This window comes from Armigeres subalbatus, chromosome 3 (assembly GCF_024139115.2).
Source record: "Armigeres subalbatus isolate Guangzhou_Male chromosome 3, GZ_Asu_2, whole genome shotgun sequence".
Classification (NCBI taxonomy): domain Eukaryota; kingdom Metazoa; phylum Arthropoda; class Insecta; order Diptera; family Culicidae; genus Armigeres; species Armigeres subalbatus.
Genome location: NC_085141.1, coordinates 124436534 through 124497481, shown reverse-complemented (window position 1 = coordinate 124497481; position 60948 = coordinate 124436534). Strand labels below are relative to the sequence as shown.

Sequence of the window (60948 nt, the reverse complement as noted above, 5' to 3'; positions counted from 1 at the left end):
CTGCGTCTACTGGAGCGCACCCCCGAGCTATTGGACATCATCCTGGATAATGCCGCAATAGCTGTCGCAGCTCTCATGCAGGCGTAATCTACGTGACTGCCGAAGTTCAGTCTATCGTCGATCAGCACCCCGAGGAGCTTCACCTCCCGCTTGGAAATGATCTCACAGTCGCCCACGCGAACCACTGCCTCCTGTACCGACTCACGGTTGTTAACAACCACCAACTCCGTTTTGTAATGAGCTAGCCCCAGCTGCCAAGAGCTCATCCATTCCTCTACTATAGCGATCGCGTGGGCTGCCGTCAGTTCCACCTCCTCAATCGACTCTCCGTAAACCTCCAGCGTTATGTCGTCGGCGAAGCCAACGATCTTAACACCTGGGGGGAACTTCAGTCTTAAAACACTATCGTACATAGTGTTCCATAGCACCGGGCCCAGGATAGATCCCTGAGGGACTCCTGCGGTGATAGAAGCACTACCCTCCCCTTCATCGGTCTCGTATAAGAGTACGCAATTCTGGAAATAGCTTTCCAAAATGTTGTACAGGCCCACCGGAATGCCTAACTGGAGTAACGAGAGCGCGATGGCATCCCAGCTTGCGCTGTTGAATGCGTTCTTGACGTCGAGCGTCACTATCGCACAGAATCGAGTTCCCCTCCGCTTGCGTTGTATCGCTACTTCCACAGTTTTCACAACCGAGTTGATAGCATCCACCGTAGACCTACCCTTACGAAACCCAAACTGATTGCTTGACAGGCCGTTCGTACCTTCGGTGTACGGGGTAAACCTGTTGAGGATAATCCTCTCAAGCAACTTCCCTGTGGTGTCCAGTAGGCAGATTGGTCTGTACGCCGATGGGTCACCTGGTGCTTCCCCCGGCTTCGGCAACAGCACCAGCTTCTGTCTCTTCCACCAATCGGGGAAACTGCGCTCGTCCAGGCATCTCTGCATGGCTGTCCTGAACATGTCAGGGTTACCCATGTTCTCTGCCTTCAGAGCGATGTTTGGAACTCCGTCGGGCCCCGGAGCTTTGTTCGTATCAAGGGTTCGGGCCACCGCAAGCAACTCTTCGTTCGTCACCGCTGCCACTTCAGCCTGCAGCACTCGCGTTCTGCGGTGCTGGAGGTGGCCAAGGACTTGTGGCATGGGACGGGAAGAGAACCTCAATAATGCGATTCAACCTTTCCGGGGATCATTCGGGAGGCGCCAGCCCCCCTCTGATCTTCGCCATTACTGTCCTGTAGGCATCGCCCCAAGGATTAGCATTGGCGTTCAGGCATAGGCTGTCAAAACACTTCCTCTTACTGCTACTGATGGCCTTGTTAAGGGCCAGCTTCGCAGCTTTGAACGTCAAGCGGTGTTCATCCCTCAACTGCTCAGAGCGAGCTCTCTGCATCCTTCGCCTAGCCCTAAGGCGGGTTGACCGAAGGTCTGCGATTGCTGCACTCCACCAGTATGCTGGAGGTCTACCGTTCCTCGGTGGTGCCCTCCTCTGCATGCTGGCATCGCATGCACGTGACAGGACAACTGTCAGTGCGTCCCCTGTAAGACTGTCGGTGTTACCCTCCAGTCCCAGCGCCGCGGTGAAAACTTCGCTGTCGAAGACCTTATCCCCCAACTCATACGCGGGACCGAGACGGGAGACAGATCAGAGAGCGGCTTGGTCTGTGGTGTTGTATACTTGCAAGCAAGATGGAAGATCCCTTTTCCACCACCAATCGCAGGACTCAGACGTTTATGATGATCGAAGGCAACAGAGAGTGGGATTGGATTGGGCGATCAAGGGCTTCCAACAAGCTCTACGGAGCGTCTGGGTGTTGCTGAGTCTTCAAGCGACTCGGAGTTGAAAGAGCCATCCCTTACGACAACTGGACGATCTGTTTTCCCTGCTAATATTTTTCCCCTTTGAACACAGCGTGGGCGAATGAAGGCCAGGTGTTTGTGCATTGCATCCCTTCTTGTAACAATGCAACGAGTTCTATCGAATGTGGGTATCAAACAGGGATAATCTTCTGAAATCTCATGCGCTGAGCTGGGCTGGAAGGTAAGTGGATCTCCCCCCAACAACACATAATAACTGGTGGAAATAAAAAGTATAGAAAGGTTTTTTTTCCGCTTCGTCAGATTTCTTTTTCAATACTATTATCTATAAGTGAAAGGATTATAATTTATATTATAAATTAGTTTGCAGTCCATAGAATGAAAGAAATTTAAATATATTTTATTTTTTTCTCATGTTTTTTTTCCAATATAATACAAATAGTAAATGACAATCGTTGATCGCTAACATAACCAGTCATAAATGTCAGGATTCAATCGGTAGTTTATCTCCCAATAAACACTTATCAATGCATAACACGTTTTATCATGATTCACAATTTAAATAATAAAATTACAATCTAAAAAGCGTTATCATTACCATCCCATGATCGTTGATTCACGTCCCCTTAGCATATTTTATGCGTCCCGTTGTTACCCATATTAGGCGCGAAAGCGGAAGAAATCCAATAACTAACATTTAGAGAACTAATGACTTAACACAAACACGTGGGTTACATTGGCCGTGATTAAGCTAACCAAGTTGTGGAAACCCGAGAAGAATCCGAAACCCAACCGAGAGAACAGCTCAATGTTGATCATTGCTGAATTGAGTAGAGGAAAAAAAAAACGGAATGGCAGAATCATTTCCTAGTTCCGTAAGTTCTTCACAAACGAAATTAATATTCAACCCTCTAGTAGATATATCGACTTATACAAAACATGATTAGCCATTATTCAGATAGATTTCCCCGTAGCTGTAAGTTGCATTATATTGATCGTTAGGCACCTTTCCCACCTTGTTCCTATATTTCCAACTTGTAGAGTTGCATAGTATCGAAATCGATTTAAAAATGAGGATAAAACAAAAAGTCATAACAAGCGTTACCCTATGTAGTGTTGTATTTGTTCATTGCGATATTCATCATACATATGTGTTATGCATACACACATACCCTATTGTAAGTTAGGTAAGTCTTGACCGGATGAAGATGTACGGCTGGTGGTCACTGCCGCCAGAGGAGAAAAGAACGCAGCAAATACGAATCGCATTTTTAGATGTTTCATGTTATCTAATCAATCATTGAAAGTACGGTCGGCGATAGTTATTCGAAGGAACGATACATTCAAGAGCTATTCATACAGTTGAGAGCAAAGACCCTTGAAACAAAATAATTGAGAAGATTATGCGGTACTGGACAAAAGATTATCAACAAATAAGAGAACGCGAAATTCAGAATACTTTTTCCCAGATTTTTTTTCTTCTTTACATCTGCATAATAATTTTCCACTGCCACTTCATCATAATTTTAATCTGTTTAGCACATCCATTGCATGTGGCTCACATGTGTTATGTAAGTTGCCTCCTCCATTCAAGTTGCAAGTCGTATCTCATCTGTGTATTTAATTAGCCTTTTTTTTCAAATATCCACTCGAGTTGAACTACAGATTGTTTAATGGCATATGTCTTTTGTCCGGTACTCATCATTTGGGCCACACTTACGCAGTTATTCATCTTCAACTATATGATATTTGAGTTGCTTCCGTTTCATGTTTCGAAGGAAACAATTTTGATCTCTAGGTTTCCGCTTACCAGTCATTGCTACTGTTGAATGTTGACATTAGTTATACAACACATGTGAATCTAGATGATACTAAATGAACAATCGCTGACGAAATTAGAAATTCTACGCTTCTCAAGCCACAATAGAGAGTTTATTTAGCAACGAAGGAAGTTTGTTGGTTCGTGAAGTAGTTTCCATAGAAGAAAAGTGATCCATCGGTTGATTAGTATTTCCATAAATATGATCGTCAGTATTTGTCAACACTTAAAAATATTAATTCAAAATATCACTTTTGGTTCTGATTAATTTCTTTGGCCTCGGGAAATTGGAAACTAGCTAAGCCACGAACTGTTGGTTCATTCAACAATACATTTTTATTTCTCATTTCATCTGGTCAGCATAATAAAACAACTCTGAAAAAAGCTGTTAAAACCTCTTTGAAGCGAGGAAACTTAGTTCTTTTAGTGGAATGTCTTCACCTGTCATAAGACGAGTTTGGTACTATTCCAGTCGAGTCAAGTACGAGACACTTAAGACGGCCTTACAAATGAGGTCGAAATACGTATCCGTAAAGATTACAACGTGGTGAAATTGATGGAAAAGAACCATACTCGTCTTATACAGTCGTATCTCCACATCTCGAAATTGAAGAGGAAAAGGAAAAATGAAATGGGTACTAGATCCAAAAAAGCACGTTGCTATCCAAAAACGACAACAAAACAATTATTATTTTTTGTTGTTGATATGTTTGTTAAATTGTCCAACGATGATCTAGTAGCCTAAAAATTTGAACACAATTTGACATAAGGAGAGTAAATTCAAAACAAAATATGATCAGAACACATCAAGATAGAGAGATATGTATCGCGATAGGGAGCTTATCGAGATGTAGAATGTTTGTAGGTAGACTGAAGGGACAGAGGAAACCATCGAGATAGGGAGAGATATTGATGTACGGAACATCGAGATGTAGAGAGTCGACTGTATAAATGTAAATCCATGGTTTGCTCATAGAATGTGTTCATAAAGTTTTCCAACAACATCTTTGCATGAAAACCACTAATGTGTTAGACTGATCCACCAGAGTAATTTATTTTCGCCCGGGCGTACTACAAGAGTATTTGTCTATGCACAGAACTACAGTCCAACAAGAAGCTGATGATGGCATTTTCTATGTAGGTCATAAGCTCCACAGAATAGACTGAGGAATCGTAATAGTTCGGGCTTGAAACTCTTTACCAGCGCTAAGAAGATGCACGCTGAGAATTCTCTTACCTCATATTATCTCAGCGTGCTTAATATAGGACAGATGCTTCAAAGTCGCAGAGTCCTGTATATAGGACAGTACTTGTAATGCTGATTCCACTAGAACCATGCGTTTGGCTCGGTGGGCATTTTTTCTTGAAGAATAGACCTACTGATCAACCAACATAAGGCTAGACTTTCCCCTTATAAATTCTTGCGAAATATTCTGGTCCGTAGAAGCACGCTGGATGCTTTATAATTATTTTCAAGGTTTGTGCGTCATCCAAGAACTCTTTGGAGTATAGCTTCGTGGGATTCGTGGCCGTGCGGTTAGCGACGTCTATTGCCTAAGCGCAAGTGCTATGGAGTGTGGGTTCGATTCCCTCCCTGGTATTGCTCTTCTAGAGAAAACTGTCCTTTTTCCGGCTCAATTTATAAACTACCGCAGCTGTCACTTCATACTTTTTCTTTGCTGTTTTGCATGGCATTCTACGATGACAACGCCAAACATCAGGTTTTTGTTTCAGTGTTTCGAATATTTTCAGGCTTGCGGTAGAACTTTGACAGCTGAGGAATCCGCAAAGTGGAAAATTTAAAAAATATTCGCGATAAGGAGAAAACTTTTCGTGATCGAAAAATTCTCCACTGGTCCACGTGCTGTTATGTGTTTCATGCTTCATCATGTTTTTCTTGATTTTTAATGATTTTTAAGATGAAAATCAATGTAGGTGTCAGGAGAGGGTATTTCAAACTTTTTTAAGAAACCGTTTTTAGATGATCCATAATCATGATATTAATTGCTAGCTTTTTTCTACCTTTTTACAAGAATATGTTTTATTATATAGAGCTTTTGATTAAGTTCCAAATAGGGTGGTCGGTATTGGCCATTTTTAACAAATACCGGTATTCGGTATTTGGTGGAGTCAATACCGGTAATACCGGTAAAATACCGGTTTTTGTGAAAATTTCAGGTATTAAAAGAAAAACCTTTGATTTGGACTTTTGGATGAAAAACAACATTTGTTGACAAACTTCAAATGTTAAAATCATTACTTGTTGAGCTTGGCAAAGCAAAACTTAAGTTGACATAACATACTGAGCGACTCATCTCCTAATCTGCATGAAAATTCCCTCTCTGGTTCAACCGAAGTTTGACGAATGGTTCCAAGACCGTCGAAAATCAGTGTCAAGTAATTGCCATTAATCCCTTCTGATTCATAGTAGGAGAATTCCTTACGGATTGCATGCAAGGATCCTGGCATCAACGTATTTGCCACCAGCAACGCAAATGTTTTGCTCTATTACAGTCTCCTCACAAGTTATTCTTTAACCGATGAACCAGAAAAAATACCCATACAGGCATCTTCTTCGTACCGATTGTCAGGTATGATTGTTGTCTCAGTTTCAACGATCGCATCAGAAATGATTAGACGCTTCAAGATCCCGTCCACTTGCTTAATCAAAGTAGCTCTGGATGTCTTGAAGAAAATGACAAAATCGTTTCTGATCAATTGCTTCACGGCAGAATTTTTCAAAAAAGCAAAGAGATCGGCGTATTCTGATCGGCTCTCTTGAATTTATTCCTTCAAAACATATAATAAGTGGCGGAAATTTCTTTGGCTTAATTTGATAATTGGAGCACCACATCGACTTCATATAGAGCAGAGGTTCCCAAACTTTTGGATATGCGACCCACCCAGCAGAATCTCATATTGCTTGCGACTCACCAGGTACCAAATGCATTGATTTTGTGAAATTAGATAAAAATGAGTTCGCGTTAGATTTGACAAAATATAATAAATTGCTTTATATCCCATCATTGTATTTGTCAAAAATTCGTCAATTTTTTGGATTGGATGTGGATTGGATTTGGATGGAATTTAAATTGAATTTGGGTTGGATTTGGATTGAATTTGAAGTTTATTCAGATTCGATTTGAATTGAATTTCGATTTGGCATTGGATGTTGATTGGATTTGAATTAGATTTGGATTGGATTTGAATTAGATTTGGATTGGATTTTAAATAGATTTGGATTTGATTTAGATCGGATTTGAATTGGATTAGGTTAGGATTGGTTTTGATTGGGTTCGGGGCTTACATTTGGATTGTATGGACTTCTTTCTACTTGCCCAAATATCGTATAACAAAAAAAGGCCGTTGACCTCGTCAGGTTTGTTGTTCTTTAATCATCCAATCATAAGTTAGATCCTAATTCAAAATATGGACTAAGACGAATTAAGTACTGTCCATTTAATTCCACCAGTTAATTTTCGTTATCTTTGCAGATACGTATTTCGACAACAACTGTGTGGTCGTCTTCAGTGTCTTGTATAGTCGAGTCAAGTACAAGACACTGAAGATGACCACACAGTTGTGGTCGAAATACGTATCTGCAAAGATAACGAAAATTAACTGGTGGAATTAAATGGACATTACTTAATTCGTCTTAGACGGTTTTATAAATTAAGATTTGTCTTTCGCGACCCACCACTGAAAAGCCCACGACCCCCCTGGGGGTCGCGACCCACAGTTTGGGAACCTCTGATATAGAGTGCAGAATTCACAGCAGAGTAGTTCCACAGCAGCTTGAACAGGTTTTAGGGCTTGAATTATTTCACCAACCGCCAAACAATCATCACTGAAGTTGAATTTGGATTAAAGCTGCAACTCATAGATCCGTTTGAGCATAGATTAACATCTTCTTCTTCTATATACATAAAAATGAATTTCTGTCTGTCTGAACCTTATAGACTCCGAAACTACTGAACCGATCGGCGTGAAAATTTGTATGCAAAGGTTTTTGGGACCGGGGAAGGTTCTTAAGATGGTTCGAGACCCCTCCCCCCTTTGGAAAGGGGGCTCCCATACAAATGAAACACTTCTTCTTCTTAATGGCATTACATCCCCACACTGGGACAGAGTCGCCTCACAGCTTAGTATTCATTAAGCACTTCCACAGTTATTAACTGCGAGGTTTCTAAGCCAAGTTACCATTTTTGCATTCGTATATCATGAGGCTAACACGATGATACTTCTATGCCCAGGAAGTCGAGACAATTTCCAATCCGAAAATTGCCTAGACCGGCACCGGGAATCGAACCCAGCCACCCTCAGCATGGTCTTGCTTTGTAGCCGCGCGTCTTACCGCTAGGCTAAAAAGGGCCCCTTAATAAATGAAACACTAATTTCTTCATAAATCGAGAAATAATCAGAGAATAAATCAATTTTAGGCGAAACGAAGTTTGTCGGGTCTGCTAGTGTTAAATAAAAGTGGCAAGCAGCAAAGCAAGCAGCAGATTTCTTTGTGGTTTCAGAACGATAGAAAACAATGCAAACTTGCATTCCGAGGTGATAAACTGCAAAGAAATCCTCTGCATGTCACTTTTATTCAAAAGAGGGGAAGTCGACTAAGAGAATTCTCTCTTGCGACATTCGCTTTTTTACCAGATAGAGCTTGAGATATGCAATTACATGCAGTTTAGCTGATATATGTAGGTGAAAACTATTCGAGATTTATCATACTGACAGCAAAATTCAGAATACCGAAAATACCGGTATTTTCCGTCTCTAATACCGGTATTTTCGGTACCCAAAATTGGCCGGTAATACCGGTATTACCGGTTTCGGTACAATCGGTTAGACTACCCTAGTTCCAAACCAGTCCAAGCATCAAAATGGTCAGTGTTGGAAAGATTGGAGTTTCCTTAATAAGCTCCATAAAAAACATTTCACGCATACTCACACAATCGTGACTTATTTTTATTTCAATATAGTGAAGTTTGCTTAAAAATGCTCGAGTTTTGAATGCCAAACCTCAAATAAATTATGTTTCGCTTCGAATTTGTTAGATCTGCTCCATTTGATATTACAAAACATTATCCAGAGACTTTAACATGATCCGATGACAAATTTATATAGTTGAAATAAACAAACAAAGTAATAATCAAATCAATGTAAAAATCAAAGAATGAAAATTAACGTGCGAAAGATCATACTCACTGACGGAGCCAGGTGTGGGCACCACTCATTGCAAGCACACTATAGGTCTCAAAGACAGCGTTCTTGCGCCAAGTGGTGCTCTATCAAATAACTATTACTGACACCGTACACCGTTTATAATCATTTTCAGGGTTTGCAGGTCATCTACGAACTCCTAGAAGGATAGACCCACGGAACAACCAGCAACTTCTCACTTGTGACTTCTAGTGAGGTAGACTTATTCCGGTCCATGGAAGCACGCTGGATGGTTTATTCTCATTTACAAAGTTCGTATGTCATCCAAGAACTACTTGGAGTATAGACCTACGGATCAACCAGCGCAACGATGTACTTTTTAGGTCTGACTTCTAGTGGAGCAGCCCCATTTTACTTACTTACTTACGGATCCTGTACACCTCCGGTGGTGCAAAGGGCCGACTTGAAAGATCTCCATCCTGAGCGTTGCCCGGCTATCGCTTCAACCTGTTGCCAGGTTAGATTTCGGTCGACTTCTTTTATTTCTTCATTGAGGCTTCGCCGCCATGAGCCTCTGGGTCTGCCTCTGCTGCGATGTCCCGCTGGGTTCCAGTCTAATGCTTGTTTACAGATTTCGTTTCCGCCCCTACGTAGAGTGTGGCCGACCCAGCCCCACTTCCGATCCTGAATTTCTGTTGCTATCGGCCTCTGGTGACAACGACGATGGAGCTCATTGTTTGAGATCCAGTTGTGAGGCCACCAGGCCCGATTTATATACCGCAGGCATCTGTTAATGAACACCTGCAGCCGTTGAGTGTTCTCCACTGATACACACCATATTTCGCTAGCGTATAACAGCACAGATTTCACGTTAGAGTTGAAAATTCGTATTTTGGTGCGTTCACTTATCTGCCTGTTTTTCCAGATATTTCTTAAACTCGCAAAGGCAGCCCTTGCTTTCTTGATCCGTGCGCCTATGTCGATCTTGGTACCGCCGTCTGACGCCATTTGGCTAGATATTGGAAGCTTTCAACATTCTCCACTGGTTGCCCGGCTACTGTGAAACTGGAAGGAGTCACCGTGTTTACATCCAACGATTTGGTTTTGTTGACGTTGATGACTAAACCTGCCGAAGAGGAGCGCTTGGCAAGGTCGTTGAGCTTACTCTGCATATCAGAGCGCCGTTGCGCGAGGAGTGCAACGTCATCAGCCAATTCGAAGTCGTTTAGGTGCTCCATGGTTATAGGCTGCCATAACAGCCCGCGGTTTGGTTCACGGTCAATCGCATCTACCAGAATCTCGTCGATTATGATGAGGAACAGTAACGGTGATAGAATACATCCTTGCCTCACACCAGCTACGACCCGGATAGGGTCGGACAGGACCCCATTGTGCAGCACTCTACACGAAAAGGCCTCGTACTGTGCTTCGATGAGGCCGATGATTTTCTCAGGAACCCCCTTGCGTCTCAGGGCGCCCCACATATTCTCGTGATTGAGACGGTCGAAAGCTTTTTCGTAGTCAATGAATACCAAGTAAAGGGACTCTTGGAATTCGTTGACCTGCTCCAGAATTATGCGGAGCGTGACAATATGGTCCACACAGGATCTTCCGGCACGGAATCCGGCTTGCTGCCGCCGGAGAGTCGCATCGATCTTCTCCTGAATCCGGGCTAGAATAATTTTGCATAGAACTTTGAGAACGGTACACAGCAACATAATGCCTCGCCAGTTATCGCATACAGTCAGGTCACCCTTTTTGGGCACCTTTACTAAGATATCTTGCATCCAGTCGACTGGGAAAGTTGCGGTGTCCCAGATATTATGAAATAAACGATGCAGTAGTTGAGCGGATGTCATGGGTCACCTTTGAGCATCTCGGCTGATATGCGGTCGACCCCTGGGGCTTTATTCGATTTCATGCTTTGGATGGCTGTTTGAATCTCTAGCAGTGATGGAGCTTCGGTATTGACGCGTGTTATACGTCGGATCCTAGGCAGATCATGCCGAGGTGGTGATGGCCTGGCTGGCACTTGAAAAAGTTTTTCGAAGTGCTCGAACCAGCGTTTCAGCTGGTCAGTTGGGTCGGTCAATAACTGATCATTCGCGTCTTTCACAGGCATCGTTGCATTCATCTTCGCCCCGCTTAAGCGTCGTGAGATATCGTAGAGGAGCAGAATACCCCGTTATGGAAACACGTTGGGCGGTGTATCATATCATCATGTTGAAGGTTTATAAGTTGCCCAACAACTTCCATCAACAACCAGCGAACGATGAATTTTTCATGCGCACCTACAGGCGAAATTCCTTTATTCTGGTCTATGATAACACGTTGGTCGGTTCATTATCATTTTCTTGGTATACGTGGATTCGAGCAAGTACATCTACGACAGAGTATAAGTTTCTGGGTTCACTAAAACCAAAACCTTCTGCGCTCTTCGCTCTTCGTGTGGATATTTTTGAATCTCTCATCTCTGTATTTTCTCGAAAAACTGATTTTAATTTCCTCGGAAAATTCTTTTTTTTTCTATTTTCTTGAGATATTGTCGAAATTTCATCGGAAATATTTTTGGAAGTTCGTTAGAATTCCCAAGGAATTTCTTCAAAATATCCTCTTGGAATAATTGCAGAGGAGATTCTCCGCACATCTCATGGCTAGCTATCTGGATTTCCACAACACTTTTCCCAGAACTCCAACAAAATTCTTCGAATATTCTTCGGAAATTTCTCCGACAATTCTTCAAAATTTCCTTGAAAATTCTTCGGAATTTCCTCGCATATATCTTTGAATTCCCTTCGCGAGAATTTCCTCTTATTTTTTGTCTTGATTTCTTTTCTTTTTCTTTTAGGGTTTTTTACGAAAAGTTAACGTTTTTTTTTCTTTGGGAAAATGTGGATTATTTTTCGGAAAATTCTTCGGAATTTTCTCGGGTAAATCTCCGTAATTTCGTCAGAGTTGATTCGTGAATATTCTCGGAATATTGTTTTTATTAATTTACTTAGGAAAGTTTTCGAAATTTCTTAGATACTTTCTTTTAAGTTCGTTGGACTTCTCACAGGAAATTCTTCGAAACATCTTTATGAAACTCCTGACTGACGGACAGATTTTGAGCAGCGGCTCGCCACTGAAAAGGGGAAGGGTCGTTTGAGCGAAACCCATTCGGCCGAAAGTTATTTGGCCGAATGCCAATAGACCGAAAGTTGTTTGGCCGAATATACCATTTGGCCAAACAGACCATTAGGCCGAAAGGGTCATTTGGTCAAAAGAGTCATTTGGCCGAAAGAGTCGTCTGGCCGAAAGGGTCGTTTGGCTGAAAGGGTCACTTGGCCGAAAGAGTCATTTGACCGGAAGGGTCATTTGGCCGAAAGGGTCATTTGGCCGCAAGTGTCATTTGGCCGAAAATGTTAGTTGACCGAAAGGGTCGTTTGGCCGAAAGGATCGGTTGGATGAAAGGGACATTTGGCCGAAAGTGTCATTTGGCCGAAAGGGTCATTTGGTCAAAAGGGTCGTTTGGCCGAAAGGGTCATTTGGCCGAAAGGGCCAATAAGCCGAATAGTACATTTGGCCGAAAAATATATTAGGCCGAATAGGTTATTTGGCCGAATATTTCATTTGAAATGTGAGAAATTAGGAGTAAGAAGAGAGATGTCTCACTTCTCACTCCTCATTTATCACTTATCGCTGTAAAAAAATGAAGAGCGCGAAGTGAGTTGTGAGACGCCTCACTACTCACTTCATGCTTCTCACTTTTTACAGCGAGAAGTGAGAAGTGAGACGTCTCACTTCTCACTGTGAAAAAAAGAGGAGCGGGAATTGAGTAGAGAGTCGCCTCACTACTCATTTCGCGCTACTCACTTTTTACAGTGAGAAGTTAGAAATGAAGGGTGAGAAGTGAGACGTTCACCCAAAGGGTCGACACTTACGGTCGTATTCCGCTCGGACAAACCACATTTTCGACCATATTCGGCTGAATGACATTTTCAGCCGTGGCTCTTTTGGCCAAATCTCATTTTTTGTTGACTAAATGACCTGTTTGGTCAAACGACATTTTTGACCTTATATCCTATTTTATCAAATAGCTTTTTCGACCAACTGGCCCTTTCTGCTAAACAACCATTTCCAGAAAAAAATATTTAAGCTCTTTTAGTGGAATGTCTTAAAATGTCATAAGACGAGTTTACTACTATCCATTTAATTCCACCTAGTTTTTTAATCTTTGCAAATACGTATTTCGACCTCAACTGTGTCTCATACGACCTCAGTGTCTCATACTTAATTCAACTCGAGTATCTGCAAAGATTTCAAAACGTGGTGGAAATGAATGGAAAGCAACTTTTTCGGTCAAATGGCTTATTAATTCAAACAACTTTTTCGACGAAATGACTTTTTGACAGACGGGTTGCAGCCTAATGTTTTGTTCGACCATATGGAATATTCGGCCAAATAGTCCTTCCTCAAGTATAGAAGAATGTATGGCGTGGTGTTTGTCGTAAATGTGCTTGGTGGTGCACAGAAGGACCAGTCTTCAAAAATACGGTCAAAACCACTTTTTCAAAGTGATCAAAAATCCATACTTACGTTACTGATTGTTAGTAAAACTCTTGAAGATGATTTTACGCTTACAGTCAATACAAGTTGATCATGTTTTCGATTTTTAATTCTGTTGAATCTTGGAACATTTCCAATCAATTTTGTCAAGTACAGCAGGGCATGATATGTTTTCTCCTCTCTTTCATCTTCTATAATATGAGTTTTAATATCCTCAGCTGGAAGATATACTTATATGCTTTCGTCTAAGTACTAACTTATAATATAAAAATCAATAATTTTTTTATTGTTTGAAAAGAAATTTAAGTAAGAAACGCCCAACATGCTGAAGATCATTTGATTAATGTATACAGATGGAGGACACGAATCTCGTTTATTTTTTCAAAATTTCAGTCACATATGTCTAGGATTTCCTGTGATAAATGTAAGGAAAACTTTGGAGAAATTTTTTAAATGAGAAGAGACTCATAAAAGCTTTAAAACTCAACATCACGATTGTTTCAGACCGCTATCATTACAGTTTTATCACTTCAGCGACCTCAACCGTGGATCAAGCAAACATTTCTGTTACTCACTACTCTACGACAACTAACTCTCCAGATTTTAGAATGAATGGAAGATAACTCTCTCTCAACGAACTAAATTCAACACAGTTTAATAAACTACGGGTTGGCCAATACGGATATCTAATCATAACTACAAACCAAAGATTTTGGGATTCAATAGCCCAGTATTTCTCTGAATATACTCGAAATAAACAATCCAAAATAAAAATGTGTTAACTTTTTATAGACCTCGCCTATATTTCCAATCGTCAATCAAAATTATCCACTACGACATTTCCTTCGCACGCATTTCTTTGAGACTGTCATCAATTTACGCATTATATCTGTGATATTTTCGCGAACATCTATTAATCGGATAGGGAGAAAAAGCAAAACCCTTAAAGTCTATCATGAGAGAACAATCGATTTCATAACCTTAAATCATTTACCTTTCTTGTAGAAAAGAAGAAACAGTTGCCCAGTTTACACGCTGTTGCACAATAAAAGGCGACAGAACCAATACGGGAGAAAATATTATTATTAATTCCACAATCTAAACAAACAGTGATGCATATATAGAAACAAATAATCAAACCTTAACAAAAACGACGAGAAAAGAAGAAATATGGAAATGAAAACAAATAAATACACAAATTCTAAACACTATGTATATTTCGAACAAAAAATACCCTAATTTCAAAACTAAAACAGGATGTATAGCAACATTAAACATTTTACGTTTATCTACTCCTTTACTGAGATATTGATACAAAATAAGCAAAAATGTGACACTGAACCAGATATGTATTACAACCAACCAACCAATCAGATATGTATTACAAAAATTACTGTTGCAGTAGTGCTACCCGAATGAATAAACCAAAACTAAAAATTGATAAACGCAAACGCTGCACAACACCCCTGATCATGTGTGTGACTGTGTGATGAACCTAGAAAGCAAATCCTGCAATATCCAATTCAGAACAAAAATAGACTTTCACCAGTCCCGTTGTATCGTGCAAGCAAGATTTGCTAGAAAGACTACAACTACAGCAGAGAATGTGAAAATCTTTCCACAAGTACACTTCCAGAAGCAGAATCCTAAAATCTCAGTCAATCCAGTAAATAAATAAACAAAGAGTAACCTCTAACAAGCACACTGTGAAACGGGTGAATTTTATCTACTGGTGTCAGAAGATGACATTCTTTCTATTGCTTGGGAACGGTGGGTCGATTTTATTAGATCTAGTCGTTGCAACCACTCCTCCTCGATCTTCGGCTTCAATATCCGAAGATTTGCACCTTGATGCATGTCTGCATACGATTTACTCGTTAACTCAGCCAGAGTGTTATGTTCTTCTAACTTTTTTATGACATTTATTTGAATGATCCAATACAATCTACACTTAAAATTTTAAAATATATCCAAATTTCACACTTCCCGAATCATCATTCTGGAAACCTTGAGTCCTTCGTCCGAGTTATTATAGTAATACCAACAAAGCGATTGATGATGTGGCATCTTCTGATATTTACCGTTCAGGTTGCTGAAACGATAAAGAATTTTGTATATTTTGTATTTTCGTACATACAAAAAAAACGAACGAAGACACCTACCTGAACGTGCAACTTTTGTACCACCAAGCTCCGTATCTTTGCACCGCGCAATTCTCCGAAGACTGATCATGGTCGGAATCCCACGTTGTAAAATTCGCACCTGCGCTGTACACCAAACCGTCACCCGCCGTCCCACTGTACGCACCCAAACGTTTCAGCGAATACCACTCATCCTCACTACCGACTTCGAATCTATCGTACTTGGCGTAGGCGTACTTCCCGCTGAAGTCCTCCATTTCTATCATCAAGGTGAAGTTCTTTTCCTTCGTAAGTCGGTGTACCGTTTCAAGTCCAAGCCAAAACTCTCCACCAACCGTTCCGAAGCCATTTTTGTAGTCGCTCCAATTGCGGTAGAAGTCCACGGATCCGTTGAATCGGTGCTGGATCACCAACCACCCACCGTTGAACTTATCCTGCTCGCAGTATCCTTCGAAGGGGTCCTGCTGAGCAACCGGATGCAGAAGATATTTGCCAGACTTCTTGTTCAGCTTACTCTCCTTACAGGACTGATGCAGGGTGGCTACTTGAAAATATTTGGCAGAGTTCTTGAGAATTATCAGGTCGTACAGTGTTTGTTTTAAATCGCTGTGTTTGATGCAGCTGATATTCTGCTGCGAAAGCGATGTCGATTGACTGATCATTTGGGACAAATTTTGACCGATAAGCTGTTTGAAATCTATGAATAATTCGGGAACTTTCAGATTGAGCGTCTCGATTGAATCCAACTTTAAAATTATTTGCTCATTTTTGTTATAATTTTCGCTGTTAATTTTCGTGATTGTGTTCAAATCTGTAAGAACTTGGTGGAAGCTTCCGTTATAATAAAGTTCGTGCTGCTGCAATAACTCCCATGTTTGGTTCAACTTATAGAACAATCCATGCACTACGTTCACCTCCAACAACGCCACAGCATCCGAAACACCTCCGTACATTTTTTCAAGCTTGTCTAAACTTTTTGAGATTTTTTCATTGTTCTCTTTGATTTCGGTTGCTAGTTGCAAAAGTTTAACCTCCTGGAAATCAATTTTCAAGCGCAGCATTTCTAGTCCGAAGGAGTCAGCAGGGGATCGATTGGCAAGGTTGATTGTTTTGTTGGTAATGGGGCCCGGAACCGTTACTTCTATGACCTTCTTCACATTTTCTTCTAGTTGCTGAAGACTGACTTCCATCGTTTTCTTCATGTCGTCATTCTGTTGGGACAATCTGTTTTCCAGGACGTCGATTTTTGAAAGGAGTGTGCCTTGTTCAGTGTCGTCACTATCAATGCTCCTCATGGCTCTTGTTTCTGTCACCTTTTTCATTTCATTGCCCTGATGAAGAAGTTTGTTTTCCAGCATCAATATTTTAGAGCTAAGTGATTCTAAGCTGGTTTTCTCACTATTTGCATCTGCAGCTTCAATTATTTTTCTCATCATGTCCTCTAACTGCATAAATTTGCTCTCTAGCCGGTCCAATTTCAAAAGTACCTCCTTATTCTCGTTTTCATTATCTTTGACACAATCTATTGGCTTCTGAATACTTGCCTCTGTACTATCGCCATAAACAGGATCTGTTGTCCCATCTTGATCATAAGGAAGTCCATTCGACTGTCCGCAGAAAACCACTAATCCGATCAACAGAAACACAGAACTTCTCACCATTATGGACTTCACCATTCAAACGTTCCGAACAAATTGAAATCAATTATGAGCGGAACTGCTTCGAACGGTAGAACTTATATGGACAGATAGCATATGAAGAAGAGTAAACAAATTTTGATTCAATTATCTCTGTTTCATCTGCCTGCTCAACATAGAATTCTCGCGGGATGTGCAGCGAAACATTTGGACACACCAAAAACGGTCCTGGCTGATAGCAAGTTATCACCAATGGAATACGCGTCTGTTTTGTGCACACAAGCCATGTGAGATAATGCGGCGTTCAGTACACCATTCATTCTACCTGGGCCTGGTAAAATGATTGTGTGTGGATTTACTACGGATTATCTCAGCATATTATTTTCCGAAAGGCATTTCGGAAAAGAATACTCATTCAAATAGGGCAAATGGTCACTTTAGTTCCAATTGCGAGTTAATAACTCCCTCGAAAAATCGTATTCAATCTTATATTGATTTCAAAATCATTCCGCACGTAACGCTCTTCAATTTTGCTTTGATCGGTTCTATTAGGGTAACTGTAAAAATAGTGCAGGTATTAGTAGATCCACTGAAGATTTTTTCTTGTAAATCGACATTTATGGGAAATTTAAAGGTTTTATATCTTGTAACGTTTTACGTTTTTGTCGTTGTTAATTAATTATTCGTGAAAATATTATAAGAATAAAATATTAACTTAAAAAAAAGCTAGTGTTGATAAAATCGAGCTATCTCTGTCAACTCGCGTACATGGAGCATGTTATTAAAGCTCTGCTTTTATAGCATGGCGCGAAATTTAAAATAAGCGGTTTAAATTCGCCATGCTTCTCAGCGCCATGCAAATCACTGATTTTCAAATAAGGCCGATACAAATATTAAATTTATTTCATGTCCGACAGCTCTTGGAATGTACGAGGGGGGGGGGGAATAAAAAAAATAACAAGGGAACAAAAACAAAGCCCAAAATGCAATTATTCCATGGAAAGTTTTAAATGTTAATGGGAAATGATAGCAAAGAATGTTTAAAGAAAGCAAAGAATATAAATATTTGTAACATATTTATCTAGTAGTGAGTTTAGCACAAATTTTATATAATTAAAAAAAATACTGGAACTTATTCTTGTAGAATTTTTTGTTTTCCTTTTTGGAAAAAGGCTGTTTTTGCTGAAGAACTGTTGAATCCATAACACCTGAATTTTCCATAATCCATAACACCAAAGCACTGCTAGAATTATAAACTTTTGTTTAAGTCAAGTATGAAACTCAAACTGGTTTAATCAATAGGGGCAATGGTCAGATGTACTTCTGAAATCACATATGTGTTGTTTAAACATGGCTGTTTCATGACGTCCTTGCATAAGCTCGGATAGGAGACTTCCCGGACTATAGAATACTTAGGTGACGTCTGAAGTAGAATCGGTGGAGCACGCCATATCAGAATGCCCACGATATTGGAATGCCATGCTACTTGTTAGCGACCTCGTATGTGTCTGGTTGCAGATTTTCGTTTAAATTACTCCAAGCAAAGGTACGATACACAAATAACTTTGTTTTCCGAGAGTTACAGTTCCAATGGATTTATGAAAAGTAATACATTCTTCCAAACAGTCTCAAAATAAATCTGTATTGCTTTGTAAAAATAGCTAATCAGAGTTACACAATACATAGGCTATATGGCACATTGGTTTCTTTCTCAGCCCCATATACATGTGGTATTTATAAACTGGGATCCAATCGTCACACCTCACTCTCGTGTTCTGAGCACTTTTTGGGGGACATATAGCCAACGTAAAAGATCTCCATCCTTGAATTGGGTCCTGATTCCTATTGACTTCATTTATTTCTCTGTTAGGGTTTCGTCGCCAGGGGCCACCAGGTCCGAGTTGTAAAACGTTGACATCGGTTTAATACTTGCAAATCTAAGAGGTCTCTGCTAATACGCCTCAAGTATCACTGACGTATAACATGATAGATTCCACGTTAGAGTTGAGTATTTGGTACATTGCCTAGACCGCCGCCTAACGTTGACTGGCTTTGGTTTTCGACCTTCTCCACTGTTTGCCCGGCTACCGTGGAGTTGGAGTTGTTCACAACCAATTTTTTTTTTTTTTAACTAATTTTATTTGCTAATTATCTAATACATGCATTCATCTCTTAGACTAGGTGTTCCGTGTTTTCTTAACACTATCATCCTTATTTGCTATGTCATATTTTTAGTTATTATTAATACATTTCAATTGCCTCTGGCAGTTAGAATTTTTCCTCTGGTTGAATTGAACCATGTAGGAATTACAATGTTTTCAACTTAAACTAAACTTAACCTAATTTATACTAAGGGTACAAGGAGCTAATCGTTGCAATAGAAGATTGCAACGATTTTTGTCTGAAATTGGAAATTATTTTGTTGGACATTTGTTGCAATGTCTCAATATTAGAAATTCTATGAAGTTCATTGGTACTATACCACGGAGGCAACTTCAGAATCATTTTCAAAATTTTATTTTGAATCCTCTGGAGTGCCTCCTTTCTGGTATTGCAGCAACTAGTCCATATTGGCACAGCATACAACATGGCTGGTCTAAAAATTTGTTTGTAAATCAAAAGTTTGTTCTTGAGACAAAGTTTTGATTTTCTGTTTATAAGTGGATATAGGCACTTAATATATTTGTTACATTTGGCTTGAAGGCCTTCAATGTGATTTTTAAAAGTTAATTTTTGATCTAGCAGAAGTCCTAAATATTTAGCTTCGCTAGACCAACTAATTGGAACCCCATTCATAGTGACAATATGTCTGCTAGAAAGTTTCAAATAAGAAGCTCTCGGCTTATGTGGGAAAATTATAAGCTGAGTTTTGGAAGCATTCGGGGAAATTTTCCATTTTTGCAAGTAAGTGGAGAAAATATCCAAACTTTTTTGCAATCTACTACAAATGACACGAAGGCTTCGCCCTTTGGCTGAGAGACCTGTGTCATCTGCAAACAAAGATTTTTACACCCTGGTGGTAAATCAGGTAAGTAAAAATGTTATACAAAATGGGCCCCAGTATGCTGCCTTGGGGGACACCAGCCCTTACAGGTAGTCTATCAGATTTAGAATTCTGATAGTTTACCTGCAGTGAGCGATCTGATAAATAATTTTGGATCAGTTTAATGATGTACAGAGGAAAATTAAAATTCATCAATTTTACAATCAAACCTTCATGCCAAACACTGTCAAATGCTTTCTCTATATCAAGAAAAGCAACTCCAGTCGAATATCCTTCAGATTTGTTGAGCCGAATTAAGTTCGTTACTCTTAATAACTGATGAGTGGTTGAATGCCCATGGCGAAAACCAAATTGCTCATCAGCAAAAATAGAATTGTCATTAATATGAACCATCATTCTATTTAAAATATTTTTTTCAAACAGTTTGCTTATTGAAGAAAGCAAACTGATTGAGCGATAACTAGAAGCCTCAGCTGGATTTTTGTCCGGCTTCAAAATAGGCAACTTTGGCATTTTTCCATTTATCTGGGAAGTATGCCAATTGAAAACATTTGTTAAATAAATTAACCAAAAAGGATAAAGAGCTCTCAGGAAGTTTTTTGATAAGTATGTAGAAAATACCATCATCACCCGGGGCTTTCATATTTTTAAATTTTCTAGTAATAGATCTCACTTCATCCAAATTAGTTCCCAACGAAGGGTCAAAACATTCTCTTGATTGAGAATGTCTTCAAAGCTCCGTGTAACCTGATGCTCGATTGGACTAGTGAGACCTAGACTAAAATTATGGGCGCTCTCGAACTGCTGAGCAAGTTTTTAAGCCTTTTCGCCATTTGTTAATAAAATTGTATTTCCCTCTTTAAGCGCTGGAATTGGCTTTTAAGGTTTTTTTAAGAATTTTCGTTAATTTCGGGTTTCGAACTGGGATCCAACTTCGAGACATTATTCTCAAAGTTGGTATTTCTCAGAATAGCGAAACGTTTTTTAATTTCATTTTGCAAATCTCGCCAAATAACTTTCAACGCGGGATCGCGAGTTCTTTGGTATTGCCTTCTTCTCACATTTTTAAGACGGATCAGTAGCTGAAGATCGTCGTCAATAATAATGGAGTTGAATTTAACTTCACATTTCGGAATTGCAACGTCTATGGCTTTGACAATTAAATTTGTCAAAGATACGAGAGCATTATCAATATCACTTTTGGTATCGAGAGGAATATCAACATCAAAATTCCTATCGATATACGTTTTATATAAATCCCAATCAGCTCTATGATAATTAAAAGTAGAGCTGATTGGATTATAAATGGCTTCTTGTGAGATTTCAAATGTCACAGGAAGGTGATTAGAGTCAAAGTCAGCATGAGTTACCAATTGGACACACAGCTGACTTGAATCCGTTAAAACTAAATCAATTGTAGAAGGATTTCGACTGGAAGAAAAACAAGTTGGTCCATTGGGATATTGAATAGTATAATATCCCGCAGAACAATCTTCAAATAAAATTTTGCCGTTGGAATTGCTTTGAGCATTATTCCATGAACGGTGTTTGGCATTGAAGTCACCAATTACGAAGAATTTTGATTTGTTGCGAGTCAGAATTTGAAGATCAGCTTTCAACAAATTCTTTTGCTGCCCATTGCATTGAAAAGGCAAATAGGCTGCAATGATGGAAAATTGTCCAAAATTTGTTTCAACAGAAACTCCCAAGGTTTCAAAAACTTTGGTTTCGAACGAAGAAAATAATTTATGTTTGATACGTCTATTAATGACAATGGCGACCCCACCACAGGCGCTGTCAAGACGATCATTTCTGTAGATCAGCGGTTCTCAACCTTTTTCTTGAGAGGTACCCCTTCGAACTTTTGCATTAATGGAGGTACCCCCTTTCGAAATTAGGCTTCCAATCCTCTTGAAAGAATAACTCCGAGCCCTTTGAAAGGAAGCTCCTTTCAGCTTTTGAATCCCTTTAAAGTAGGTTTCCGCGCCTCTTGATTAGAGGCTTTTGAGCCTCTTGTAGAGAGGTTTCCGAGCCTCTTAAAAGGAGTCTTCCTTTGCATCTTAAAAGGACGCTTCCAATCTTTGCAGTGCCGGAAATGCAGCGGCGACTCCGAGTCACACCCGAAGCCACACTGGCACCGCGAAAATCAACGTTAACCGCGGCATTCCGCACAACAATCCGAATTTGCTGGGACTGGACTCGGAGCACATTCGCTTGGCTACTCTCAGCGCGAGCGCGAATCAACACGGAAGTTTGCTTTCCGGAGCGCTGGGTAGCTCGAAAAGCAATATGTTTAGCTCTAATCTGGGTTTGTTCAACTTCGATCGTGACTCTGAGAGTAAAGAGGAGAAAAGAAAAGGATGAGAAGGAGGAGAAGTTAAAGTTGCCGATAATCAATCCACTGGTGCGTTACCTCTTGGCCAAACGTGAGAGTGGAACGATTCATTTCGAAGTGTTTGTTAGCGAACGCCATACCTTGTGCGCGGCTGTAAGTCCTCTGATGGATCCCGATGAAACACTGATGGAAGGATATCGGAGAAGGCCGTCATGAATACTACTTTGGCATCGGATTGATGAAGATTTCTGGACTTCCAAACAAACAGGAAACATCCGGAGAAGTGTAGATCCGGGCCAAGAACTACATGTGGTACGGAGTGCTGGGATCGAACGCCTGAAGACGTACAAAAATCTGAGCAGAAGGTTCAGCTCGAGTGCGATGTCAGCGTATTCCGTTGCCATCGCTGCAGGAATATTGTGATTCTGAACATTCCGAGCTTTATGGGCGGTACGAACTTCTGGGGAACGAAAAGGAGGACGATTGTTTCCTGTGCAAAGCTTTGACGATCGTATTCTGGAGGTGGTGGCCGTTTTCGGTTCGTTCAGATGGCGCATCTCGTTTGATCAATCTCCAGCACCACGGATTGCGCAGTGCCAAAGCGTCAGATAACATTTTAGGTTAGTTTTGTAAGGATTTTTAAAATTTTGTTATTTACACATTGTTTACTATTCTAGGTGAGAATGCGTTCCTATACAGAGATGGAGAGGCGATTTGCACCTGGAATGATTCGTATCATTCACAAAATCGAGTTCAAATGTTGTGCCGCAATCGCTGTTTAGAGATGTCACTGAAGAGCTGGCAGGAAGCGCGATATTTCTATAGCTCGCGAACAGCCGTCGACGACGTCTTCGGAGCAACTCGTATCCATATCGGACAATTTGTTCAACGAACGGGAGACGTATCTTTTGTAACTTTATCGAGTGTTAGTACGTTGGTGAAGATGGGTCAGATTTTGATTATGTACGCCTTCGCTCCAACCGGATCTGTACACGGTGAAAAACAGCCGACGCATTGAATCGATCCATCCGGGTGGTAAGATCATCGACAGGCCGGATTTGAGACGACAACTAACTGAATTGGTGAGCAATGTGGACAAGAGTCCTTTTCCAAAAGTCATTTGGCGTGACAGAAAAAGAGAGCTCATTCTGGATTTGCGTTTCCGTGGTCACCCACGGTCCAGGCGCCTCAGGTCGGCGGTGGAAAAGTCAAAACGAACGCCGATCTGGTCAATAACTGGGGAGTGGGCGAAGTGGTAACATGGTTGGAAGCCATGCAGATGACAGAGTACGTGGATAGGTTTCATTAAGAATGACATACGGGGTAAGGAGCTCTCAGTTGGCTCGCGAGATTTGAAGGATCTCAGTCACCAAGGTGGGTCACGTGAACGTATCCTGCAAGCAATCAAAGATCTGGGCAGCACCAGCGTCGGATAGGAAGGTCATTGGTATTAGATGCATTTCAGTTTTAACTAATCGGAACTGTGGCTAGTAGACTATCGGATATCTATATCAGTACTCTATAGAATGGATAATTTGAAAGTAATTCCGAAGCAGTTGTCCAACACAAAGGAATCGAAGCTAATGGTATTTAAATTGTTTTAATAATCAAGAAACCAAAAGACTTCATTTACTCTGGTATAAGCAAATATTTCCAAGTCTTTTAGTATTCATTTCGTTTCGGAAAAGGCACCGAAACTCTTAGCATCGCAATAATGGTTAGGGAAGAAGAGGTTGTGTCGGACACGTAGCATCATTCCAAGCCGATAGCAGTAGAAATTTTGGAACCAATGGAAATAGTACGAAGCCTGATGCAGTAAATATCATGAAATATCTATTTTGCTTTGAGGTTTATGAACTAGAATAAACCGAGAAGAAGAACTAAAACGTAATCTTGAGAAGCCTAATGTTAATTGTGTGTTTATTTTGTAAGTTTTCCGATGTTCATGCAAAATTGCTGCGTGTGTCATCAGTGTAGTTTTTCCTTTCAAAAACAGATATATTCCCGTTTTTTCGCATCAAGTGTGTAATAGAGTCGTTAGAGCCGCAAACAAATTAAAATGTCAAAAATTCTAAATCCAGTTGCAAGGAAAAACAGGAAATCTTTATCCATACATATATACATGACACTTACCATTGTTTTCCATTGAGGTACTTAGTGCTGTTGAGTGTATACTTGTTGTCTGTGTATGTACTGGGAGGTCCGGAATCGTCAGAATAACGAAAAGTGACTACGGCTAGAAAAACAGCAATGATATTAGAATGAACTCCCATATTCTAGAGACATAAAATAATTCGTATGATTCTCATGTGTGAATAGAATTATCCTTTTCCATGGAGTTAGATCCTCAAGAACTTGGGAAATACAAAAATATATAAATATTAGAAACCCAAAATATTTAAATCCTGAAACTGGTAAGCGATCTCATTAGTGTAAGTTTTTGAATTAATTTCAAAAATATTTGAATTCGATTTGTTTTCAACTTACTTTTAGTTTGTTTTCATATTGTGTTTGCATTTAGATTGAAGATGTTTTATGATCTCAGACCGCATGTCAGCATCTTGGTAGATTTTTATCCCTGAATTCTTCTAAGATTGGTATTTTGAAAGCCCAATATTCTTATTGTCTTCATTTCAATTCACTTATCTTATATCTTCTCGGATTTTATTTTCTGATTTGAATAAAATTAGCATTGGACTTACACTCATGTAACATAACTGCTAGTAGGGACACTGCAGGTATTTCTTCCATCGTCGTATGCTAAAACCAGAAAGCAACGTACATTTGCTGAATTCCACTATAGCAGAACGTTTCTCCTGAGCTTACGATTTGGTACGTATAAGTTTTACAAAAGCGTCTCTTTATTGGTTTTCGAGACTATGACGAACAGGCAGAAAACTGCCGTTCCCTACTCAGAAGAATTTTCTTTGAAATCCGAGTAGTATCTTGAATGGTTGCTTTTTGTATAGAAAGGGACGTTTGACCAAAAACTATTCAGGTCAAATCTTATACCCGAAAACCACTAGGCCACAAGTCATTTTTATGAATAGGTCTAGGTCATGCTCAAGTGTGATAGGTGTTTAATATGTGCATTTAGTGCAGATGATGAACATTGACCGAATAAGGTCATTTATCGAATAGATTCATTTAGCTGAATAGGTCATTTAGCCGAATAGGTCGATGCCGAATAAGTCTTGCCGAATAGGTCAGTTTCCTTTGAATGATCATTTTAGCCAAATACTTTGGAAACAATTAAATCATTTGGCAAAATGTTCATTTAACATTATCAATTATCATCTTTTCTCCCTAAATGTAAACTGTGAAAAGTGATAGGTTTGATAAATGTGAGACATCGCGACTTCACATGCTCATTTTGATGAAAGTGATAAGTAAGAATTAAATTAAGAATGTGAAATATCGCACTTTTGAATGATAAATGAACAGTGAGAAGACGTATCACTTACTTCTACTAAATCTTCTTACTTTTCACTGTAGTGGGAAGAGAAGTAGAAAGGAACGCTTTTCTTCTCACTCATCATTTCAACCTATCTCCCTTTTGCGGTGGAAGTGAAAATGGTGATTTAAAAGTGGAAGCGAGACGTCAATACTATTTGGTCATGACCAGATTAAAATGACATTCGGTCAGATTACGTCGAGAAGTTTTGCTGTGCGATTGAAGTCGTCAGGATCCAGAATATGCTCCCAATCAAAGATAATAAGGCCCTCCTTGAGCCGTGTATAAAGACGCGCGCTAAAGCAAGAACCATGCGTAGGGTAGCTGGGTTCGATTCCAATTGCCGGTTTTGACAATTTTGAATGAAATATCTTGACTTCCCTGACATAAAGTATCATCTTGTTAGCCTCATGATATACGAGATAAAAATAGTAACTTGGCAGAAACCTCACAGTTAATCTGTAGGTATAATGACTCCAAGCTGCGAGGGCTCTGTCACAGTGTGGGTATTGTAATAAGAAGAAGAAGAAGAAATTAGATAATACTGCTGCCTAATATGATGATCTCAAAAATAGTATGCCGTTGAGTGATGGAGAATTCAGAGAGCTATAATCCTTGACCGTGATAACTAGTGCGGGATGAAGTGGAACGACCTCTATGATGGTTCGGTTACAGTTGAAATGAAAGGGCAGTATAAACCGCTCTGAGAGACCCAAAAAGTGATTTTTATGCATAGTCATGTTGTTGGTCTTTTTTTCATGATGGAAATCTGCATCAGACACCGTGTAGCTACCGGTGAACGGGTTCTTCTGGCCCAGCTTAAAACCACCCTGTTCACAGACCCTGAGTCTCCCGGAACAGTCTTGCGCACTTACAGGAGGGTCGTGCGACAACACACGCCACATACACTGCTTGCTTCAAATCTCAACTATCTTGCTGGGTGGTTCCTCTCATCAACTAGTACATTTCTCTCTGTTTCTGACTATTTCTTACTAATCAGCTTTCCATCTCTGCTCATGCCTGCAGTTAGCTGATGCTAATCTGGTGCCCAGCAAGACCGTTCACTTAACCTCTTGACATCCTACGTATGATCATCAGGTGATGTCCTCCACACCTCAGCATTCCGCTCCTAACATCGAGAACGAGGACATACGAATAGTTGCTCAAAGGTTCAACACCCTAACATGCAAGCACTATTAGAGCCTCTGAGCTTCAGAGCTCTCCGTCTTTACGTGATGCCGTCAGCATTTTCTCAGACCTGTACCGCTCCAAGCCCAGTTCGGTGTCAAACGAGATAGACACCATCTCGATATCTCTTGATCGAACTTCTCAATCTCAGTCTTACCAGTTGTTTAACCATTTATTTTCTCTCCAGATCATGGGCTGTATCATCGACCAGATCATTCTTAACCTATTTGATACAGGCAGGATGATCCTGAGGACTCTGATACACCTGGATACCGATACAGGCACGATGGCACCAGCTCTGATTAGTGACATCGCGTCACTATCCTTTGAATCAGACCATGCCATACAGTTTCCCCGTATGAAGTTACATCCTCCATGACCTACCATGAAATACTGCATTGCCATGCACGATAGATATTACCTTCATTGTGAGCATATTCTCTCGCTTCTGCAATGAAGATCTTTGAACTAGCTCAGAGCTCATACAGGCTTGTATCGAGGATCCAGCTCTTCATAATTATCGTGAGATTTATCTGCATCTATATGTTACATGTGATCCCAGGCAGCTTGTAACTTTGAACGTCAAGCTTCCTCATTTACAAACAGCTCTCTAACGGTTGACCAGTCTTCGTTGCTCCACCAGCCTTGCAGAGTCTACCTTCCTCAGTGATCCTCCTGCATGCTGACATCTGTCACACGATGACAGGACAAGCCTGTCAGTGCGTCCCTGATAGACTTCTCAGTGCCCGCGCGTGAAAACTTCTGTCGAAGACCTTTCCCCCAACGCCTCATGCGGAGACGAGACGGGAGCAGATCAGAGACGCTTACGTTGTCAATTAGTTTGTATACTTTAAGCAAGATAGAGTCCTTACCACCAATCGCAGGACTCAGACGTTTGCGATGATCGAGGCAGCAGAAGGATTAGTTGGGCAATCAGGGCTTCAACAAGCTCTGGGCGTCTGATTGCTGGAGTCTTCAACTGGAGTTGAAGAACATCACCATGGATCTGTTTTCTGTACCCCTTTTTTTAAAGCGTGGGCAGATAAGAGGTGTTTGTTATCCCTTCTTGTAACAATACAGAGTTCTATCGAATGGGTATCAAGCAGGAAAATCTTCTGAATCTCATGCAGCTGGGCTGGAAGGTAAAGTGGATCTCCCCCAACCAACATGGTGAATAAAAGTAGAAAGGTTTTTTCCTTGTCAGATTTTCTTTTCAATACTATTATCTATAAGAGAAGGATTTAATTTATATATAAATTAGTTTGATTAAGATGAAAAAGAAATTGATATATTTTTTTCTTTTTTTTCCAATATAATACAAATAGTAAGACAATCGTTGATCCTTCTAACCATCATAAATGTCAGGTTAATCGGTTTATCTCCCAATAAACACTTATCAATGCATAACACGTTTTATCATGATTCTGATAAATAATAAATTCTCAAAAAGCATTATCATTACCATCCATGATCGTTGATTCTCACACCTAGCATATTTTATCGTCCCGTTATTACCCATAATAGGCGGAAAGAAATCAATACTCATTTAGAAACTAATGACCACTTACAAACGTGGGTTATGGCGATTGAACCTATAACCGTTTGGAAACCGAGAAAATCAAGAAGCAACCAGAGAATAGCTCAATGTGATCATTGCTGAATTGAGTAGAGAAAAAACGGATTGGCAGAATCATTTCCTAGTTCTGAGTTCTTCACCAGAAAATTTCATTCAACCTCTAGTAGTATATAACTTATACAAAAATGATTGTTAATAGTAGATTTCCGTGGCGTGTTGCATTTTGATCGGAACTTTTTTTCCTATTTTCCAACTTGTGAGTTGCAGATATCGAAATCGATTTAAAATGAGGATAAAACAAAAGTCTAAGCGTTACCCTATAGTGTTGTTTGTTCATTGCGATATTCATCACCATAGTGTTATGCATACACATACCCTAATGAGATTAGGTAAGTCTTGACCGGATGAAGATGCAGCTGGTGTCACTGCCGCCAGAGGAGAAAAGAACGCAGCAAATACGAATCGCATTTTAGATGTTTTCATGTTATCTAATCAATCATTGAAAGTACGGTCGCTGTAGTTATTCGAAGAACGATACATTCAAGAGCTATTCATCAGTTGAGAGCAAAGACCCTTGAAACAAAATAATTGAGAAGATTATGCGGTACTGGACAAAAGATTATCAACAAATAAGAGAACGAAATTCAGAATACTTTTTCCCAGATTTTTTCTTCTTTATCATATAATAATTTTCCACTTACTTCATCAATTTAATCTGTTTGCATCCATTAACATGGCTCCATGTGTTATTAAGTTGCCTCCTCATTTAAGTTGCAAGTCGTATCTCATCTGTTATTTATACCTTTTTTCAAATATCCACTCGAGTTGAACTACAGATTGTTCAATAGCGTATGTCTTTTGTCCGGTACTCATCATTTGGGCCACACTTACACAGTTATTCATCTTCAACTATATGATATTTGAGTTGCTTCAGTTTCATGTTTCGAAGGAAACAATTTTGATCTCTAGGTTTCCGCTTACAGTCATTGCTACTGTTGAATTTGACATTAGTTCCTTACATAATGAATCTAGATGATCTGAATGAACAATCGCTGACATTAGAAATTCTCAGCTTCTCAAGCTCAATAGAGTTTATTTAGCAACGAAGTTTGTTGGTTCGTAAGTAGTTTCCATAGAAGAAGGTGATCCATCGGTTGACTAATTTCCATAAATATGATCGTCAGTGTTTGTCAACCCATTAATTCAATATCACTTTGGTTCTGATTAATTTCTTTGGCCTCGAAATTGGAAACTAGCTAAGCCACGAGCTGTTGGTTCATTCAACAATACATTTTAGTTCTCATTTCATCTGGTCAGCATAATAAAACAATTCTGAAAAAGGCTTTAACCTCTTTGAAGCGAGGAAACTTAGAGTTCTTTGAGTGGAATGTCTTCACCTGTCATAAGACGGGTTGGTACTATTCAGTCGAGGTCAAGTACGAGTTGAGGTCGAAATACGTATCCGTAAAGATTACAACGTGGTGAAATTGATGGAAAAGAACCATACTCGTCTTATACGGTCGTATCTCATCTCGAATTGAAGAGGAAAGGAGAAAATGAAATGGTTAGATCCAAAAAAGCACGTTGCTATCCAAAACGACAACAAAACAATTATTATTTTTGTTGTTGATATGTTTTTAAATTGTCCAAAGATGATCTAGTAGCCTAAAAATTTGAACACAATTCGACATAAGGAGAGTAAATTCAAAACAAAATATGATCAGAACACATCAAGATAGAGAGATATGTACGCGATAGGGAGCTTATCGAGATGTAAGTGTTTATGGTAGACTGAAGGACAGAGAAACCATCGAGATAGGAGAGATTTGATGTACGGAACATCGAGATGTAGAGAGTCGACTGTATAAATGAAATCCATGGTTTGCTCATAGAATGTTGCACTTTTTCCGACAACATCTTTGCATAGAAACCACTAATGTGTTGACTGATGCACCGAGTAATTTACTTTCCCCGGGCGTACTCAAGAGTATTTGTCTATGCACGAACTACAGTCCAACAAGAAGCTGATGTTGGCATTTTCTATGTGGTCATAAGCTCCACAGAATAACTGAGGAATCTAATGTTCGGGCAAAACTCTTTACCAGCGCTAGAAGATGCGCTGAGAATTCTCTACCTCTTATCATGTACTTAATATGGGACAATGCTTCAAAGTCGCGAGTCCTGTATATAGGACATTACTTGTAATGCTGATTCCACTAGAACCATGCGTTTGGCTCGTGGGCATTTTTCTTGAAGAATAGACCTACGATCACAACAAGAGCTAGACTTTCCCTTATAAATTCTTGCAAAATATTCTGGTCCGTAGAAGCACGCTGGATGCTTTATAATTATTTTCAAGGTTTGTCATCCAAGAACTCTTTGAGTATGGCTTCGTGGGATTCGTGGCCGTGCGGTTGAGCGACGTCTATTGCCTAAGCGCAGTGTGTTCGATTCCTCCCTGTGTTACTCTTCTAGAAAACTGTCCTTTTCCGGCTCATTATAAACTCGCAGCTGTCACTTCATACTTTTTCTTTGCTGTTTTGCGCTTCTACGATGACACAAAACATCAGGTTTTGTTCAGTGCATCAGATATTTTCAGGCTTGCGGTAGAACTTTGACAGCTGGAATCCGCAAAGTGGAAAATTTTAAAATATTCGCAATAAGGAGAAACTTTTCGTGATCGAAAAATTCTCCACTGGTCCACGTGCTGTTATGTGTTTCATGCTTTCATGTTTTTCTTGATTTTTAATGATTTTTAGATGAAAATCAATGTAGGTGTCAGGAGAGGGTATTTCAAACTTTTAAGAAACCGTTTTCAGATGATCCATAATCTGATATTAATTGCTATTTTTTCTACCTTTTACAAGAATATTTTTACTAAATAGAGCTTTTGATTAAGTTCCAAATAGAATGGTCGGTATTGGCCATTTTACAAATACCGGTATTTGATATTTTTGAGTCAATACCGGTAATACCGGTAAAATACCGTTTTGTGAAAATTTCAGTATAAAGAAAAACCTTTGTTTGGACTTTTGGATGAAAAACAACATTTGTTGACAAACTTCAAATGAATCATTACTTGTTGAGCTTGGCAAAGCAAAACTTAAGATGACATAACATACTGAGAGACTCATCTCCTAATTTGCATGAAAATTCCCTCTGGTTCAACGAAGTTTGACGAATGGTTCCAAGACCGTCGAAAATCAGTGTCAAGTAATTGCCATTAATCCCTTCATTCCAGATAGGAGAATTCCTTACGGATTGCATGCAAGGATCCTGGCATCAACGATTTGCCACCAGAAACGCAAATGTTTTGCTCTCCAGTCCTCTAACAAGTTATTCTTTAACCGATGAACCAGAAAAATACCCACTTCGTACCGATTGTCATTATGATTGTTGTCTCAGTTTCAACGTTCGCATCAGAAATGATTAGACGCTTCAAGATCCCGTCCACTTGCTTAAACAAAATGCTCTGGCTGTCTTGAAAGAAATGACAAAATCATTTCTGATCAATTGCTTCACGGCAGAATTTTCAAAAAAGCAAAGAGATCGGCTATTCTGATGGCTCTCTAGATTTATTCCTTCAAAACATATAATAAGTGGCGGAAATTTCTTGGCTCAATTTGATAACTGGAACACCATCGACTTCATAGAGCAGAGGTTCCCAAACTTTTGGATATGCGACCCACCAGCAGAATCTCATATTGCTTGCGACTCACCAGGTACCAAATGCATTGATTTTGTGAAATTAGATAAAAAAATAATATGCTTTATATCCCATCATTGTATTTGTCAAAATTCGTCAATTTTTGGATTGGATGTGGATTGAGTTGGATAGATTTAAATTGAATTTAGGTTGGATTTGGATTGTTGAAGTTTATTCAGATTCGATTTGAATTGAATTTCGATTTGATTGGCATTGGATGTTGATTGGATTTGAATTAGATTTGGATTGGATTTGAATTAGATTTGGATTGATTTTAAATAGATTTGGATTTGATTTAGATCAGTTTGAATTGGATTAGGTTAGGTTGGTTTTGATTGGGTTCGGGGCTTACATTTGGATTGTAGACTCTTCTTCTTTGCCCAAATATCGTATAACAAAAAAGGCCGTTGACCTCGTCAGGTTTGTTGTTCTTTAATACATCCATATATGTTCATTCAAAATGGACTAAGACGAATTAAGTACTGTCATTTAATTCCACAGTATTCTTTTTGACAACAACTGTGGTCGTCTTCAGTGTCTTGTATGTCAGTCAAGTACAAGACACTGAAGATATTCCACAGTTAATAGTCAGATCTCTGAATGAAATAAAGTGAAATAATTCGTCAATTGACTATAAATTAAGATTTGTCTTTCGCGACCCACCACTGAAAGCCCGACCCCCTGGTCGCGACCCTGATTTGGAACCTCTGATATAGAGTGCAGAATTCACAGCAGAGTAGTTCCACGCACCTTGAACAGGTTTTAGGGCTTGAATTATTTCAGCAACCGTCAACAATCATCACTGAAGTTGAATTTGGATTAAAGCTGCACTCATAGATCCGTTTGAGCATAGATTAACATCTTCTTCTTCTATATACATAAATGAATTTCTTCTCTCTAGACCTTATAGACTCCGAAACTACTGAACCGATCGGCGTGAAAATTTGTATGCAAGGTTTTTGGTACCGGGTAAGGTTCTTAAGATGATTCGAGACCCTCCCCTCTTTGGAAAGGGGCTCCATACAAATGAAACACTTCTTCTTCTTAATGGCTTACATCCCCACACTGGGACAGGAGTCCCGCTAATATTCATTATGCACTTCCACAGTTATTAACTGCGAGGTTTCTAAGCTTACCATTTTTGCATTCGTATATCATGAGGACTAACGATATCTTCTATGCCCAGGGAAGTCGAGACAATTTCCAATCGAAAATTGTCTAGACCGGCCGAATCGACCACACCCTCAGCATGGTCTTGCTTTGCAGCGCGCGTCTTACCCTAGGCTAAAAGGGCCCCTTAATAAATGAAACACTAATTTCTTCATAAATCGAGAAATAATCAGAGATAAATCAATTTTAGGCGAAACGAAGTTTGTCGGGTCTGCTATGTTAAATAAAAGTGGCAAAGCAAAGCAAGCAGCAGATTTCTTTGTGGTTTCAGAACGATAGAAAACAATGCAAACTTGCATACCAGGTGATAAACTGCAAAGAAATCCTCTATGTCACTTTTATTCAAAGAGGAAGTCGACTGAGAGATTCTCTCTTCGGCATTCGCTTTTTACCAGATAGAGCTTGAGATATGCAATTACATACGTTTAGCAATATGTATGAAATCTTTCGAGATTCATCTACTGACACAAAATTCAGAATACCGAATATACCGGTATTTTCCGTCTCTAATACCGGTTTTCGGTACCAAAATTAGTAGTAATCCAGTGTGCCAGTTTCGGTACTAGATTAGACCACCCTAGTTAAACCAGTCCAAGCATCAAAATGGTCAGTGTTGGAAAGATTGAGTTTCTAATAAGCTCCATAAAAACATTTCACATACTCACACAATCGTGACTTATTTTTATTTCAATATAGTGAAGTTTGCTTAAAATGCTCGAGTTTGGAATCCAAACCTCAAATAAATTATGTTTCGCTTCAATTTGTTGGATCTGCTCCATTTGATATTACAAAACATTATTCGGGGGACTTTAACATGGTCCGATGACAAATTTATATAGTAATAATTAATATAGTAATAAGTAAAATCAAATCAATGTAATAATCAAAGAATGAAAATTAACGTAGAAGATCATACTCACTGATGACAGATGTAGGCACCACTCGTTACACAGCCTATAGGTCAAAAGACAGCGTTCTTGCGCCAAGTGGTGCTCTATCAAATAACTATTACTGACACCGTACACCGTTTATAATCATTTTCAGGGTTTGCAGGTCATCTACGAACTCCTAGAAGGATAGACCCACGGAACAACCGGCAACTTCTCACTTGTGACTTCTAGTGAGGTAGACTTATTCGGTCCATGGAAGCACGCTGGGTGGTTCATTCTCATTTACAAAGTTCGTATGTCATCCAATAACTACTTGGAGTATAGACCTACGGATAAAACCAGCAACGATGTACTTTTTAGGTGTGACTTCTGGTGGAGCAGCCCCATTTTTACTTCCTTACGGATCCTGTACACTCCGGTGGTGCAAAGGCCGACTTGAAAATCTCCATCCTGAGCGTTGCCCGGCTCACTTCAACCTGTTGCCAGGTTAGATTTCGTCGACTTCTTTTATTTCTTCTTGAGGCTTCGCCATGAGCCTCTGGGTCTGCCTCTGCTGCGATGTCCCTGGGTTCCAGTCTAATGCTTGTTTACAGATTTCGTTTCCGCCCCTACGTGAGTGTGGCCGCCAGCCCACTTCGATCCTGAATTTCTGTTGCTATCGGCCTCTGGTGACAACGAGATGGAGCTCATTGTTTGAGATCAGTTGTGAGGCCCTGGCCATTATATACCGCAGGCATCTGTTAATGAACACCTGCAGCCGTTGAGTGTTCTCACTGATACACCATATTTCGCTAGCGTATAACAGCACAGATTTCACGTTAGAGTTGAAAATTCATTTTGGTGCGTTCACTTATCTGCCTGTTTTCCAGATGTTCTTAAACTCGCAAAGGCGCCCTTGCTTCTTGATCCGTGCGCCTATGTCGATCTTGGTACCCGTCTGACGCCATTTGGCTAGATATTGGAGCTTTCAACATTCTCCCTGGTTGCCCGGCTACTGTGAAACTGGAAGGAGTTACCGTGTTTACATCCAACGATTTGGTTTTGTTGACGTTGATGACTAAACCTGCCGAAGAGGACGCTTGCAAGGTCGTTGAGCTTACTCTGCATATCAGAGCGCCGTTGCGAGGAGTGCAACGTCATCAGCCAATTCGAAGTCGTTTGGGTGCTCCATGGTTATGAAGCTGCCAACAGCCCGCGTTTGGTTCACGTCAATCGCTACCTCTCGTCGATTATGATGAGGAACAGTAACGGTGATAGAATACATCCGCCTCCACCAGCTACGACCGGATAGGGTCGGACAGGACCATTGTGCACTCTCTACCAAAGGCCTCGTACTGTGCTTGATGAGGCCGATGATTTTCTCTGGAACTCCCTTGCGTCTCAGGGCGCCCCATATTCTCGTGTGAGAGACGGTCAGCTTTTCGTAGTCAATGAATACCAAGTAAAGGGACTCTTGGAGCTCGTTGACCTACTCAATATGCGGAGCGTGACAATATGTCCACAGGATCTTCCGGCACGAATCCGGCTTGCTCCGCCAGAGTCACTCGATCTTCTCTGAATCGGGCTAGAATAATTTTGCAGAACTTTGAGACAGTACACAGCAACATAATGCCTCGCCAGTTATGCATACAGTCAGATCACACCTTTTGGGCACCTTTACTAAGATATCTTGCATCCAGTCGACTGGGAAATTTGCGGTGTCGATATGTAAATAAACGATGCGAGTTGAGCGGATGTCATGGGGTCAGCTTTGAGCATCTCGGCTGATATGCGGTCGACCCTGCTTTATTCGATTTCATGCTTTGGATGGCTGTTGAATCTCTGAGTGATGGAGCTTCGGTATTGACGCGTACGTCGGATCCTAGGCAGATCATGCCGAGGTGGTGATGCCTGCGGCGCAGAAAAGTTTTCGAAGTGCTCGAACCAGCAGCTGGTCAGTTGGGTCAGTCAATAACTGATCATTCGCGTCTTTCACGGGCATCGTTGCATTCATCTTCGCCCCTTAAGCGTCGTGAGATATCGTAGAGGCAGAATCCCGTTATGGAAACACGTTGGGCGGTGTATCATATCATCATGTTGAAGGTTTATAGGTTGCCTAACAACGGTCATCAACAACCAGCGAACGATGAATTTTCAATGCGCACCTACAGGCAAATTCCTTTATTCTGGTCTATGATAACACGTTGGTCGGTTCATTATCATTTTCTTGGTATACGTGGACTCGAGCAAGTACATCTGCGACAGAGTATAAGCTTCTGGGTCTACTAAAATCAAAATTTTCTCGCTCTTCGTGTGAGTATTTTTGAATCTCTCATCTCGGGAAACTTATTGTAATTTCCTCGGAAAATTCCTTTTTTCTATTTCCTTGAGATATTGTAGAAATGTCAACGGAAATATTTTTTGACGTTCATTAGAATTCCCAAGAAATTTCTTCAAAATATCCTCATGGAATTGTACATGAGATTCTTCGCACATCTGGCTAGCTTTCTAGTTTCCACCTAATTTTTCCAGAACCCCAACAAAATTCTTCGAATATTCTTCGAAATTTCTTCGACAATTCTTCAAAATTTCCTTGAAAATTCTTGGAATTTCCTCGCATATATCTTTGAATGCCTTCTGAGAATTTCCTCTGATTTTTGTCTTGATTTCTTTTCTTTTTCTTTTAGGGTTTTTACGAAAGTTAACGTTTTTTTCTTTGGGAAAATGTGGTTATTTTGAAAATTCTACGGAATTTTCTCGGTAAACCTCCGTAATTTCGTCAGAGTTGATTCGTGAATATTCTCGGAATATTGTTTTTATTAATTTACTTAGGAAAGTTTTCGAAATTTCTTAGATACTTTCTTTTAAGTTCGTTGGACTTCTCTAGAAATTCTTCAAATCTTTATGAAACTCCTGACTGACGGACGATTTTGAGCAGCAGCTGGCCACTGAAAGGGAAGGGTCGTTTGAGCGAAATCCATTCAAGAGATATTGTGAATACTTAATAAAGATGTTGTTGTCGAATATTTTGGCCAAACAGACCATGAGCCGAAAGGGTCATTTGGTCAAAAGGTCATTTGGAAAGAGTCGTTTGAAAGGGTCGTTTGGCTGAAAGGGTCACTTGGTCATTGAGGAAGGGTCATTTGGCCGAAAGGGTCATTTGGCCGCAAGTTCATTTGGCCGAAAATGTTGATTGGCCGAAAAGGCCGTTTGGCCGAAAGGATCGGTTGGATGAAAGGACATTTGGCCGAAAGTGTCATTTGGAAAGGTCATTTGGTAAAGGTCGTTTGGCCGAAAGGGTCATTTGGCCGAAAGGGCCATAATCGAATAGTACATTTGCGAAAATATATTAGGCCGAATGAGGTTTTGGCCGTATTTCATTTGAAATGTGAAATTAGGAGTAAGAGATGTTTCCCTCACTCCTCATTTATCACTTATCGCTGTAAAAATGAAAGAGCGCGAAGTGAGTTGTGAGACGCCTCTTCTCACTTCTGCTCACTTTTACAGCGAGAAGTGAAAGTGGAGACGTCTCACTTCTCACTGTGAAAAAAGAGGGAGCAGATTGATGAGAGTCGCCTCACTACTCTTCAGCGCTACTCACTGATGAAGTTAGAAATGAAGGGTGAGAAGTGGAACGTTCACCCAAGAGTCGACTTACGTCGTATTCCGCTCGGATAAACCACATTTTCGACCATATTCGGATGAATGATATTTTCAGCCTGGCTCTTTGGCCAAATCGCATTTTGTTGACTAATACTGTTGGTCAAACATTTTGACCTTATATCCTATTTTGTCAAATAGCTTTTTCGACCAACTGGCCCTTTCTGCTGAACAACCTTTCAGAAAAAATATTTAAGCTCTTTAGTGGAATGTCTTGAACTGTCATAAGACGAGTTTAGTACTATCCATTTAATTCACCTAGTTTTTAATTTTACAAATACCTATTTCTCATATGTCTCACTTGACCTCATGTCTCTTACTTAATTCAACTCAGTATCTGCAAAGATTTCAAAACGTGGTGGAAATAGTGAAAGCAACTTTTCGGTCAAATGCTTAAAATTCAAACAACTTTTCGACGAATACGGACAGACGGTTGCAGCCTAATGTTTTGTTCGACCATATGGAATATTCGGCCAAATAGTCCTTCCTCAAGTATAGAAGAATGTATGGCGTGGTGTTTGTCGTAAATGTGCTTGGTGGTGCAGGAAGGACCAGTCTTCAAAATACGGTCAAAACCACTTTTCAAAGTGATCAAAATCCATACTTACGTTACTGATTGTTAGTAAAACTGAAGATGATTTTACGCTTACAGTCAATACAAGTTGATCATGTTTTCGATTTTAATTCTGTTGAATCTTGAACATTTCAATCAATTTTTCGTACAGCAGGGCATGATATGTTTCCTCCTCTTTCATCTTCTATAATATGAGTTTTAATTCCTCATGGAAGATATACTTATATGCTTTCGTCTAAGTACTAACTTATAATATAAAAATCAATAATTTTTTATTGTTTGAAAAGAAATTTAAGTAAGAACGAACATGCTGAAGATCATTTGAGTAATGTATACAGATGGAGGACACGAATCTCGTTTATTTTTCAAAATTTCAGTCACATATGTCTAGGATTTCCTGTAATAAATGTAAGGAAAACTTTGGAGAAATTTTTAAATGAGAAGAGACTCATAAAAGCTTTAAAACTCAACATCACGATTGTTTCAGACCTATCATTACAGTTTTATCACTTCAGCGACCTCAACCGTGGATCAAGCAACATTTCTGTTACTCACTACTCTACGACAACTAACTCTCAGATTTTAGAATGAATGAAATCCTCTCTCAACGAACTAAATTCAACACAGTTTAATAAACTAGGTTGGCCAATACGGATATCTAATCATAACTACAAACCAAAGATTTTGGGATTCAATGCCCAGTATTTCTCTGAATATCTCGAAATAAACAATCCAAAATAAAAATGTTTCTTTTATAGACCTCATATTTCCAATCGTCAATCAAAATTATCCACTACGACATTTCCTTCACGCATTTCTTTGAGACTGTCTATCAATTTACGCATTATATCTGTGATATTTTCGCGAACATCTATTAATCGATAGGGAGAAAAGCAAAACCCTTAAAGTCTATCATGAGAGAACAATCGATTTCATAACCTTAAATTTTACCTTTCTTGTAGAAAAGAACGGTGCCCAGTTTACACGCTGTTGACAATAAAGGCGACAAGACCAATACGGGAGAAATATTATTATTAATTCCACAATCTAAACAAACAGTAGTGCATATATAGAAACAAATAATCAAACCTAACAAAAACGACGAGAAAAGAAGAAATATGGAAATGAAAACAAATAAATACACAAATTCTAAACCTATGTATATTTCGAACAAAAATACCTAATTTCAAAACTAAAACAGGATGTATAGCAACATTAAACATTTTACGTTTATCTTCTCACTGGAAATATTGATACAAAATAAGCAAAATGTGACACTAACCAGATATATTACAACCAACCAACCAATGATATGTATTACAAAATTACTGTGCATTATGCTCGAATGAATAACAAAACTAAAATTAATAAACGCAAACGCTGCACAACACCCTGATCTTGTGTGACTGTGTGATGAACCTGAAAGCAAATCCTGCAATATCAATTCAGAACAAAATAGACTTTCACCAGTCCCGTTGTATCGTGCAAAGATTTGCTAGAAAGACTACAACTACAGCGAGAAATGTGAAAATCTTTCCAGTACACTTCCAGAAGCAGAATCCTAAATCTCAGTCAATCCAGTAAATAAATAACAAAAGAGTAACCTCTAACAAGCACACTGTGAAACGGGTGAATTTTCTACTGGTGTCAGAAGAACATTCTTTCTTGCTTGGGAACGGTGGGTCGATTTTATTAGATCTAGTCGTTACCCTCCTCCGATCTTCGCTTCAATTCCGAAGATTTGCACTTGATGCAGTACTGCGTTACTATAGTCACCAAGAGTGTTATGTTCTTCTAACTTTTTTATGACTTTGAATGATCCAATACAATCTACACTTAATTTTAAAATATATCCAAATTTCACTTCCCGAATCATCATTCTGGAAACTTTGAGTCCTTCGTCCAGAGTTATATTAATACCAACAAAGCGATTGATGATGTGGCATCTTCTGATTTACCGTTCAGGTTGCTAAAACGATAAAAATTTTGTATATTTTGTATTTTCGTACATACGAACAGAACACCTACCTGAACGTCACTTTTGTACCAAGCTCCGTATCTTTACCGCGCAATTCTCCGAAGACTGATCATGGTCGAATCCCGTTGTAAAATTCGCACCTGCTGTACACCAAACCGTCACCCGCCGTCCCACTGTACGCACCCAAACGTTTCAGCGCCTCATCCTCACTCGACTTCAGATCTGTATTCTTGGCGTAGGCGTACTTCCCGCTGAAGTCCTCCATTTCTATCATCAAGGTGAAGTTCTTTTCCTTCGTAAGTCAATTTACCGTTTCAAGTCCAAGCCAAAACTCTCACCGTTCCGAAGCCATTTTGTAGTCGCTCAATTGCGGTAGAAGTCCACGGATCCGTTAGATCGGTGCTGGATCCAACCACCCACCTTGAACTTATCCTGCTCGCGGTATCCTTCGAAGGGTCCTGCTGAGCAACCGGATGCAGAAGATATTTCCGACTCTTCACTTACTCTCCTTCAGGACTGATGCAGGGTGGCTACTTGAAATATTTGGCAGAGTTCTTGAGAATTATCAGGTCTTACAGTGTTTGTTTAAATCGCTGTGTTTGATGCAGCTGATATTCTGCTGCAGCGATGTCGATTGACTGATCATTTGGGACAAATTTTGACCGATAAGCTGTTTGAAATCTATGAATAATTCGGAACTTTCAGATTAGAGCTCTCGATTGAATCCAACTTTAAAATTATTTGCTCATTTTTGTTATAATTTTCTGTTAATTTTCGATTGTGTTCAAATCTGTAAGAGGTGGAAGCTTCCGTTATAATAAAGTTCGTGCTGCTGCAATAACTCCATGTTTGGTTCAACTTATGAACAATCCATGCACTACGTTCACTTAACGCCACAGCATCCAAACACCTCCGTACATTTTTCAAGCTCTAAACTTTTTGAAATTTTTCATTGTTCTCTTTGATTTCGGTGGCTAGTTGCAAAGTTTAACCTCCTGAAATCAATTTTCAAACGCAGCATTTCTAGTCCGAAGGAATCAGCAGGGGATCGATTGCAAGGTTGATTGTTTTGTTGTGTGGGGCCGGAACCGTTACTTCTATGACCTTCTTCATTTTCTTCTAGTTGCTGAAGCGACTTCCATCGTTTTCTTCATGTCGTCATTCTGTTGGGACAATCTGTTTTCAGGACGTCGATTTTTGAAAGGAGTGTGCCTTGTTCAGTGTCGTCACTATCAATGCTTCTCATGGCTCTTGTTTCTGTTCACTCATTTCATTTCCCTGATGAAGAAGTTTGTTTTCCATCAATATTTTAGGCTAAGTGATTCTAAACTGGTTTTCTCACTATTTGCGTCTGCAGTTTCAATTATTTTTCTCATCATGTTCTCTAACTGCATAAATTTGCTCTCTAGCCGGTCCAATTTCAAAAGTACCTCCTTATTCTCTTTTTCATTATCTTTGACACAATCTATTGGCTTCTGAATACTTGCCTCTGTCCTCATGCCATAAACAGGATCTGTTTCCCATCTTGATCATAAGGAAGTCCATTCGACTGTCCGCAGAAAACCACTAATCGATCAACAGAAACACAGAACTTCTCCATTATGGACTTCACCATTCAAACGTTCGAACAAATTGAAATCAATTATGAGCGGAACTGCTTCAACGTAGAACTTATAGGACAGATAGCATATGAAGAAGAGTAAACAAATTTTGATTCAATTCTCTGTTTCATCTGCCTGCTCAACATAGAATTCTCGCGGGATGTGCAGCGAAACATTTGGACACACCAAAACGGTCCTGGCTGATAGCAAGTTATCACCAATGGAATACGCGTCTGTTTTGTGCACACAGCCATGTGAGATAATGCGGCGTTCAGTACACCATTCATTCTACCTGGGCCTGGTAAAATGATTGTGTGTGGATTTACACGGATTATCTAAGCATGTTATTTTCCGAAAGGCATTTCGAAGAATACTCATTCAAATAGGGCAAATGGCCACTTTAGTTCCAATTGCGAGTTAATAACTCCCTCGAAAAATCGTATTCAATCTTATATTGATTTCAAAATCATTCGCACGTAACGCTCTTCAATTTTCTTGATCGTTCTATTAGGGTAACTGTACAAATAGTGGAAGTAGTAGATCCACTGAAGATTTTTTTAAATCGACATTTATGGGAAATTTAAAGGTTTTATATCTTGTAACGTTTTACTTTTTGTCGTTGTAATTAATTATTCGGAAAATATTATAAGATTGAAATATTAACTTTAAAAAAGATAGTGTTGATAAAATCAGCTATCTCTGTCAACTCGCGTACATGGAGCATGTTCTTAAAGCTCTGCTTTTATAGCGTAGCGCTAAATTTAAAATAAGCGTTTAAATTCGCCTAGCTTCTTCTCAGCCATACAAATCATGATTTTCAAATAAGGCCGATACAAATATTAAATTTATTTTATGTCCGACAGCTCTTGGAATGTACGAGGGAGAGGAAAAAAAAAATAACAAGGAACAAAAACAAAGCCCAAAATGCAATTATTCCATGGAAAGTTTTAAATGTTAATAAGAATGTAAGAATGTTTAAAGAAAGCAAAGAATATAAATATTTGTAACATATTTATTAGTAGTAAGTTTAACAAATTTTATATAATTAAAAAAAATACTGGAACTTATTCTTGTAGAATTTTTGTTTTCCTTTGGAAAAAGGCTTTTTTGCTGAAGAACTGTTGAATCCATAACACCTGAATTTTCCATAATCCATAACATCAAAGCACTGCTAGAATTATAAACTTCGTTTAAGTCAAGTATGAAACTCAAACTGGTTTAATCAATAGGGCAATGGTCAGATGTACTTCTGAAATCACATATGTGTTGTTTAAACATGCTTTCATGACGTCCTTGCATAAGCTCGGATAGCAGACTTCCCGGACTATAGAATACTTAGGTGACGTCTGAAGTAGAATCGTTGAGCACGCCATATCAGCATGTCCATGATATTGGAATGCCATACTGCTTATTGGCAACCTCGATGTGTCTGGTTGCAGATTTTTGTTTAAATTACTCAAGCAAAGGTACGATACACAAATAACTTTGTTTTCGAGAGTTACAGTTCCAATGGATTTATGAAAAGTAGTACATTCTTCCAAACAGTCTCAAAATAAATCTGTATTGCTTTGTAAAAATAGCTAATCAGAGTTACACAATACATAGGCTATATGGCACTGGTTTCTTTCTCAGCCCCATACATGTGGTATTTATAAACTGGGATCCAATCGTCACACCTCACTCTCGTGTTCGGAGCACTTTTTGGGGGACATATAGCCAACGTAAAAGATCTCCATCTGAATTGGTTCCTAGTTGCTATTGACTTCATTTATTTCTCTGTTGGTTTCGTCGCCAGGGCCACCAGGTCCGCGTTGTAAAACGTTGACATCGGTTTAATACTTGCAAATCTAAGAGGTCTCTGCTAATACGCCTCAAGTATCACTGACGTATAACATCATAGATTTCACGTTAGAGTTGAGTATTCGAGGTTTGGTACATTGCCTAGACCGCCGCCTAACGTTGACTAGCTTTGGTTTTCGACCTTCTCAACTGTTTGCCCGCTACCGTGGAGTTAGGTTGTTCACAACCAATTTTTTTTTTAACTAATTTTTTGCTAATTATCTAATACATGCATTCATCTCTTAGACTAGGTGTTCCGTGTTTTCTTAACACTGTCATCCTTTTGCTATGTCATATTTTAGTTATTATTAATACATTTCAATTGCCTCTGGCAGTTAGATTTTTTCCTCTGGTTAGATTGAACCATGTAAGATTACAATGTTTTCACTTAAACTAAACTTAACCTAATTTATACTAAGGGTACAAGGACTAATCGTTGCAATAGAAGATTGCAACGATTTTTTCATCTGAAATTGATTATTTGTTGGACATTTGTTGCAATGTCTCAATATTAGAAATTCTATGAAGTTCATTGGTACTATACCACGAGGCAACTTCAGAATCATTTTCAAAAATTTTGAAACCTCTGGAGTCTTCCTTTCTGGTATTGCAGCAACTAGTCCATTATTTGCACAGCATACAACAATCGACACGGGATCTGGTCAAAACGGTCAACGACTTTATCACTAGAGTAATAGAAAACAGCTCCGATGAGGAGCAATTAAGCATAAAATGTGATATTTTAAGGTAAATAGTGAGGGCTATTCGTTTGAACGTTTGTTAAAACAAGACTTCTTCTCTATGTACGCGCAGACAAAAATTAGGTATGTTATTAGATACTCTGAAGGAAGAAGAAGCTGGTCTTCACGGTGACGACGAATTAATCCGAACACTTAAAGAAATTGCTCAAAAAAGTGCCTCTGCAAGACCAATAGATACGTGAGTGTTCGCTACAAATGCCACGAAATATTGAGTAATGATCGATTTTTCCCACAGTGATTTCCCTTCACATAGAACGATAGAAAAACAGGAAAAAGACAAACTGAATTCCAGGGAACGCATAAGTAGACTTGATAGCCGATCGGAGAAGGAGGCAGTCATGTGCCGGGCCAATAGTCTTAAGCGTGCCATACATGACGTGATGAAGTACAGCGAAACTAGCTTGCTTTATGTGCCCCCGAAGCGACTATCGATTTCCATGAACCCGAAAGGTACCTTCTGTGACTATTTCCATCTAACATTTATGCATTTATGGTTCTAATTCCCTCAAGCAGATACATCCCCCGGTAATTCACCCATCCCAGTATCGGCACCATCATCATCGATCTCGCCATCGGTATCCACCTCGCGACTTACATGCATATCACCGCTGCCGGACCTGCGGCGTGACTCCATGGACGAGCATTTCCTGAGCAATGTTAACCTGCCGGTCCCAAAGCAGTTCGCCGATGGAAGTAGCCGTCGGAGCTCCGGCATTCCGGAAAACTACAGAATCTCCAGCATCGAAGAACTAGAGGAAAACAGCATCCACACGGAGAAGTACGACGCACTGAACGCTGCATTAGCAAGCCTCGCCAACATCGAAGAAAACGTAGACAATCATATTAGGGACGATAAGGACGACACGTTGAACCAGAAATCGACCACAACGACCACTTCGGACTCGCAATCAACGACGGCTCCGTACGACTTTTCGTTCGAATCCGACACAAAGACTGTAAAGTTCGACCAAGATGCGAGTAGCGCATTCGAACGCTTAGGGTTTAAACCATTCAAGAAAGGCATCGAGCAGCGCCAACAACAGCTCCAGCAGCAGAGGAGCGATCCGGCGGAGTATATGCACTTCCAACCGATTGAGGTATACGAGCGGAACTTGTACCGTATTCAGCAGCAACAGCAGCAACAACAACAGCAACATTCCGAACATGGGAATGGAAAAGTAGTCGAACAGAAGAGTTCCAATATGCTGCAGGTACCGAGTATCTGCCTGCCATCCCTGGAGAAACCGCCAGAAAATATGTACTTTAGCGACAACATAACGATCATCGATACAGATCTACCGGTAAGATTACTTAATTGAATCGACCAGTGTACAAAATTAATCATTTGAAATTTGCTGCAGGAACGGTCATCGTCGGACGAAGCACCAGGAGAAGCTAGCGATGTATTATCGGCCATCAGTAACGAGGAATGCAGTGTGACTTCCGAAATTTTGGACCGCCCGTCCGAGGGAAACTCCCAAATACCAACTGCCGAATTGATACAAGTGAGCCCGGATTCGATTGAAGCGCGGTTTAATCTATCATATATCTCGTTTATCTTCAATCGATGTTTTCTTCTCATTCTTCAACAGGATCTAGACACGGATCGCTTCAGCCACATCGACTCCCCGGAAACGAGTGACACCACCGAAGCGCTGCATGGCGAAAGCCTAATGGACGACATCAGCTCGGTATTGGGTCAGGAACTGTTGGGAGCCCTGATGGACAACACCATCACCGAAGACACAACGACCCTCTGCACACTGGATCATACCAAGCGACGTAGCTTCAAGAACAAACAACAGCAGCAGCAGCAACAACAACGAAAGGGAGTGATCGAAGCGGAGCAGTGTGGTTTTGAGAATCGGGTGTTCGACATCGATAACCGGTGTGATGACCAGAAAGTACGCGAACCTCGTTACTGCAGTCTGGCCAAATTTGTCGAAGGGAATGACATCGCTAGGAAGAGTTTCAAACGCCCGTCGGGTGCAGGAATACCTTCAAGAAGCTTAGCAAGTCAGGCTTACAAAACACAAGAAAACGAGTACGAAAACACAAAGATGTTGGCAAAAAATTATCTGCAGCCACATGGGTCTCCGTCGGACGTATCTGCCTCCGACACAGACACCGTTCAGTACAGAATACTTAGCTCAGCGTGTACCAACGTGGATGAGGATAGCTTGACAGACTTCGACGACAAGGAAGAACAATCGGACGATGACCAAGACACTGAAGGCGCCGCCGGAGGACACTCGGAAGACGAAGAGATCAAGGACGAACCCAACGACGATGAGCAATCACTATACATGACAGGAATTCCGACAATCAACGTAGTCGTCGAACCACCATCGCCGGCGATGAGCGACGAACTACGATCGCTGCGGGTGCCGGAAATACGGCGGCACTCGAGTCACACGCCGAACACCCTGGCACCGCGGGAAATCAACGTTAACCGGCGGCACTCGGGCAACAATCCGAATTTGCTAGGACTGGACTCGGAGCACATTCGCTTCCTGAACTGCTCACCGGCTGCGACGCGGCGAATCAGCAGCGGAAGTTTGCTTTTTAAACCGGAGGCGCTGGGTAGCTCGAAAAGCAATATGTTTAGCTCTAATCTGGGTTTGTTCAACTTCGATCGTGACTCTGAGAGTAAAGAGGAGGAGAAAAAGAAGAAGGATGAGAAGGAGGATAAGGTTAAGAAGTTGCCGATAATCAATCCACTGGTGCGGTTACCGTCTTGGCCAAACGTGAGCAGTGGAACGGGATTCATTTCGAAGTGTTTGTTAGCGAACGCAGATACCTTATGCGCGGCTGTAAGCCCTCTGATGGATCCCGATGAAACACTGATGGAAGGCTATTCGGAGAAGGCCGTCATGAATAACTACTTTGGCATCGGGATTGATGCGAAGATTTCCTTGGACTTCCATAACAAACGGGAGGAACATCCGGAGAAGTGTAGATCCCGGGCCAAGAACTACATGTGGTACGGAGTGCTGGGTTCGAAGCAGTGGCTTCAGAAGACGTACAAAAATCTCGAGCAGAAGGTTCAGCTCGAGTGCGATGGCCAGCGTATTCCGCTGCCATCGCTGCAGGGTATTGTGATTCTGAACATTCCGAGCTTTATGGGCGGTACGAACTTCTGGGGTACGAAAAAGGAGGACGATTGTTTCCTCGTGCAAAGCTTTGACGATCGTATTCTGGAGGTGGTGGCCGTGTTCGGTTCGGTTCAGATGGCTGCATCTCGGTTGATCAATCTCCAGCACCACCGGATTGCGCAGTGCCAAAGCGTGCAGATCAATATTTTAGGTTAGTTTTGTAAGGATTTTTAGAAATTTTGTTATTTACACATTGTTTACTATTCTAGGTGAGGAATGCGTTCCTATACAAGTGGATGGAGAGGCATGGTTACAGCCACCTGGAATGATTCGTATAATTCACAAAAATCGAGTTCAAATGTTGTGCCGCAATCGCTGTTTAGAGATGTCACTGAAGAGCTGGCAGGAGAAACAGCGCCAGCACAGTATTTCTATAGCTCGCGAACAGCCGTCGACGACGTCTTCGGAGCAACTCGTGTCCGTATCGGACGATTTGTTCAATGAAAGGGAGACGTACCTTTTGCTTAACTTTATCGAGTGCGTTAGCACGTTGGTGAAATGGGTCAAGTTTTTGATTATTTCGCACCCATCGCTCCAACCAGATCTGTATACGGTGGCAACCAAAACGGCTGACGCATTGGAATCGATCCATCCGGGTGGTAAGATTATCGACGGGCCGGATCTGAGACGACAGCTAACTGAATTGGTGAGTACTATGGACAAGGGCCGTTTTTCCGAAACTCATTTGGCCGAAATTTATTATTTTTCCAAAACAACATTTTCGGCCGTATGACCTGTTTGCACATCTTCAGCCAAACCTCGCTTTGCGTCAAATAATTTGTTCGGCCAAATAGCTTCTTTGAGATTAGATAGAATTCGGCCAAATGACTTTCGCCTAAACAAACCTTCCTCAGTTCTGTAGAACACAGCCATAGTTCAACATCTGTAAAGTTAACCACATCTTTTTTCGGACAGGTTCGCGCGGCCCGACAGCTGTACGAGAACACTTGTGACCTGCTGCGGGAGCGTAGCCACAGCCTGATTCTGCGCGAAGACCTGGAAACGAAACTGAGCGTGTCGCTCGCCAACATGGAAATGGAGCTGGGTAAGTGCAGTCTGCAGCAAACCAGTGACGGCGATACGAAGGTGTATCTGAACGTGTTGGCTCCGAACGAGGACGTCGACCATCATCGTAAGAAGCAAAAGCCATTCTGGTTGCGTTTCCGTGGTCACCACGGTCCAGGCGGCTCCGGAGTCGGCGGTGGAAAAGTCAAAACGAACGCCGATCTGGTCAATAATTGGGGAGTGGGCGAAGTGGTGACATGGCTGGAAGCCATGCAGATGACAGAGTACGTGGATAGTTTCATTAAGAATGACATACGGGGTAAGGAGCTGCTCACGTTGGCTCGGCGAGATTTGAAGGATCTCGGAGTCACCAAGGTGGGTCACGTGAAGCGTATCCTGCAAGCAATCAAAGATCTGGGCAGCACCAGCGTCGGATAGGAAGGTACATTAGGTATTAGATGCATTTCAGTTTTAACTAATCGGAACTGTGGCTAGTAGACTATCGGATATCTATATCAGTACTCTATAGAATGGATAATTTGAAAGTAATTCCGAAGCAGTTGTCAGCAAACACAAAGGAATCGAAGCTAATAGGTATTTAAATTGTTTTAATAATCAAGAAACCAAAAGACTTCATTTACTCTGGTATAAGCAAATATTTCCAAGTCTTTTTAAGTATTCATTTCGTTTCGGGAAAAGGCACCGAAACTCTTAGCATCGCAATAATGGTTAGAGGAAGAGGTTGTGTCGGACACGTAGCATCATTCCAAGCCGATAGCAGTAGAAATGTTGGAACCAAGTGGAAATAGTACGAAGCCTGATGCAGTAAATATCATGAAATATCTATTTTGCTTTGGTAGTTTATGAACTAGAATAAACCGAGAAGAAGAACTAGAAAACGTAATCTTGAGAAGCCTAATGTTAATTGTGTGTTTTAGTTGTAAGTTTTCCGATGTTCAATTGCAAAATTGCTGCGTGAGTGTGCATCACGAGTGTAGTTTTTCCTTTCCAAAAAAACAGAGATATATTCCCGTTTGTTCGCATCAAGTGTGTAATAGAGTCGTTAGAGCCGCAAACAAATTAAAATGTCAAAAATTCTAAATCCAGTTGCAAGGAAAAACAGGAAATCTTTATCCATACATATATACATGACACTTACCACTTGTGTTCCATTGAGGTACTTTAGTGCTGTTGAGTGTATACTTGTTGTCTGTGTGTATGTACTTTGGGATGTCCGGAATCGTCAGAATAAGGGAAATGTGACTACACGGCTAGGAAAACAGCAATGATATTAGAATGAACTCCCATATTCTAGGTAAACATTAAATAATTCGTATGATTCTCATGTGTGAATAGAATTATCCTTTTCCATGGAGTTGAATCCCTCAAGAAGCTTAGGAGAATAACAAAAAAAATATATGTAAATAGTTAGAGACCCAAAATATTTGTTAATCCTGGAGAAACTGGTATAGCGATCTCATTAGTGTAACGTTTTCGAATTAATTTCAAAAATACTTTGAATTCTGATTTGTTTTACAAACTTATATTTGTTCAGCTGCTTTCATATTGTGTTTCCAATTTTCGAAAGCCTAATATTTTTTTGTTACTTCTTTTCAGTTATACCTATTCTTATATCTTCTCCGGATTTTTCTTTCTGATTCGAATTGGAATTATCATTGGATATAGATTGATCCTTATGGACTTGGACTTACACTCATAAAACATAATTACTACTAAGAAATTAAATATTTGTTTTGAAATTTCGAAGATTAGTATGTTAGATGGTTGCTTTTTGATGGGAAAGGGATGTTTGGCCGAAAACTATTCGGTCGAAAACCACTTGGCCGAATGGCCCTTAGGCCGAAAGTTGTTTGGCCGAATATACCACTTAGTCGAACAGTCCATCAGGCCGAATAGTTCATTTGGTCGAATAGGTCATTTGGCCGAGTAGGTCGTTTGGCCGAATATGTCATTTTGCCGAAAAGGTTATTTGGTCAAATAGGTCATTTGAATGAATTGGCCTATTCGGCTATTCGGCTAAATGACCTATTTGGCCATATGACCTATTTGACAGAATTCTGTCAAATGATCTATCCGAAAAAATAACCTATGCGGCCAAACTACCTATTCGGCTAAATGACCTATTCGGCCAAATGACCTATTCAACCAAAATAGTTTGTATGGACTAGTGGCCTTCAGCCAAATGGCTTTCAACCGAATATGTTTCAACCAAACGATCTTTCCCCCTTTCTGATATCCCATAATTGCTTTTAAAATTTTTGAAGATTCTTCAAAATTTGAAATAAATTTAACGACCGTGATTAGGATGATTGATTTGTTTATCAGCCTCTTCGGTCAGCCCTACTCAAAGTGTGAGAGAGAAGATAATCGAAAGGTTTTATTTTTGACAACAAATAGATTGAAAGCATTTCGCTACCCAAGCAGCACAAGTTAAATGAAACTGGTTACAGCAACCTAATTGTGACTAAATCGGGTCACACATAAGCTACTGTGATCTATGTACAACATGTGTGCTGCTCAGGTAGGACGCGAACATGTAATGAAGCGACAGAATGTGAAAGAGAGGCATAGAAACCATCTACTGAACAGCACATAACTGAAGCGAAAATCTAATTGTCTAATGCCCTGGTTGTAGACGGTTTGGTTAGAGGTATGAAAACCATTGGAACCTACTGCTCTGCGGAATGCCGGAGGTGACATTAAACCTGGTTGAATAACAGTCTTCTAAAACAACCGCTAGTTGCCGATCCGAAAAATAGGAACGGAACCAGCTAAGAAGATCGCCGTTAATCGCCAATCCTCAATCCTCTCAAGCTTGGCGATTGTAATCTCAAGGTTCGCTTTATCGAAAGAAGCGGAAACATCTGTGTAAATAACACTATCGGTAACATACGAAGTTAGACACAGAAGATTTGTCGTGGTGGATCGAACGACAATAAACCCATGTTTATCATCGCTCAGATACTGCTCACATTGGAATAGCATTAGATTAATGACAACCAAATCAAGCAGTGTTGGAAGGATGATGTGTTTCTTGAGTAAGAAGGCCGGAATCCCGTGCGACATGTCAAACTTCATGATTTTGCAAACTAAGATCAATTGAGACCATCCTGATAGTTTTTGGGCGAGTTTGACGTGTACGGGCATGTTCCGGCAACCTGGTCAGCCGGTTAAAATGGCTATTTTTTCAAAATTCATGATTTTGCAAAACAAGACCAATGGAGCTCCTTTTGAAAGTTTCTGGACAACTTAGATATGTTCCGTAATCTCGCGAAATAGTGCCTCCGGGTTGATCATTTATGAAGCCTCGATTACGACTTCATGGTTTTACAAAACAAGCTCAATGAAGTTTATTTTGGAGGGTTTCTGGAATCTTCCGGAACAGTGCCTCCTCTCGGGGAAAATGACCAGTTTTGATCATTTACGAAACCTTGCTTGCGATATCTCAAACTTTGTGATATTTCAAAACAAGATCAATGGAGCTCATTTTAAGAGTTCTGGACCAGGACATGCCCTAGAACCTTCCGAAATGATACCCCCGGGAAAAATGGCCATTTTTATTTATTTACTAGCAGACCCGATGAACTTCGTTTCGCTTGAATTTGTTTTATTCTCTGATTAGTTCTCGAGTTATGCATAAATTTCTGTTTCATTTGTTTGGGAGCCCCCCTTTCCAAAGTGGGGAGGGGTTTCGAACCATCTAAAGAATCTTCCCCGGCCCTAAAAACCTCTGCATACACATTTCCACGCCGATCGGTTTAGTAATTTCCGAGTCTATAAGTTTAAGACAGACAGAAATTCATTTTTATGTATATAGATGAAGCCTCGCTTGCTCTTGCTCTCAAACTTCATTATTTTGGATATGTTCCGAGATTTTCAAGTATCCAATGCTCCTGGGATAATAATAATTTTTTGATCAGTTATAAAGTCTTGCTTCCGACATGTTCCGAAATTTTCTGGGATTGTTGGCTTCTGAACAAATTTCGCGCTTGCTACATGTTAGTCTTGATGATTTATTTATTTTTTATTTATTTACTTATTTATTTAATTGTAATCGTCATATGACACATGGTGCCTCAATGACGCTAAGGATAAGGCAAACATGGATAAAATATACAAGAAATACATCGAAACAGTAAAATAGAACTTTACAATCTATGGTTTTTATGTCAACTGGTATGACTGAAGTGCGCTGCGAAAGTTCATTGTAGAGCAGCTGGCGATAGATTAAAATCAAAGAGATGGAACACCGTGTTGAAGTTGGACGACATATATCGAACCGGATCATGCTGACCATTCTGTTTCGAGCAAGGAGCTGTATGAAATTTCTCCTCCTCAGCGGGCCCATAGGAGCATAAACATTTATCTTGTTGAGCATTGCTGGAGAGTCGACAGCACCATTGAGGATTTTCGCTACGAACATGGCCTGTGCCACAGGGCGTCTAATATCTAAAGTATCCAGCCCATGTAGCCGACAGTGGTTTTCATAAGGAGTGAGAACTTATTTTGTACAGATTCAATCCTCAAGATCCGATTGGTCTGATAAGGGCACCAGAAAATGACAGCAAACTCCATTATTGACCGTACCAGTAGAGCCATCGCAGGCAGTATGCACAGTAAGGTGGCTCAAGAAACACTTTTTCAATTTTTTAGATGAGCCGCCCCCTTATTCGGTTCTATTTGATGCCTTGATGCTCTGGACAAAATTTCAGCAAAATCGGTCAACGTTTGGGCGGTGCTAAACTCGTTGGAAGTTTATATGGAAAAATGTATACAGAAACATCCAAAAACAGTGATTTGCAGTTGGACGGCACAATTTACGATCAAGAATCATGATACTCATTCAGATCTTGAAGAATTTAATACAGAATGTTATGCAGAAAACCGCGAGAAGATTAGAGTTTGCCCGGCTAAGTTATTAGCGTACCATACTAATTTGAGCCACCCTAATGCACCGTATAAAAATGTTACAGCATATATGATGTAACAAAAAGGCTCCGTTCGATTCGACTCATTTTTCCATCACTTTTTAAAATTACAGGTCGTCGTTACTATGGAGCTTGTATTCAATATTGCATACAAGAAAAAGATGGATGTAAAATTAGATGCTATTGAACACAAAAATAAGCGTTTTAATATTTCCGTGGCGTGTAATTTTCAGAATTTTTAACTGTGTGGATCACGAAGTCCATTGGCAATTTTCATTATAAAGCCCAGTTGTCGGTTTTCCTTAGAAATTACGTTATCGTAATGGAACCGGAAAGTAAGTGTGGCATCAAGTATAACTCCCCAATCTATGATACGGTGCACACGTTCAAGAACTATTCCAGACAGTGTGTAACTAAATATAATAGGTTTTCGTTTTCTGCTGAACGTTACACTCTAACTTTCACCTACTCAGTGACTGAGTAAAATTGTATTGCCATCTCTTTGCTTCCCATGGAAATTTTACTCAATTTCCGTCAAAAGCAGGATTACTCATAGTTTTGCGTTGTCCTGCTTTTGACGGAAATTGAGTAAAATTTCCGTGGGATAGAAAGAGAGAGCAATACAATTTTACTCAGTCACTGAGTATATGAAAGTTAGCGTGTATTGTTTGGCATTTGTGGATACTGAGTGACAGGCAGTTTCGCATGCACCACTCCTCAAAACGGGTTAGAAGCATTTGTAGTTGAATGCAGTCATCAAAGCACAAAGCAAAAAATGAAAACTTTAGTTTCCGAATCGCTCGGCACACATCCTCATCACTGATGGGAAAAATGTCTGAATCTAGAACATCACGAGGGGTGTTACGAGAAGCTTGAATGGCACGATGGAGTGGAGCTGTGAAGTCGATGAAGGATGTCTTGAACTGTGTAGCAATTATTTTGCATTTGTCAGCTGGAGTCATCTCATTTACGTTCCGTTTGGACCTAATAAACGACCAGAATTGCTTGGGATTCTGTCGTAGATTTTGTTGTGTGCGGCAGATGTATCGGGAATACAAAAACTGATTATAACTTCTGTACGCACTGCTAGTAATATTGAACTGCTGCTTGTTGTACGTGAAACGATAATTAGAGGAACGATGGCGCTTAAGTGTTCGTAATCTGTTGTTTGACCAGCGGGCTTTCGTACTGGTTCAACAATCGGAACATGAATAGCAAATGCACGATCAATAATATCGGTGAAAAAAATCACGGCATCGTCAACGCAATTACATGAATGCTGCGACCCCAATCAACTGCAAGTAGCATTTCATTCAGCGCGGAGTAATCTGCTTTTCGAAAGTCATAACTGCTCGAATCATGGCCAGACTCAAAAGTAATTGGAGGCACATACGATCACTTCGAGGTATGCGGTGTGGTTGACATCAACAGGTGTCAACGGTTCAACAGCATGGTAAATTGTGCAGTTTGGCAGCACTGCATCGTTTGCCAGTACGAAATCAAGTACACGATCATTTGAGTTAGCAATAGAGTTGTTCTGAGTCAATCCATAGAAATTGAGTCCATCTAACAATGCATAGCTGACGCCAGATAGTCGAGAACGGATCAAGTCAACAGACGGATAAGAGTTATCGGCCGAAAACCATCGAATCGCAGATTGATTATAGTCATCGAGCAGCAGGGCCTTGTCGTTAGCTCCAAGAGTAGAAGAAACCGTTTCGATTGATTCTAGATGGCGTTGAATATCATCAAGATTATTCATGCGATCAGGTGGCAATGCTGCTAATGTATCTAGGCATATTCACTCGAACCCACAACTGTTCGAGGGTATCACTGACGACAGTAGGTTCACGGACACAATTAAACTTCGACAAAACTGCGATGAATACACCATCACCACGGGTTTTACGGCAATTCAAAGGATTGTGATTGGTTCTAAACACCGTGTAGTGACACCCAAAAAGCTGTGCTGCGTGTATGGCGTCGTCGATCCAAGTTTCGGTCAATACAACGACATCGTAATCCCCTTCGCGTATTGTCAAAAAGAAGTCATCGATTTTGGTACGAAATAAATGGGCAAACCACCGTTTTCGTTGCGTTGTGAATTCAGTGTACTGGGATACTGGAGTGGATCAGTTGTGGTAGGAGAGCGGTAAACCACGTCATTGTTAGCGACCGCAAGATCTGAACAGCTAGGTGTTGAAGAGGCATCCGAATCAGCGGGATCAGCAGCAGCAGGTGCAGACGAGCTGTTATTTGAGGAAGCATCTCACGACTTGAAGCGTACTTGCCTGACAACACAGGCTGGAAGCCCCTTTCACCATCCTCGACCGCAGGACCAAAACGGTTCAGAATGCAGGATGCAATATCAGGCACGACTGGGTCGGGTGGGGTCCAGGGCTTCCAAAACACTGTTTACATTGCGTCCTGGTGAATCCAAATTCGTTCTCGGGTTTTCAAAATTCTCTGCATAAGAAGAGACAGGGATACCGACAACTTCAACAAAGACTCCGACACCATCCTCGACCACATGACCAGAACGACTTTGGTGGCGGCAACGAGTAGCAAGCACGACTGGGTCGAAAGGACTAGGGGCTTTCAATGAGCTACAGGCAGTGCGTTCCGGGATGGTCTTGGCCGATGCTCCAGTGATTCGCTCTAAACTTGCTGTATTAGCGGATACAGAAACTGCGGTAACTTGATGATGTTTGCGGATTGCATAGTTGAAAAACTATGATCAGTTGTTTCGGTGATGTTATCAAAACTAACGATCGGTTGTTTGGCGTGAAGTGCACTGAAAGTCGAAAGTTGATACAGTGGCAGAAGTTTATTGCTGATTGAAAATTTGCCTGTATTAGAAGGGTGGAAGGGTGGCCAGAACGATTTTGATGGCGGCAACGTGCTGCAAGCACGACTGGGTAGGGAGGACTAGGGGGATGACATCTCCAACAGGCGATGAATCAGGTGATTCTGCGGTCTTTAGGTAAGTTGGTCATGTCTTGGAATCATCCGAAAGTCTGGATCTTCAACAAAATAACCTATGGTGTTACCTCAGTAGCCCGGATTACTGGGAAGGTCTGTTGAAAGTCTGTTAAAAATGACAAAAAAAAAAACAAAATGTTTTAACATCCTTTTCAAATTTTGATAAATTGTCTCGGGGCCTTCGATAGCTTAATTGATCCTTAGAAGCTTGCAAGTCATTACGAGGCACGCATACGTATTTGGAAATCCGTTTACTCAATTTGCTATGTTGCAACAAGTCAAACTTCATAAATTTGCATATAAGGAAATAAACAGTCATGATGTTTTACTTGTTGTAAAATTGGATTTTTTACTGATGTAGCAATGGTTCTTTTCTACAAAGGACTTTTCCTTTTCATGACTTACTTACTTATGGGTCCTGTTCACCTTCGCCCGGTGGTGCAAAGGGCCGACTTGAAGGATCTCCATCCTGAGCGATGTCCGACTATAACTTTAACCTGTCGCCAATTTAGATTTCGGTCGACTTCTTTTATTTCTTTATTGAGGCTTCGCCGCCATGAGCCTCTGGGTCTGCCTCTGCTGCGATGTCTTAATGGGTTTCCTACTCATGAGGATGTTTAATATATGCAATAATCCTCTATATGGATTTTATTGATCTAATTTTGAATACAAAACTACCGTAGGCTGAGGTTTGAAAATGGTAGAAATATGTATTTCCTCCGGAATGTTTCGAAACATGTCAAATATGTCGAATAACTAACAATGTCATAATCAAGGCTTTATAGCTTATCAAAAATGGCTATTTCCAAAGGAGCCATCAGTCCGGGAGATTTCGGAACATGCCCAACTTGCCCAGAAACCCTCAAAATGAGCTCCATTGATTTTGTTTTGCAAAACTATCAAATTTGAAATGTCGCACGTTGATTTATAGAAGTGCTAAACAAGAGTTGCATCAGCTGTTGGGAGAACCATCAATCGTTCACACCGCGAAAATCGGACGACTGCGGTGGCCCGGGCACGTAGCCAGAATATCGGACAGTAACCCGGTGAAAATGGTTCTCGACAACGATCCGAAGGGCACAAGAAGGCGAGGTGCGCAGCGGGCAAGGTGGATCGATCAGGTGGAAGATGACTTGCGGACCCTCCGTAGACTGCGTGGTTGGCGACGTGTAGCCATGGACCGAGCCGAATGGAGAAGACTCTTATATACCGCACAGGCCACTTCGGCCTTAGTCTGAATAAATAATAATAATAATAAAACAAGAGTTCCTAAGGGTGCCAAAAAACCTACCCCAGTGCACCCCGGAATATTTGCGGAACCTAGAGAGAAATGCAGAAGTTATGATTTTTTAAATGATTAATTGAAAGCAAGAATCGTACGTTCAGGCCTTGAGGGTTAATCTTGATGCGGAAATCGTTGTGTCAAAAACAATCTAAATTAGATAATACAGCTGGCATACTATGATGGTCTGCCTTCCAAAAATCGTATGCCGTTAAAGTGATGGAGAATTCAAGAGAGCTATAATCCTTGACCGTGATAACTAATGCGGGATGATGTGGAACAACCTCTAGTGATGGTTCGGTTACAGTTGAAAAGAAAGGGGCAGTATAAAAGCTCACAAAGCAGATACCCAAGAAGCGATTTTTTGCACTAGTCATGTTGTTGGTCTGGAACATATCTTCAGAACTATAGCTGTCAAGAAACGTGATGGCTCCAGGATGAAAAGTGGAGAGCGCATCAGAGGAAACCACTATGATTCGAATTCCAAGCAAGGCCTGCAAGGTTGAAGTCCCCCAACATTACAAGTTTGTTGCTCGACACAATACTAACTGACCGACAATGTGTATCAATGAGTTGAAGATCCCGAGTACGATCTAGAGTAATGTAGGCAGCACAGAGTAACAGGTGATGGGTTTTGAGAGCAATGGATACCCAAACCTACTCGACGGAATTCAAGGCGTCATCCTCGATGGCTTTCACCGTTAGTCTCGTACTAGCAGTGACAAGCACTCCGTCTCCTATAGCTTTCGCTATGTTGATTAAGTTGCGGTCACATTGGAATAGCTCGTAGCCGTCTCCGAAAACGGTACCAGTAAGCGTTCTATAATCTAGCCAAGTCTCTACAAGCACGACGATGTCGTAACATTGGTTCAGAGCGCCTGGAGACGGAGTTTCGAATACCTTACCCCCCAAATCATACGCACGCGGAACGGGAGACGGATCAGAGAGCGGTTTGGTCTGTGGTGCTGTATACTTGCAAGGTTGAAGATCCCTTTTCCACCACCAATCGCAGGACTCAGACGTTTATGATAATCAAAGGCAGCAGAGAGTGGGACTGGATTGGGCGATCAGGGGCTTCCAACAAGCTTTCTACGGAGCGTCTGGGTGTTGCTGAGTCTTCATGGCAGAATATTTGGCGGTATTTCAGTGACTTGCGATCAACATGTAGAAGGCGAGTTCACACTAGGCATCCATAGGTTTTTTGAGTGGTCCTGTAACTCTCGGAAGAATATTCCTGTCAACTAGATGTCTGGGCTGAGTGCAACTTCCGTTAGTATTACAGCCATTCTGACCTTGAACGAAACGACGCTTATTCTGCTGACATCGGCAACCTTCTCCACTACTGGAATAACCTTTACAGGATCTTCGCACTGGACACATTCCCTTATTAGTTTCTTGATGGACTCGTATTACACCCTGGGATGTATTCTTGAGAGGTACAACCAGAACTGCTCAACGGGTGCAGGGACAGTAATAACCTTTGCAGAAACAGAGCAAACACTCGCTCTAGTTCCGCTGGTATGTAAGAGATTCGCTGATGTGTAAGCTTTCATCGCGACGTCGTTTTAAAGGTGGTTAGCGTGTAAGAATTCCAGGACTGAAGCGACTCGGAGTTGAAAGATCCATCCCTTACGACAACTGGACGATCTGTTTTCCCTGCTAATCTTTTTCCGCTTTGAACACAGCGTGGGCGAATGAAGACCAGCTGTTTGTGCATCGCATCCCTTCTTGTAACAATGCAACGAGTTTTATCGAATATGGGTATCAAACAGAGATAATCTTCTGAAATCTCATGCACTGAGCTGGGCTAGAAGGTAAGTGGATCTCTCCCGAACAGCATAATAACTGGTGGAAATAAAAAGTGACGAAGGGGGTCCTTTTTTTGCTTCGTCAGATTTCTCTTTCAAAACTATTATCTATAAGTGAAAGGATTATAATTTATATTATAAATTAGTTTGCAATCCATTATATTTATATGTATATTAAAAATTATTTTATTTTTTTCTTATATTTTTTTTATTTCCAATATAATACAAATAGTGAATGACAATCGTTGATCGCTAACATAACCAGTCATAAATGTCAGGACTCAATCGGTAGTTTATCTCCCAATAAACACTTATCAATGCATAACACGTTTTATCATGATTCACAATTTAAATAATAAAATTACAATCTAAAAAGCGTTATCATTACCATCCCATGATCGTTGATTCACGTCCCCTTAGCATATTTTATGCGTCCCGTTGTTACCCATATTAGGCGCGAAAGCGGAAGAAATCCAATAACTAACATTTAGAGAACTAATGACTTAACACAAACGCGTGGGTTACATTGGCCGTGATTAAGCTAACCAAGTTGTGGAAACCCGAGAAAAATCCGAAACCCAACCGAGAGAACAGCTCAATGTTGATCATTGCTGAATTGAGTAGAGGAAAAAAACACGGATTGGCAGAATCATTTCCTAGTTCCGTAAGTTCTTCACAAACGAAATTAATATTCAACCCTCTAGTAGATATATCGACTTATACAAAACATGATTAGCCATAATTCAGATAGATTTCCCCGTAGCTGTAAGTTGCATTATATTGATCGTTAGGCACCTTTCCCACCTTGTTCCTATATTTCCAACTTGTAGAGTTGCATAGTATCGAAATCGATTTAAAAAATGAGGATAAAACAAAAAGTCATAACAAGCGTTACCCTATGTAGTGTTGTATTTGTTCATTGCG

General features: G+C 40.4%; 2 protein-coding genes and 2 pseudogenes across 2 annotated transcripts; 2 read left to right on the top strand and 2 right to left on the bottom strand.

Moving 5' to 3' along the window:
- Positions 1 to 15244: 15244 nt before the first annotated feature.
- Positions 15245 to 17247, bottom strand: LOC134219666 (angiopoietin-2-like). The gene is made up of 2 exons (XM_062698471.1): positions 15513 to 17247; positions 15245 to 15442 (listed from the first exon to the last, which is right to left on the bottom strand). Exons 1-2 carry the CDS (start codon positions 17165 to 17167, stop codon positions 15328 to 15330), a joined length of 1770 nt encoding a protein of 589 aa, XP_062554455.1. The 5' UTR covers positions 17168 to 17247; the 3' UTR covers positions 15245 to 15327.
- A 4980-nt stretch (positions 17248 to 22227) lies between these two features.
- LOC134221961 (diacylglycerol kinase eta-like) lies at positions 22228 to 23776 on the top strand (annotated as a pseudogene).
- A 16593-nt stretch (positions 23777 to 40369) lies between these two features.
- On the bottom strand, positions 40370 to 42193 carry LOC134221960 (uncharacterized; annotated as a pseudogene).
- A 50-nt stretch (positions 42194 to 42243) lies between these two features.
- Positions 42244 to 50439, top strand: LOC134221959 (diacylglycerol kinase eta-like). The gene is made up of 9 exons (XM_062701122.1): positions 42244 to 42306; positions 44696 to 44829; positions 44896 to 45021; positions 45079 to 45293; positions 45357 to 46144; positions 46205 to 46348; positions 46436 to 48149; positions 48208 to 48644; positions 48914 to 50439. The coding sequence occupies exons 1-9, from the start codon at positions 42244 to 42246 to the stop codon at positions 49439 to 49441; spliced, it is 4149 nt and encodes a 1382-aa protein (XP_062557106.1). The 3' UTR covers positions 49442 to 50439.
- The last annotated feature ends 10509 nt before the right edge of the window (positions 50440 to 60948 follow it).

Coding starts and splice junctions, on each gene's coding strand:
- LOC134221959 (XM_062701122.1), top strand. CDS start 42,244: ATGGACTTCACCATTCAAACGTTCGAACAAATTGAAATCAATTATGAG. Junction 45,294..45,356: donor GATTTCCATGAACCCGAAAG/GTACCTTCTGTG, acceptor TCCCTCAAGCAG/ATACATCCCCCGGTAATTCA. Junction 48,150..48,207: donor CGTGCAGATCAATATTTTAG/GTTAGTTTTGTA, acceptor TTACTATTCTAG/GTGAGGAATGCGTTCCTATA.
- LOC134219666 (XM_062698471.1), bottom strand. CDS start 17,167: ATGGTGAAGTCCATAATGGTGAGAAGTTCTGTGTTTCTGTTGATCGGA. Junction 15,443..15,512: donor TACAAAAGTTGCACGTTCAG/GTAGGTGTCTTC, acceptor TTATCGTTTCAG/CAACCTGAACGGTAAATATC.